This window comes from Delphinapterus leucas, chromosome 1, assembly GCF_059928025.1.
Source record: "Delphinapterus leucas isolate spDelLeu-1000000601 "Yukka" chromosome 1, BTC_Dleu_Yukka2, whole genome shotgun sequence".
Lineage (NCBI taxonomy): Eukaryota > Metazoa > Chordata > Mammalia > Artiodactyla > Monodontidae > Delphinapterus > Delphinapterus leucas.
Window position 1 is genome coordinate 172,026,992 of NC_143129.1, and position 52,058 is coordinate 172,079,049.

General features: G+C 42.0%; 2 protein-coding genes, 1 non-coding gene and 1 pseudogene across 9 annotated transcripts; 3 read left to right on the forward strand and 1 right to left on the reverse strand.

Annotated features, from left to right (window-relative positions):
* Positions 1 to 4,523: 4,523 nt before the first annotated feature.
* On the forward strand, positions 4,524 to 6,506 carry LOC111163257 (tRNA-splicing ligase complex subunit RTRAF pseudogene; annotated as a pseudogene).
* LOC115803894 (U6 spliceosomal RNA) lies at positions 4,903 to 5,009 on the forward strand. Its single transcript, XR_004024694.1, has one exon. It is a non-coding gene; the product is annotated as a U6 spliceosomal RNA (small nuclear RNA).
* An 18,010-nt stretch (positions 6,507 to 24,516) lies between the features above and the next one.
* SRSF10 (serine and arginine rich splicing factor 10) lies at positions 24,517 to 39,696 on the forward strand. 7 transcript variants are annotated; one of them, XM_022552156.2, is made up of 7 exons: positions 24,517 to 24,721; positions 26,178 to 26,282; positions 29,842 to 29,945; positions 31,912 to 32,074; positions 32,288 to 32,341; positions 32,474 to 32,575; positions 35,883 to 39,696. In XM_022552156.2, the coding sequence occupies exons 1-7, from the start codon at positions 24,657 to 24,659 to the stop codon at positions 35,941 to 35,943; spliced, it is 654 nt and encodes a 217-aa protein (XP_022407864.1). In that variant the 5' UTR covers positions 24,517 to 24,656; the 3' UTR covers positions 35,944 to 39,696. The 7 variants fall into 7 exon arrangements, with proteins under 7 accessions (XP_022407864.1, XP_089755254.1, XP_022407866.1 ...); XM_089899128.1 differs by lacking the exon at positions 35,883 to 39,696 and adding an exon at positions 34,839 to 35,876; XM_022552158.2 differs by lacking the exon at positions 32,474 to 32,575 and having other exon boundaries at positions 32,291 to 32,341.
* On the reverse strand, positions 39,508 to 41,986 carry PNRC2 (proline rich nuclear receptor coactivator 2). The gene is made up of 2 exons (XM_022552162.3): positions 41,874 to 41,986; positions 39,508 to 41,586 (listed from the first exon to the last, which is right to left on the reverse strand). Exon 2 carries the CDS (start codon positions 41,566 to 41,568, stop codon positions 41,149 to 41,151), a length of 420 nt encoding a protein of 139 aa, XP_022407870.1. The 5' UTR covers positions 41,569 to 41,586; positions 41,874 to 41,986; the 3' UTR covers positions 39,508 to 41,148.
* Between the last annotated feature and the right edge of the window lie 10,072 nt (positions 41,987 to 52,058).

Genomic DNA, 52,058 nt, shown 5'->3' on the forward strand with positions numbered 1-52,058 from the left:
TTGGGAAGAGGGGAGCATGGCAAACACCCAGCTGCCACTGGTCCATGGTGCTCATACAATCCCACTGGGCAGAAACAGTGAGCATTCACTGTCCTGGCAGTGGAACTCCTTGGTTAGCTCCTTAGCAGCCCTCGTTCTGGCCTCTGGAAGGATTTTCCTTGTTTGCTATTCCGTACTGAAACCAGATAGCACTTTTCAGATGGCACTTGAACCCGGTCAAAACTCAGATTGGGACTTGAACCCACGATCCCTGACTTAAGAGGGAACTTGAACCCACTGTCTTTTTTTTTTTTTTAATACATTTATTTATTTACTTATCTTTGGCTGCGTTGGGTCTTGGTTGCTGTGCACCGGCTTTCTCTAGTTGCGCGAGCGGAAGCTACTCTTTGTTGCGGTGCGCAGGCTTCTCACTGCGGTGGCTTCTCTTTGTTGCAGAGCACGGGCTCTAGGCGTGTGGGCTTCAGTAGCTGTGTCACGCGGGCTCAGTAGTTGTGGCACACGGGCTTAGTTGCTCCACGGCACGTGGGATCTTCCCGAACCAGGGCTCAAACCCGTGTCCCCTGAATTGGCAGGCGGATTCTTAACCACTGCGCCACCAGGGAAGTCCCCCCACTGTCTTTTACTTGAAACCACTCACCTGGTGTCTGGACTTACTGAAGCTCAGGTTCTTTGTCTCAGAGCAGAAAGAATTCAGCAAAAGGCAAAGCAGCAGGCAAAGAGTAAGTTTATTAGCACGAGACGCTTGTGAGAGATACAAGCGGGCAGGCGAGAAGGCTCTACCCCGAGGACTGAGAGGACTTTATTTTTATAAGCAAAAGAAAAGTGGGGAGGGGGAGAAGACCACCTTCTTCCTCATTTGGGTGTAGATATCAAGGCTTATGTCATTAGTTCCTCCTTAAACCCTATATGGTCTAACCGGGACTGCCATGGCACCATTTAAATCATATGTATATTAGCAGAAGGGTGGTAACATATACTAAAATCTGGTAATTCATCCCAGGTTTCAGTATAATGTCTCCTTTCACTTAGTTTTTTTCCCCTTTCACCTCTATTCCTATGTTGGCTACAGGCAGAAATGCTACTGTTCAAGGACCATTAACTTCCTGACTTCATGTAACAAGATTCAGACCCCATATCTATTGTCCTGTGTTTCAGGTTTGTGGCTTGAGTGTGCCTGGTGCTTGAATGTGCCTGGTCTTCCTTCGAGGTAGCATAGATTGTTACTAGGTTACTGGATTCTTTTCTTGAGTGGTAATTAGCCTACAACAGTCTCCCAAACTCCCTTAAACTTCCCTCTCTGTCTTTAGTCCCCTAGTGGAATTTTTTGTTAAAATACATTTATTTATCCTACTCTATCCCTATCCCTGCGACTGCACCTGATTCGGGCACTGGGAAGAATACCCTTCCTGGAGGCTGTCAAGCTTCAGCAGACACTGCTGCTCACATAGATCAGGTCCCATCAATGCCTTAGGGGTTTCACAGGCTGTACTGAACAGCCTGGGGGATTCTTTGATAATCCAAACCTTCAAGATCTTAGCAGGCTTCCTCTATTTGTTTCAGTTCTATGAATAACCCTCATCAAAAGATCTTGCCCAGCTCTTTTCCAGAGCTGAAAATTGGCAGAATATGCCAACCCCAAATATGCTACTTTGCCATAAGGATTATTTTGAGCTAAAGACATTTGAAAAGCAGCAGGTACAGGAAGGACACTCTGACCACCTGTGCCCACCCCGTACCCACTGCACTTTTCTTCCTGAAAGCAGGAGATAAATAACTCCCTAGTGCAAGATGCCAGGAGGAAAGACACATTCTTACCACCAGAGATGGGGGGTGGAAGCAGGAGAAATCTTACAAACAGACCTTTTTAAAACAACTCATCCTACCTAGGTCTCCCCATATGTTTTACTTTTCCACAGTTGTTCCTCTTTGTTCAACTAAGTTTATAAACTTAGATGGGGGGGGTCGGGGGAGGGGGAGGTCAAGGGGGGGCCTTCATTTTCCTATGGGAAATGTCCACACAAAAATCCATATGCTTTTCTCCTATTAATCTTAGTCAATTTAATTCTCAGGCCCAGCCAGAGACCCTGTGAGAATAGAGATGCAATTCTGCCTCCCCTATAGATTTAAGTCTGAAGACTTGATTTTTTACCTCTGTATTCTGCCAACCTACTTCTCACTTAAAGGTCTTTGTCTTGAGACAATCCAAAATGAAAGATGGGGGAGGGCTGGAGTGGGGAAGGAAATGCCCGATGCCCTCTTTGCTGGTAGACCTACTCCCTTGAACTGGCACATACTCCTTAATGGAAAATGTCTTTTGGAGGACTTTGCCAAAAGGGGCAGGAAATCAGTACACAGCAACCTTCTAAATGTTTTCTACCATTTCCTCTAGCCCTGATTGGCATGGCTCTGACCCAACATGTAGCAAAAAACAGTTTGATCGAATGCCACTGCATAACAAAGCTCACCAGCTTTCCAGGCTGCAGCCGTTGGGCCCTCATTAACTACCATTCTCCTCCACTCAGTGAATCCCACGGATCAGGGCCTGTGACTTCCAGAAACCACCTTAAAATACGAAAGTCTACATGCATCAGGGTTCTTAATTGTAAGCAACAGAAGCTGATCCTGGCTGATTACAGAGAAAATAAATGTATTTAAAATAATCTCAATAGCCCACAGAATCTGTGTGAAACTGAAGAAACTGGCTCAAGATTAAGCTTCCAGGAAAAGGACTGAAAACCGAAAACCTGGCCTGATGAAGAAACTGCTGCTTCTGCTACTGCAGTTGCCACCATGATGTGCTAATGCCGCCATCTGCATTTCGACCAGAATCTCCATTTGATTATAACCACCGCTACACCAGTGATGCTATCACTTGTGCATCAAGAGCTCAGCTCAACTTGAAAATGCTGTATCCCTGAAAGCAATTCACCTCTGCCACTGCCAGGAAAATGGTTTCCACGCCAAGCCTCCTTCCTCAAATTGTGCCATTCTGAATCAAAGTTTCATATGGGCGAGTCCCATTGGTGGAGAATGGCTCACAGGCCTAAACCTGACCACAAAAGAGACTGGGAAACACCTTTCTGAGGAAAAGGGACTGATGAGGCTGGAATTTCCCCCAAACAGAGCAAAAAGTACTGAGAATCCAGAAAACATAGCTATGTGGGGCATTCAAGTGGAGCAATCTGATAGATGATGACTATGCATATCTGTAGTTTGGGAGAGCTACCTGGGCTTGGGAGCATAGAGGTGGTATTACGGTTTGAACTGTGTCTCACCAAAATTTATATGTTGATATCCTCCTCTCCATTACCTCAGAATGTGCCTTTACTTGGAGATAGGGTCTTTCCACAGGTAATCATGGTAAAAAGAGATCATAAAAATTGGCCCTAATCCAACATGACTGGTGTCCCTCTAAAATGGGGAAATTTGGACACAGAGAGAATGCCATGTAAAGATAAAGGCAGCAAGCCAAGAAACATCAAAGATTGCCAGAAAACCATTAGAAGCTAGGAGAGACAGAGGGAACAGGTTTTTTCCTCACAGGCCTCAGAAGGAGCCAACACCACCACACCCTGATCTAGGACTTCCAGACAGCAGTGAGCAGTCCCAAAGAGAGATATTAGTTCCCTGCCCAGGAATTGAACCTGGGTAGCCTGGATGAAAACCAGGAATCTTAACCAGTAGGCCACCAGGGGCTAGAGGCTGGAAGTAAAGTGGCCCTGGCTCTTGCCCCGGTTTGAAAGCAAGAATGTTTCAAGGAGGCAGAAACTGTACAAAGGAGTACAAAGTTTATTATTGGAGACACAGCACAACAAGTGGGAGGGCACACAGAGAAAGTGTTTGACTGAAGCAAGGCTGAAATACACATCCAGAGAGAGAGGGTGTGGGCCTCCTTCCTAATGAGGAGCACAGTAAAGAGGTGATTTAAATCACTTGTATAGGGCAGTCCTTCTGGGGCTTTGTTTACCTTGGACCAATTATCTTGTTTCTTTTTTCACACCTGACTGGGCCTAGGATCCTCCCCAACATGTGTGCTCAACTTTTCGCTAAGACGGATCCCACAGCAGAGGCCTGTGACGGTATGTCCACCCTTATTATGGGGTGGCGCCCCCTCCTTTTTGACCCCCAAGGAGTCCTTCTGCTCCTCTGCAGTCGGGGAAATTTCCCTGACCTCAGCAGTGGTCATCTTCCTTCTTTATTCCAGCAGAGCTCAGCTTCTGCCGCTAGCTTTGTCCTTGGAGTGTCTGGGGGAAAACAAAGCTTCAGTTTTAGTTCACTTGACAAACACGAGCTCTCCAGACCAGGAGCCCATCTACCTCCTACCTCGGAAGGGCAAGGAAGGGGAGCGAGGGCTAATACCTGGGGACATATTAAAGGGAAAGCATCTCTTCCTCCATGAGAAGAGGAAAAGCCAGATGCAGGTGAGATGAGGATTCCTGGGCAATGACCTATTTGAGGAAGCATTCTCAGGAATGACCTGAAGGGGAGCGGGAAAAGAAAGCAGGAAGGGAAGGGGGCCGAGCATGAATGCCATGACAGCAAAGTGCCATGAAGACACCCAGACTTGGGTGCATTCCCCTGGGGAGCTCTCACAGCTCAGTCATCCCAGTCATCGGGTAAGTTTGCGGGGTATTTATACTCCCGATTCAGGCAGCCTGAGGGCAGTCCTCAGACAAGAGACACAGGTGCTGGCTGTGGGAAGTGAAGGCACATGGGGGTGCTAGTGTGCCCCCAGACAGCGAAGGAATCCAAGGGGACATGGGCAGAGCTCGGGCAGCCTCTGCTATACAGCTGTGGGTTGGCAGGACAACAAGAGAGTAACACATGAAAAGTTCTATATCCCCTTTTATTCTATAGGGAAGACATTTGAGGAGAATGCGGAAGGTTTAAAGTATGAAAGAGGTGCTCGCTTCAGCAGCACATATACTAAAATTGGAACGATACAGAGAAGATTAGCATGGCCCCTGCGCAAGGATGACACTCAAATTCATGAAGCGTTCCATATTTTTGGGAAGCAGCCGTATAGCACAGGGAGATCAGCTCGGTGCTTAGTGACCGATCAGCTCGGTGATCAGCTCGGTGCTTAGAGGGGTGGGATAGGGAGGGTGGGATAGGATGGTGGGAGGGAGACGCGAGAAGGAGGAGATATGGGGATATATGAACATGTATAGCTGATTCCCTTTGTTATAAAGCAGAAACTAACACACCCTTGTAAAGCAATTATACTTCAATAAAGATGTTAAAAATAAATAAATAAAAAATTAAGTATGAAAGAGAAAGCTGATCAGGAAGGTACAGAAAGATTGCCAGGCAACAGTGAAGTCCCAGTTGAGAGAGAGACCATGACCTTGTTATGGCACAAACACCAACAGCATCCAGGTATAACAGGACGGTGGGGCAAAAGAGGAGTGATTGGCAAAGACGCGGTAAAGGCATTCGGTCTTTCCTGGGCAGGAAAGGAACTTAGAACCTTAGAACTGAATAGAAAGGGAGACAACGGAGAGGCCAGGGGCTTGGCAGTTTTAACAAATTTGAAGAACAGGTATTGTGGGAGCAACTGGGTTAAAAAAATGTGGAAGGATGAGAGGGTGTGGTCCCAGATTTAAGAAACGGTGATGCAAGGTCCAGGCTGTGGCCATTACGGTGGGTACCTAAGGTGGAACAGAGGGGAAGGTCACTGGAGTTGAGGAGGTCAAAGAACAAACAGGCTGCTCTCACCACGTTGCTGGTGCCTGAATCACCCACTCCTCTTCCCTTCTCCTCTCCTGGCTGAAGCCTGGGGGACCATGGCCAGAAGCTGGGACCACTGCAATCCTGCCAACTACAGTGCAAAGATGAAACAGAATTTAGAAACAATTGTTTGGCTCGAAGACCAGAAAACCAGACACTATGAGATTAAAGACAGAAATAATTTAAGAAACGTTCACAGCAGTGACTGACCCAAGTTCTTTGAAAGGTATCTCAGCGCCATGAACTGGTTTTTCAAGATCGCCAAGTAGCAATTGGCTGGCTTCTTGATTTAGCTGTTGACTATGGAGGTAATGCTGAAAAATATAAAGACTTGGGACCTGATGGTGCAAAACATGCAGACAGTGCAACTAAAAATGCAGAGCCATTGATCAGTTTGGATGTAAATAATCCTGCTAGGAAGGCTGGGGTAAAGGCTTTGCTAACCTCCTTTGGGTTCAGCGTCACAGTGATTACCTGGTAACAAGGTAACGAGGTAAAAAAAGGCAATTCTCATTATGGTCCAGGACCTCCTGAACAGGATATAGTTGCTGGAGGAAATCGAACAAAAGAAGGCTTGCCTGTTGCTTTAGACAAGCATATTCTTGGTTTGGACACAGGAAATGCAGTTCTCCATGAAGCTACTCAAATTCTGTTGCATATAGAAGAGCTCAGAGAGCTGCAGACAAAAGTGAATGCAGCCAGAGTGGCTGTTCGGGCGATTCTTGCTGATCCAGACAGACCACAGGCTGGGGAAAGTTGGAGGACGAACCTTGTAGGATTTCAGCTTCTCACCTGCTTAGTACAATTGGGAACCACGTACGCTCTGGCGTATGTTTGGAAATCAAATGTCACATTTTCAAAGGAGAAACCCCAGAAAATGGATGATGGTCTAGAGATTTACCATCATTGCTTTTTCTTTAATAAAGTTCTAGGAAGTGGGGAAAAGAAAAGAGAACTAGCAGGATGGGTGTGGAACGGGTCATGTACATGGACACTGAAAACTCACAGGAAGCCTCAGAGCCAGGCGCTGACTAGAGCAATGCTAACGGTAATACTCATCACTGACACATACTGAGTGCTTCCACCTGCTTTATCTCATTTCATCCTCCTTTTCTTCCTTCAGGTCTTAGCTTAAATGGCACCTCATTCCCTAACACCCTTCCCATCATAGTGCTCCTTCATTCTGTCTCAAACTCTTCATAGAACATATATCAGTTTATAATTATTTTCTTCTGTTCACTTTTTTTTTGCGGTACACGGGCCTCTCACTGCTGTGGCCTCTCCCGTTGCGGAGCACAGGCTCTGGACGCCCAGGCCCAGCGGCCATGGCTCACGGGCCCAGCCGCTCCGCGGCATGTGGGATCTTCCTGGACCGGGGCACGAACCCGTGTCCCCTGCATCAGCAGGCGGACTCTCAACCACTGTGCCACCAGGAAAGCCCCAAAGTCCACATTCTTAATGATAACACCTCCAAAAAATTTTCAGTGACTGAGAGGAGATGAAGGAAGTGGGGAGAGAGCAGGGCAGAGATGGGTGTACTGCCCTGCTCTCAGGTTATATGGTAGTTGTAGGACCAAGGACCTTCATACTAGAAATAGTTCAGAAGTAGCCCTGGAAAGGAAGGAGGGCTGCTAACCTACCTTCTGACCCCAGGTGTTCGAGATGTGGGCAATGCATAGTATCCTTTTGAGAGAGCTGCAGAGAAATCTCTCGGAGGAGCTCTGGGTTTCTATTAGCCAAGAGGTAGAGGGAAATGTCCATGAAGAGCTCACACTCCTTGGTAGGGTTTGCTTAGCATAGGATGAGGCTCCAGGGGGTGCAGTGGGAGGCTTTAGGGGAGCAAAGCAGTAGGAAGAGGCAACGCAGAGCAGAATGCAGACGAGGGTGTGAAAGAAGATATATAATGGGGAGGCTTATATTTCGAGCATTAAACCAAGGATCAGAGGGCTGTGGGGAAGGTCAGGTTCAGCTGGCCACATATTTGCAAAGAATCATCCTTACCAGTCTTCTGATGGGCAGGAGAAATTCAGAGCATTCCGGAAGAAGTCAGTCTTGTCCTAAGTTGGTTGGGTTTTGAAGACAGTCTCATCTCACTCTCATCTCACTGACCCATGAGAGTTCTACTTAGTCCCCAGGACTCTATCAGCAGTTGAACACAGCAGAGGGAGTGGACATGATTCAGGTCTCCAGGAATGTGTCAGGGATGGCCTGTACTGATTTGCTTCAAACAGAATCAGACAGCACAACAGGGTAAGCCTGCAAGTTCCTGGGCAAAAACCGTTTACTCAGCTCTGTAACTCCAGAATGTAACAGATGCCCGCCTCACATACCAGAAAGAGGCTCGCTAAATGCTTGTTGATTGAATGATTGTGGGTTTATACGCTTTGTGATGGAATTCAGCACAGCCATCTAGTAATATGGAGTATTATAGAGACATTTAAGTTCAAGATTAGATTTGAGTAAAGATTGAATCAGTAGGGCTCCCCCGCAAAATCCTTGAAATATAGCAAAATGGAGACTATTTTTTTGTGTGTAGTGAAAAAGCCTAACATAAGATTTTCCATCTTAACCATTTTAAAGTGTACGGTTCAGTCGTATTAAGTATATTCACATTGTTGTGAAACAGATCTCCAGAACTTTTTCAGCTTGTAAATCTGAAGCTCTATACTCATTAAACAACCCCCCTTTTCCCCCCGCTCACCGGCCCCTGGTACCCACCATTCCATTTTCTGTCTCTATGAATTGGACTACCTTACATACCTCATATAAGTGGAATCATACAGTATTTACCTTTTTGTGATTGGCTTATTTTGTTCAGCATAACATTCTCAAGTTTCATCCATGTTGTAGCGTGTGACAGGATTTCTTTTCTTTTTAAGGCTAAATAATATTCCATTGTATGCATATACTATATTTTGTTTATTCATCTGTTGATAGACATTTGGGTTGCTCCTACCTCTTGGCAGTTGTGAATAATGCTACTCTATATGTGGTTGAACAAATAACTCTTTGAGACCCTCCTTTCAATTCTCTAGGATATATATTCAGAAATAGAATTGCTGGATCACATGGTAGTATTATTTTTTGTTCTTTGAGGATCTTCCATACTGTTTTCCATAGTGGTCGCACCATTGCACAATCTTGACAACAGTACACAAGGGTTCCAATTTTACCACATCCTCACCAACCCTTCTTATTTTTTTTTATAGCCTTTCTAATGGGTGTGAGGTGATACGTCACCGTGGTTTCGATTTACGTTTCTCTGATGATTAGTGATGTTGGGCATCTTTTCACTTGCTCGTTGGCCACTTGTATTCATCTTTGGAGAAATGTTTATTCAAGTCTTTTGTCTATTTTTTGGTTGGGGTATTTGGGGTTTTTTTTGTTTGTTTGTTTTAGGAATTCTTTATTTATTCTAGATATTAACCCCTTATCAGACATATGATTTGCAAATAATTTCTCCCATTCCATGGGTTGCCTTTTCTCTCTGTTGATTGTGTCCTTTCACGCACAAAAGCTTTTAAGTTTGATGTGGTCAAAATGTAGATGTTTTAACCACAATGAAGTAGCTACGAGATCATGGACCAATACTTCTAATGTTGGCATGAAAATCTTACTTACATGATTAGGAAGATATTCAAGGTAAACTGACATTTGCACTAAAACATCTCTTTATTTGAAGTGTTGGCTTTGGAACTGAGCCTGGAATTACTCTAGGCTGTATTCCGCAAGGGGCTCAGGTGCAACACTGGACCTGCTTAATACAATAAAACTGATGTTATAAAACTTGGTGCAATAAGACGACAACAACAAAAACTAAAAAAACTAAAAAATAAAATGAAACACGGTGCAGCAATTATCACTAAGGAAAGGTATTAAGCAAAACCAGTAATATTAGTGATTTAAAAGTTGCCACCTGGATTATGCAGCCATTACTTTTTTTTTTTTTTTTGGCTGCACCACGCAGCATGCAGGATCTTAGCTCCCCCACTGGGGATCAAACCATTGCCACCTGCGGCGGAAGCGTGGCGTCTTAACCACTGGACCGCCAGGGAAGTCCCACAAATGTTAATAAAACCCTTAAAGGACATGATAGAATGCTTTGAAAGTAATATTAAGAAAAAAAAGTTAGATATAAAATTGTAGAATTCATTTTCATAATTTTAACAAAACACATGCAAGACCATAAAGCTGAAAATTCTGACGGAACATTGCCAAGACAAATTAAAGAAGGCCTAATTAAACAGAGAGGTGTACACCATGTTTATAGATTGTAACATTCAATATTGCTGAGATACTTTAGTTATCTTAAAAACCACTAATGCCCATCAGCAGTAATTCATTATTTTAAATGGTGGTTTACGTTTTATATTGCTAACATCTGAAAAGTGTAAGCATTTTACTGGGATACTCTATATTGTCGAATTTGATAGATTTCAGGGTGGGCTCAACAAAAAAGTAGTTTCTGAACCTGCAAAGGAGATGACCAGTGCTGGGATTGTGGGTTTTTTACTGGGGACAATCCTATTTTTTACTGAGTGACTGTCCTACAAGTGAGCAAATCCTTTTTGACTCCTCTTCAGCTGTAATAATCTGGGATTAGCCTCAGCTTCAGAGGTAGAAGCAACATGTGGCATCACCTCTCAAGATGGTATGAATAAAATAGTCCTTAGGGCAAGAAATCTTAAATTTCCCCATCAATAAAAAGAAAGTATTCCCGGCTCCTGGGTGATGGAGCTGTATTCAGATAAGGTTAAGGCTTTAGATCACTGGAAAATTAACTATTCACGTGAAAGTCATTAACCATTCTCGTGCCCTAGGGCACTCCAATATGAAGAGTCAAGTTGAAGAGGGAGAATCAGCCAGCAAGGGAGATTGAAAAAGAGTGTCTACTAGGATAGGGCAGGGAACCCTGTGTGGTGCCGTAGAAACCAAGTGAAGAAAGTATACTAGGTACTGTATGAATCAGGATCCAATCAAAGGAAAGCAAACCAGTTCTAGGTATTTCAGACAGAAGAATTTAATAAAGGAACTGGCTACAAGAGTATTAGAAAAGATGGAGGAGCAGAAGAGGAGAGGGGTGATTACTCAAAGATTATTAACTTCAGGAAACCATCACCACTCTGGGCTAGAAGTGCAAAAATGTTACCTGAAGCCCGGGGCACAGTATCCCTAAGGTTCCTGTTGGTTGTTGGAGCCCAGTTATCTGAGCAGGAGCCCGGGAGCCTGCACTTACAGGTTGTTGCCCCTGTGTCCACAGGCACCACCCAGATCCACTGCTGCCATTGTCACTAGAGCCAATGCTGTCACCACCACCAACGCCGTACTGCTCAGTGGTACTGCTGTCACTGATGCCACAGACACCACAAGAAGCCAGAGTCAGAAAGGGAGGCAATTCTCTCTTCCTTTCATCTTCCAGTGCCTTTCGTTGACAAAACCTAAACAGAAACCGGCTAGCTCGGGAGTCTGGAAAGTATCATTTGTCTCTCTCTGATACATAGCAGAGCACAGAAAGGCAGATAAGGGCCAAGAGCAATAGGCAAATGACCAGCATAATCTACCCTTTTGGTCATTCAGCATCCCTTCTTATTCTCTACCTGTATTTAGGTCAAAGACTCAAAGACTAAATTGAAGTTACTTACCAATGCTGCCTACATCTTAGAAACCTTTCATAGCTCTCCATTATCTTCAGAGTAAAGTCAAAACCCCATAGCTTGGAGGTTAAAACCTACCAAGCTAGACCAAGCTTCCTTTCGTAACTTCTCACTATTCCAACTAGATTGATCCATATTTCATTTCCCAAACACATCTGGTATATTTCTCCCTCTAAGCCTTTGAGCTTGTCATTTCTCCCACCTAAAATGCATTCCCCTTCTCATCTTTTCTACCTCCTCGGCTCCAAACCTACCCAATGATCACAGCATGGCTCAGGTTCAATTCCTCCACACAGTCCCCTCCCAAAGGCGTCAGCTCTCAGCACTCTTCCACTCTCTGAATTCCTCAAGTCTATGCCACTGATAGAGACCAACTAGCCTTCCTGGCAACCCCATGGCACCTAGTGGCATATTGCCTCCAACCTATCCATTTACTGGCTGATTTCTGGCGGTGGAGGATAGGGAAAATGAATTGGCAACACATAGCCGACTATTAATTGGAAGGCCAAGGCACTTACTGCCCGATATCAGCTTCCTGCTGTCTCCCATAGGCCCCACTAAGGCTCTGCCTGTTTAATTCTGAATTATAATTTGGAGCAGTTCATCAATTCTCCATAGCAACCTTCAGAGGAGCTCAGCGGGCCTCCAGAGACATTGTTCTCAGATTACTACCAAGCTAGCAACCTGGTTGAGGGTATTACTAAACCACACAGCTTGCCAGCTAATATCAAGTCAAAGCAGAAGCAAACAAAATGTTTTCAAGGGTGTTGCTCAACAGGAATCATGTGACCTGAGAAAACTTGCAAAGACTCAGAGCTAAACAAATTTCTGCTTAGCTATCCTGAGTCTGCTCCTGACAAAGATTAAAAGAAGCAAAGCAGCTATAAATCCTCCTTCTCTATGGAAGTTTAAGATGTGGTTCAGGGCTTCCCTGGTGGCGCAGGGGTTAAGAATCCACCTGCCAATGCAGGAGGCACGGGTTCAAGCCCCAGTCTGGGAAGATCCCACATGCTGCGGAGCAACTAAGCCCATGCGCCACATCTACTGAGCCTGTGCTCTAGAGCCCGCGAGCCACAACTACTGAGCCCATGTGCCAAAACTACCAAAGCCCGCGCACCTAGAGCCCGTGCTCCACAACAAGAGAAGCCACCCCAATGAGAAGCCCGTGCACCTCAATGAACAGTAGCCCCCGCTCGCCGCAACTAGAGAAAGCCTGTGCACAGCAACGAAGACCCAACACAGCCAAAATAAACAAATTTTTAAAAAAGATGTAGTTCAGAATACTAACTCCTACCAACAAAGAAAGTTGTTCATCAACACGAACGGCAATCAGCAAAGAACCAAAGACGTGGTTCTTGTCCCGGTTCTGCCCTGCATGAGGCATGTCCCTTTCCCTCTCTGGAGCTCAGTTTCCTCATCTGAAAAATTAGGAATTTGAGCTAGATAATCCCCAAGGGCCCTTGCAACCATCAAATCCAAAGACATCTTTAATTGCTTTCTGGTCTCCTTTTACAAAACATCCAATTATTCATTGAAGACTATTAATCATCTATTATCTTGAAAGCCACCACATATGACTGTTCAGATTGTACACTGAACAAATCCAGAGGGCACCATCTACATTGGGTTTGTGTGAACTGTACCCCTGTGTTGAGTGGTAAACAACCTGAACATCCACACATAGCAGCCTTGATTATGCTCTTCAATTTGGACAATATTTAAATTTTCACCTTTTATTTTCTTAATACCCGTTGTTTCCTGACCTTGGGTCCCTACCAGCAGAGATGAAACTACATTAATATCTGGTACTGAGTTAAGTACTCTCTTATTGATTAACTTTTAATCATGGACAAGAAATGAGAATAATAACATTAATACACTATTGACCACATATGTGCAAGATACTTTACATATATTAACATTTAATCCTTATGAAATCCTATCAGGGATAAATATTTCATCCTTATCTTTGGATGGGAAAGTCGAGGCTCAGGGGGACTAAGTAAACTACCCCAGGGTTCCTAGCCAGAGCTAGAAAGTGGCTGAGATGAGGATTCAAAGTCACGTCTGACTCCAAAGCTCATCCTCTTTCCACTCCACCACCCATGACACCTTCTGTACGCTCCATACTCTGCCAACAAGCTTGACATTTTTCTGATATCAGTGAACACGTACAAGTAATTGGAACATTCAGTTAACCAGAAACAGCAGTAACGTTGCATAATCACACTAGAGAGAAGTCAACACTCACCCATTTCCATCCTGATGTTGCTGCTAACTAGAGATGTGCTTACCTCTCTGTGGGCCTGTGCTCTCATTTCAAATAGGAGTGATGTCTTGGGACCTTTTTAGGTAAGTTAAGTACCAGCAATTCCTATAGCAATGAGCATTTAATTATTTGCATTCTCTGAGTTTTTGTTAGTCTTTTTGGCTCCAGCTAAACAGTTGGGCCACTCTTGTGACCACTTCAGCCACCAAGGAGAGTTCTTTGTGGTCCTTGCTTCTTTATGCCTCCCTCGGGACACTCCTGTACTTCTTCCCCCTCAGCCTCAAGATCCCAGTTCTGAGAACTTATTCCATGTAGATTTGTAGGCTTTGAGACACTAGCCTATTATCAGCAGCCCTTGTTTCCTTCCCTCTCGTGTCTCCAGCTCTTTCAGGATTTCCCAGTGAATCGAGCATTGCATTCCTAAAGAGGGCTGATGTCAGAGTTGTGGTCAAATAGGAGGTGAAATGGAAGGACAGGTGCTGGCTGCTCCTTCACAGACCCTGTCTTTCAACTCAGCATCAATCAACAGAACTAGAGGATGTCCTAATGAGCAGCCATAACATTTTCAGATCCAGACCAGGTTTTCCTTCTCAATATGAATAGTCAATCATCATGCCTATGATTATGAGGGTAGGGGAAAAAGGAGATCTAAATAAAATTAAAACGTGAATTATTTCCCAAGTGCAGCTGTTTTCTGCTCCATAACACCTGGATACAAGATATAATATTTTCTTTATTTGTCTACGTCACACTATATCTGGCTCTGAACGCTTATCAATGTGTATGGGAAAAAAATATAATCTTCGTTATATGTAGAGGCCCACAACCTTCCCCTTCTCCCAGAATTGTACTTGGGTATCAGGGCACTTAGGCAATGCCGAAATTTGTGGGAAAGTTCTCTGATCCTCGGTGTGTCGAGGTTGACACTAAGAGGCTCATTACCCAAAACTATATGGCCCATTAAAAGATGACAGTTCAGGGCTTCCCTGGTGGCGCAGTGGTTGAGGGTCTGCCTGCCGATGCAGGGGACACGGGTTCGTTCCCCGGTCCGGGAAGATCCCACATGCCGCGGAGCGGCTGGGCCCGTGAGCCATGGCTGCTGAGCCTGCGCGTCCGGAGCCTGTGCTCCGCAACAGGAGAGGCCACAACGGTGAGAGGCCCGCGTACCGCAAAAAAAAAAAAAAAAAATGACAGTTCATAGCCCAGTTCATAGTGAGTGGGGACCTCACTCACTCCCAAGATTCCCATGATGCTGAGGGTTTAAACCCCAGGTTCCACGCATCACTTCCAACAGAGCAGCAGCCCCTCTTGGAATGCTGCATGGTGGCTGGGCCCTGGTCTCTGCCACTCTTGTGACCACCACTGCTACCAGGGAGAGTTCTCTGTGGTCCCTGCTCCTGTGTGGCTCCAGCCTGCTGTCTAACTCTGGAAAAGGGGCGTGTGATTGGTGAAGCTTAGATCACAGGTCCATACCTTTGCTACAAGGGAGGCTGGGAAAACAAGCATCTATACTGTGAGGCAGGCTCTGCCTCTTACCAAGACATGGAAAGCAAGGGATTCCCCAAACAAGTCATGGGCAGGAACAAAGAAGGACAATGTCTGTACTGCTTTAACCTGTGGATCTTGGCAAAACCCCTTGTCTTCTCTTGGGCTCAGCTTCCTCAGCTGAAAATAGAGATAATGACACTGACTTCACAGCATAAAAGCCCAGGAGACAAAGGCATACCTGGGCGACCCAGCCTCCCTGTCTTTGGGGTGTGGCAGGATGGGGCAAAGGGAGACGAAATCCCAGGAGAGGGATGAGATGTAGGGAGCATGCCTGGAGGTGATATGTTCTGACCATCAAGGCAAGGACCTGAGCTGAAATGCCCTCTAAAAGTGGGAATCATCTAGAAGTCATTCCTCTCCAACAGGTAACACTGAGCCAAGAGCATTCTAGAAGGAGTCAGACTTCAGGAAAGGAAAAAGAGAAAGAAGAAGGTGCTTTAAAATGGGACACTGTGTGCACATGGAGCCAGGAGAGGGAGGAAAGTCAAAACGTAGGGCAGTGCTAGAACAGAGGTCATCTTGCCCTAAATCAGGATTGGGTAACTGAGGCAGCTTCGCACAGAGGGCTCCAAGTCTTCTGATCTTCCCACATGCCTGCGGGCTGCCTGTTAACCAAGTCACATAGTTTCCAGTACAGCAGCAGTGAAGCTAAACAATTAAATCTCTGCCTCTTTGCTTTTCATGCGGAAGGTCTCTCCATGTGAAAAAATCTAATGTGATTTTTTCCCCCATAACTGTGTGCCTCCTCTGATGTTCCAGACAGGAAAACAAATAACAACTGATTATGAAATATGGTTCCAAAAAGAATGTTGAAGACTTGTTTACTGCTGTTTTTAATCTCTACAGTAGTTTGAGCTCAAAAATAATAATAAAAACACTATGACTATATACAGTGAAAGATATATACATATTTTTAGAACACCCTGCACAATTCTATAGTTACTCTATATTTATACACCATATATATGTGTGTGCATACATATAGAGATAATTTGTCTATATATGTATACACATATAATCACTGAATTGTACACTTTAAATTTTACTAAAAATTATTGAATTGTACACTTACAGTGGGCATATTTTATGGTATGTAAATTATACCTCAATAAAGCTGTCTTTAAAAACCACCCTACACAAGATTTGAAAACAAACTACAATCTAGCAGAATATATTTGCCATGAAAATAACTGTAACAGAGGTATCCTTACTATATAAAGAACCCTTCAACATCCTGAGAAAAATGTTTACATCCGAATTGAAAAATGGGCTAAGGGAGAAACAGACATGAAAAAAATCTTTATTTCACCAACAATCAAATAAATGTAGTTTTAAGAAGTTTTAATCTATAAAATTCTAAAAAATTGCAACTTCTTTTTTAAGATGATGTCCAGAATTGGTGAGAGTAGCTGACCCAGGCTGGGAAAACTCCTAGATCTCCTAGATATCATCTCCCTTCCTAACCCAGAGGGAATTAAGTCCTCCTTCTTTGTTTCAGTGTCACCCTAAACTTCCATCTCTTATCCCTTATTGTTACTGGCTACTTACAGGACTGTATCACCCAGTTAAATTTCAACCCCCTGAGAACTGTGGCTTATTCTTCAGTGTACTCTCAGTTCTAGCAGAGAATATAAACTCTACACGTTTATTCTATGTTTATTGAATGAATAAGAAGAGTGAAATTGGTACAGATTTCCAAAGGGCATTTTGATCATGTCTATCAAGTCCTTAAATTCTTTAATATTCTTTGACTCAGTGATTCAAAACTGAGAAGTCTGTCCTAACCAAAATGTACAAAGATATTTATCTCAGGGTTAGTTTTAAATGTGGGAACAATGCAAATGTCAAACATTCAGTGATAGATTAAAATTTTTTTTATTTTTATGTCCTTTTTCACTGTGGTAAAATGCACATAACATACTATTTACTATTTTAACCATTTTAAAATGTGAAATTCAGTGACATTTAATACATTCACGGTGTTGTGCAACCATCACTACTAACTTGTTCCAGCACATTTTCTTCACCCCAAAAGGGAACTTCATACCCATTGAGCGGGCTCTCCCCATTCCCCCTTCCCCCAGAAGGGGGAACCACAATCTGCTTTCTGTCTCTATAGATTTACCTATTCTGGATATCTCTTATAAATGGAATCATACAGTACTGTATGTGGTCTTTTGTGTCTGGCTTGTTTCATTTAGCATAATGTTTTCAAGATTCAACCATGTGGTAGTAATTCATTCCTTTTTATGGATGAATAATATACCATTGTATGAATATACCATATTTTATTTATCCATTAATCAGCTAATGAACATTTGGGTTGTTTCCACCTTTGGCTGTTGTGAATAGTACCGCTATAAACATTCATGTCCAAATTTTTGTTCAAACACTGTTTTCAGTTCTTTAGAGTATATACACCAGGAGTGGAATTGCTGGGTATTTCTATGTTTATGTTCTATAGTAATTCTATGTTAAATTTATCGAGGAAGGGCCAAACTGTTTTCCACAGTGGCTGCACCATTTTACATTCCCACCAACAATGCACAAGGGTTCCATAGATTCACATTTTATTATGTGCTTTTGCGATGTGAGACGGTTCTGGCATGAATAAAACAGACAAGTCCCTGCTTTTAAGAAGCTGACATTCAGGGACTTCCCTGGTGGTCCAGTGGTTAAGACTCCATGCTCCCAATGTAGGGGACGTGGGTTCAATCCCTGGTGGGGGAACTAGATCTCACATGCATGCTGCAACTAAAGATCCCGCATGCCGCAACTAAGACACGGTGCAGCCAAAATAAATAAATAATAAAATAAATAGGTACATATAAATAAAAAGAAACACATTCAGCAGAGGGAGTCAGGTAATAAACAAGTAAATAAACATAAACCTTCTTTTGATTTTTTTTCAACTATTTGAAAACGTTAAGACCCATTCTTAGTACGCGGGCCGTGCAAAAACAAGCTGCAAGCCAGACTTGGCCCGAGGGCTGTAGTTTTCTGACGCCTGAGGTACATTCCCACTTACCAAGACTGACCTACCTAGCTGCTGCCAACCTGCCGCCAACCTGCCAGGTACAAAGATCAATGCTGAGCCCGGGATACGATGCCTCACGACTGCCAACCAACCCCTTCAGCAGGAAGAGATAGGGTTACTGTGATACCACAGGGGTTGAGAGGAATGCGTGTAGAACCCAGGTAATCCTGGGACTTCCCTGGTGGTCCAGTGGTTAAGACTCCGAGCTCCCAATGCAGGGGGCATGGGTTCAATCCCTGGTTGGGCAACTAAGATCCTGTATGCCGCGTGGCACAGCCAAGAAAAAAGAACCCAGGTGATCTAGTCAGGTCTCTCTTCATATCACTTACTTGACAATTGTACTGCAAATGGACAAGTGCTGCAACCCTGACCTGAGAAGGACATGGTGACAAGGGGCTCAGACCACTACGGGTGAGCCATCAAGATTTGAAGAAGTGACATGAGCGTGAGGATAGCGGAGGCGGGACAAGATGGGTGTCAGCTGTGGTCCAAGAGCAGCTGCAGCTACGGAGCTGTAGTTCATCCCAAGAGCCTCCCTCTTCCAATTTTTCCCCTTAGTAGGAAAGACCCATGGGACCCATGAAGGAGATGCTCCCCAATAATGTCAGAATAAGGGGATCTGCATGAAGCAAGGCACGGACTTTAGCCATCATGTAAGTGTAACTGAGCAGGACCCTATGGGGCCTTCCTGGGACAGACCCCTCCCCCATATCCTCTACTGTAGCTCCTCTCTGAAGTACCCAGGTAATAGTATCTCATGCATATTTCCTGAGTTTTTCAGATGCTTAAAACCACCACCAAATGCAAGAAATTAACTACCTGATGATCATGTGCATGTAGGCCTATCTAAGGATCAATCACCATCAACCAATCAGAGAACTGTGCATGAGCTGATGACGTACCCTGTGACCACCCCCTCCCTCACCTGGCCTTTAAAAATGATTTGCTGAAGCCCTTTGGGGAGTTCAGGTTTTGAGGGACACAAGCCACACATTCTCCTTTCATGGCTCAGCAGTAAACCTTTCTCTACTCCAAAGTCCAACGTTTTGGTTTGTTTGGCCCCACTGTGTGTCAGGCACATGAACTCGGAACGTGAGTTCAGTAACAGAAGTGTGCCCGCTTAGGTCTCCCTTTCAAGAGTGACCTTCCCCCACCACGTGTGTTGTTAGCTAATAGCCTCAGCCACAGGGCCTTCAGGATCCAGTCCGAGAGCAGAAGACCAACGTCCCAGCTCAATCAGTTAGGCAGGTGAAGTTCCCTCTTACACAGCCTCTTTCAGACGTCCTATTCAGGTCTTGCATTGATTGGATGAAGGCTGCCCACGTCAGGGAGGACAACCTGCTTTACTCAGTCTACCTGTTCAAACGTTAATCTCATCCCAAAACATCTCCACAGACACACACAGAATGATGTTTGACCGAATGTCTGGCAGCCCAAACCTTAGTCAAGTTAACTATGTTTGTCTATTTGTGTGTTGTGCTTCAAACAGTCTCTGACTATAGGCTCAGTGACACTCATAAAAGGTATAGATACCTGTAAGCAAGTTTTTTCACTCGGCCTATTGTTACTCTCTGGGACTGGATAGTAATTGATGGGCATCTTGGATGATATAAAACTAATCTGATTAAAATTAAGATAAGTCAATTATGAACCATGTAAAAGTAACCTAGAACTCAATTTTACAAATACTGTGTACCTCACTAGCTTAAGAGCTCCTTGAAAACACAGGAACTGTCTTAAATTACCTTTTATTCCCTCAACCTTACATACTGTCAGAAAGCCTTATAATGTCTCAAAGGTTCAGTCTCTTCATCTGTAGAATGGGGATTAAATGATTAAATGAGATAGTGCAGATAAAATGATAAATACAGTATCTGGCATGTAGTTAGTTCTTATTCAGTGTCAGCTTTTATTATTATCATCATCACTGTTTCTACATAAATCAATTATGCTACAACCATGTAATGAAATGTACACTTTTAATGTATCCACAACATCTTTCCTTTCCCTCTTCTTCCTTACAAACAGAATTCTAATTTTGTTGAGAATAAGAGTGGTTAGCCTCCCTTGATGATAGGGTTGGCTACAAGACTCAGTTCTGGCTAATTAAGTATAAGTGGGTATTGTTGTCTCCAACTTAATAAGTTCCTTGAGTGTGGGGGGTGGGGGGTGATTCAGCTAGCATATGCCTTTTGAACTTTGTCCTACTCTTTCTTTTTTTTTTTTTGGACTGTAGACATGATGCCTGCAGCTCCAGCAGCCATCTTTTGACCATGAGGCAATTTGAGTCTAGAAGCCAGCACTAGGGATAACAGAGAAGAAAGAATGAAGGAGGAGCCTGGATATCCTGAAGCTGCCATACCAGTCCTGGACTCCCTATTCCTGACTTCTCATTATACAAAAAATAAATAAATAAGTAAATAAAATAAATAAATTAATTAAATAAATAAGAAACTCTAATTTGTTTTGACCACTCTGTATACCTGTTTCCTCATCTATAAAATGGAAAGAATAATAGTAACCTAGCTCATAGGTTTGGAGTGAGAATTAAATGGGTTAATATATGTGACTTAAAATAACTGAAAACTATGAGCAGAATGACCTCTGAAAGTTGTAACATTCTGCTACTTCTTGAGCCATTTCCCTTGCTCTTTTGTGAGAAAAATGCCTGGCATTTAAGTGCTCAGTAATAAGTGTAAGCTAACATGATCAACATTATTATTATTTCAAGTTTTTGTTACAGGCAATTGAACCCAATTCATAACTGATACAGCAGTGATTAAAAACTATACCTATTGGGCTTCCCTGGTGGTGCAGTGGTTGAGAGTCCGCCTGCCGATGCAGGGGACACGGGTTCGTGCCCTGGTCCGCGAAGATCCCACATGCCGCGGAGCGGCTGGGCCCGTGAGCCATGGCCGCTGAGCCTGCGCGTCCAGAGCCTGTGCTCCGCAAACGGAGAGGCCACAACAGTGAGAGGCCCGCGTACCGCAAAAAACAAACAAACAAACAAAAACTATACCTATTAAAACTATCTAATGGCCAGGGAAGATAATTCTTTTTTTTTTAATTTATTATTTATTTTATTTATTTAGTTTTGGCTGCATTGGGTCTTCGTAGCTGCATGCAGGCTTTCTCTAGTTGCGGTGAGCAGGGGCTACTCTTCCTTGCAGTGCGCGGGCTTCCCCTTGCAGTGGCTTCTTTTGCTGCCAAGCAGGGGCTCTAGGCACGCAGGCTCAGTAGTTGTGGCGTGTGGGCTCTAGAGTGCAGGCTCAGTAGTTGTGGCACACAGGCTTAGTTGCTCCACGGCATGTGGGATCTTCCCAGACCAGGGCTCGAACCTGTGTCCCCTGCATTGGCAGGCAGATTCTTAACCACTGTGCCACCAGGGAAGCCCCAGAAGATAATTCTTTATAAAATGTTAAGTGAGGAAGAAAACACATTATAAAACTGTATATATAGTATGACCCCAATTTAAACAATTATAGAAATGCTCAGAAATTCAGAAAAGTCTTAGAAGTAATTAGTTCTGAGTGGTATGATCACAGGTAATATTTGTTGTCTTTATAGTTCATTTCCAAAATGTTAACAATAAACACAGGACATTTATAACTGGGAAAAATGTTATTTTAAGACATTTAAAAGTAGGCTAAGATATAACAAGTGATTTTTACCTTAAGCATATTCAAGGTAGCAATCCACGTGCTAGAATAGATCATCTAAGGAATAAGATAAACAAGTATGTGCAGTAGTGGTGAATTCACCCACAGAGCAGAACTAGTGGGAGCCTGAGGTTAAAAGAAGAGTCTGTACATAGGTAAATTGATAATGTGTTTATGTATGTGCCCCAAAGTTTCTGACCCACAAGTAAGGAATGTCTAAAAGGGAACACTGAGTCCTCAGTCTGGGGAACTTGGCTTGCTGCCTACTCATTAGAGTGAGAAGGCATCTAGGAAACACCAGGCGTGTCTTACTAAACGCATTTAAAGAGCATGCTTCTAATTGATTGTTTGTTCATGGAGAGAGAGGCAGTGCCAAGCACCATCCATGGCAATTGTCTGAATCAAACAGTTTTAGCAATAAAATTAAGCTTGATGTACTGACTCAAGGTTTTGGTTTTGTCTATGGAGACAGGCTCATACTTCCATGGCTTTAACACACAGAATTTGTCCCTGTGAGTCTCCCTCTAGCTAGCAGCACGGCCCTCTCAGGTGTGATGTTTGTACTATCGTCCACAAATCAGGAAAGAGCTGTTTTAGGATCAAGGAAATTCATAGGTATATATTTTACACTCGGGTCTTACTTGTGCAATTCTGAGAACAGTACGCAAGGAAAGTGGTTTTCTGACATAAATCCCAATAAAACATAATTTCTTCAAGAAGAGGTGCAGTGCCAACAGACCGTTTTCAGAGATTAACATTTGGCTTTCAAAAAAATTACCAACCTTGGTATTGTGCTCGGAATGAAATACGGTGCTCTTAACCACACATGGCAGAACTTTTGTGAGGAAGTGTTTTACTTCCAAAATTCCTTGGTGTATCTCCCTCCCCACCTGCCTCATGTGCTGCCACTACCACCTGCAGCAGATTTAGAGTTTGGTAAACTGCCCAGCTCAAGCCCCAGCTGAGCGGTGCTTACTTTCTCTACTTTTCCCAGTATCATCTTTTTCAAGACTGGGATACTAAAGCACAAAAGATAAAGGGGCACTTGGTATGTGAGGCAGAAAGTGATTCCAGTGAGTAAATATTTGTACCTCACTTGCTCTTATTATTTCTCAAGGCATTATGAGTAATAATAATAATTGCTAACATTCTGGGCAGGCTTTAATGGCCGTGCCACCTGTGTAGTTGCACGGGACCCCACTCTCGGAACAACCCTACACTTGGCTTAGTGCTCTGCTATTGTCATCTTAATTTTTGAACGTTTTCATTTTGCACTGAGCCCCACAAATTATGTAGCCAGTCCGATTAACATTTATAGGGCACTCGCTATGCATCAGACTCTGCTCTAAACATTTATCCATATTAAAGTTGGGTGGAGTACCACCAAACTGTATTCATTTCCTCATTACTCAGGGTAATTTACAGGAGTCTTGTTTTCTAGCCACTAAAAAGTGCTTAAATTAATTTGGGAGAGGGGAGTAAGGAAACACTTGTTCAGCAACTCTTTGTTTTAAAACAAAAGTTGTTTTTTTTTTTAAACTGTCACATTACTGTCTCTTTCATATCACAGATCTGCAATTACTTGTTGACCAGCTTGTTTCCTACGGAAACATAAGCTCCATGTTTTTCACCACTGAATTTACAGCATCTAACGTAATGTCTGACACATAATAGGTAATCAATAAATGTTTTAATAAACCAAGTGTCCAAAGCATCTTGGAAAATATAAACGTAGAAAAACAATGTCTCTCCTAAAGAGCACAACAGGTTATCAAATCACTTAATTCCTATGGATGCGGATTGATGCAAAAATAATGCTTTTTTGTCGTTTTGTAAAATAAAAGTTAATTTAAACAGTTCTTGAGTCCCTGCCATCTGCTTGGCAATGTGCTACATGCCAGAAGCATTCTAATAGATGGAGAAACACTGCAATACATGAACAATGCACACTCAGGAAGCCGTTAGCAACAAAGACAGTGTAGATGACAATGGAGACTAAGATGTGAGGTTTGCGTCCCATTTTGGTAGGGAACAGCCTTTAATGGGGGGAAAACCCCGTGGATGGGTGAAGGAAACAACCAAGAAGGGTGTACGCGAGGGGCGACCTGGGCAAAGGCGCTCAGGGAGTGAGTCCACCGCGTGCAGAAAGCACTGGGGAGGCAGGCCTATCTCTGCAAGGACACACACCTCCTTCCCTTTCACACTAACACGAGAGGCCGTAAATTCTTCTCTTGCCGATGTGAGATCTGATAAAAGCCAGGTTATAACATGGACCAGACAGGGGAAAGCCTGTCCCTCCGGATTATAATATTTAAAACTCAGTATAGTTTGTAAAAACTGTACAGTGTGGTGTACAGGTTAAAACATCTGCTTCCTGACTTGCGGGGGGGCGGTCAGGAGGGGAGAACGCGGTGCACGGGAGAAAAGAGCGGCAAAATAAAGCACTTAAGAAAGAAAGAGCGGGCTAGCGGAAGAAGGGGAGGCAGCTCAACAAGCCAATGAATGAGATCTAGGCTGCAGCACGTACTCCCGCCGCCCGCATGCGCAGGCGCACGCCGCGTGATCTCGCGGGAAAGAACCATTGCAGGTCCCGGCGTTGCACTCAGGTAGGAGGTGGGGGGAGGCGGGAGTGAACTCTCGCGAGAAGAGGCGGTTGCTGTAGCGGAGCTCTCTGGCTGTGTGTCTCGAGGATCTGGCGCCGGAGCTGCGGACGGTTTGCCGAGTCCGTTAGTGTCCTTGCTGAGACCCTCGCCGCCGTCATGTCCCGGTACCTGCGTCCCCCCAACACGTCTCTCTTCGTAAGAAACGTGGCGGACGATACCAGGTATGTACAGGGGGGGCACTCCGGGCCCAAGAGGGGAGGCCGCGGGCGCTCTGAGAGGACCGGTGTGGCGGCGGCGGCGCGCTGGGCCTGCGCCGGGGGAGGGGAAGGGGTGAAGATGGCGGGTCCCGCGCCGGCTTTCTGGCCCGAACTAGGCCGCGCAGCCGGCATAACCGCCGCGTGGGAGCGAGGGCGGCGCCGCTGGTCCTCCCGGGCAGCCGCGGGAGAGCGGGCCGCGTGGCGGCGTTTCGGTCCCCTCCCCCTCCGCAGATGGGGGCCCCTTCCTTCCCGCTTCCTCTCCGGGCGTTCAGCCTCTGCCTCCACCGAACATCAGCTCCCCCCATTGATTTGAAGTTCACGTTCTTTGGGGTGCACGCCCCCTTGGCCCAGAATTTTTTTTTTTTCTAGTTAAAAAAGAAAAACTGCTCTGCAGTAAAATAACGGATCGGGGGAGGGGAGTGTGGCGAAGCATTTGCTACCCTTTTTGTTGTGTTTTATTTGCGATTTTTTTTTTTTTGGTGTTGTAGATGTTTGGATAAAGGGAATGTTGAGATTAAAGATATAAAATTCTTCCACTTAAATGGTACGAACTAGTTCTTCCCATTTCCGGGAAATACTGGCCACCCTTTGAAAACGGAGGTTTAGGAAGCCTCTACCATTAGGACGTTGATAGCTAAATTGGATTAACCTGGACCGTCCCTTTGTTCTCGCCAATTCCCTTAATTGCTTGGAGTTGCCGTCAGACTTTTTTGAAAAGATCTTATCATAAGATGAGATTTACTGTTTAACAAATAATCACTCTACACACACAGAAATCAAAAAAAATTTAGGTAGCCTTGTATGATTTATATTTTTCTGTCTTTAAGTAGGGCAAGTAAGCAATAGTAATTACTCTAGGGTCTAGGAAACATTCCCCTTTATGTCATATTGACATTTATTGAGGAATTATATATATTTGTGACTTTTATTTTTCAAACCGTATCTACCATTAAGTGTGTAACCCTGTCGCTAAAATTTGGAGGTAAAATAAGTGCTTTGTATTTTTCAGAATACTAGAGTTGCTTTGATACTGTTTAAAAAAAACATAGCAGTAGTTAAGTACAACTTAATGCTACTATACTATTTATGAAAAATGAAGGCTGTGGATAAAAGCAATAGAGATAAGTTGTAGTCAAGTTTCCTTAAATGTCTGTTTTCCTGTTGTTAAGGTTTTATTATAAACTGCGTTATTATCTTTCAGAATCTTGCATTCTGGCTTTTCTTTTTCAAAAAGACGTTGTATATTCTTACCGTTGGCTCTTGATGTTGAGATTTAGAAAGCTTGTTTGTTTCAGGTCACCCAGGAACATAGCACAGTCTCTTTCATTAATTGAGATATTACAGAAAGAAACCTATTTCTTACAAAGAAACTTTTAAAGGAGTGGACTTAAAAATTTGGCATCTTTTTATGATGTTTTAGGTCTGAAGATTTACGACGCGAATTCGGTCGTTATGGTCCTATAGTTGATGTGTATGTTCCACTTGATTTCTACACTCGCCGTCCAAGAGGATTTGCATATGTTCAATATCCTTTCTTCAGATGGCTGATTAGTGAGGGGTGTTGAAGTTTGAAATTCAAGTTTTTGTAAGAGGTAACATCTAAAAAGTAGTTGTTTTTTTTGTTTTCTAATAAATGTTTTGTCTTCAATTTTTTCTAAGTTAATTCTGACTCACACATTGCTCTTACTATTTCTTAAAGTTGATCCAAAAACAGTAAAATATTTAAATTCCCATTCATGCTGCTGAAACTCAAATCAGTGATTATGTGATTAAAATCTGAATACACTCTGGTTGCTACCACCTTTAATGTAACTCAAAAGTTAATATGTTCTTGTGCTTAGCAATTAAAGTTTGGTATTCTTGTTTGTTAACTTGAATCACTTGATCAAAAACAAATTGTATAACAATGAGGTAAACTTCTTTAATATTGTCCCCTAATTTGCTGTCCTCTGTTGTTACCTCAGAGAATGTAAAGCTGTACAGTTATGGCGACCCCAAAGAGAAAGCATGAAAGAACCTTTAGAGTAGAGTTCAACACTTAAGGCAAGTAGACAAGCCAAAGACCTCTTAAGGATCAGGCTTGAAGAGAAGGGAGAGTTTGGGAAAAGAAAATATAAAGAAAAGCTGGAAGAAGGACAAGCCTAATGGGAGACAAAGCCTCGCTTTATCTACAAAAGGGGGAAAAGGTTGTTTTTCAAAGTTAAAGATAAAGCCATCTGTCATATTTGGCCAAGCATCTCATGACAAGTCCTTCTGACAAGCACTTAAAGAGTTAAAGGTCAAGATGAAGTTGAATGATGGCCAAGATTAAAGGAGTCATACCTGATGTATCCTACAGAATAACTATTTTCCTTTTTTTTTTTTTTCTCCTCATGTTTTGTAAGCAGTTAATTTTCAAAATTATTCTGGTTTGGTCTAGTGACAAAACCTGTAACTTGATTTACATGGGCCTTTGATGTTGTGATGTGGTCTTGTATAAATGCACTCTCTCTTAGCTTGTGAAGTTAAAGTGTACCAGGATGTAATGTTGTTAAGCTTAAACTCAGCATATTTCTGTTTTGGACCAAGTGGTCCGGTGCCATAGCGTAGCAGGCAGTGCTCTTTGGAGTAGCATGAAGTTCTGGAGTCAGGCTGACTCCATAGAGCCATGCTTAGAGGGCACACAGGTGCGTGCACTGGGGACTACTTAGAAACGGCTCTGGTGGTTTTCTAAGGTCAGCTCCACTAGAGATACTGTCTGTTTATAGATTTTTTAAAAGGGCTGCTAGGGGCACGCACATACTCCTAACATCTGAAACTTAGCTCTGTGAAACCTGCTGGCCCTGACTGCTTTAGCACATGTGATCAGTTGGCCCAGAATGGGTTGCAGAAGGCCTTATCTGTGGTATGGGTACGTAATCAGGATCTATGGGAAATTGTTCCTTGGCCCAGAGTTTCAGGTGACATTACTTCCTTCAGTGAGATCATCTCCTTGTGGCAACAAAGGTTTGGGCTGTGGACTTCAGGCTAGGAAAAATTCTTACTGCTTAAATTCAGTGGATCTCTTGAAACTTAGCAGAGTTCTAATGAGACTTAGGCGAAATGCCAAAAGCTGCTACTCCTGCAGGCCCAGTGATCAAGGACAGTTGTGGGAATTGGTTGCAAAGCTCTGTTACAGAGAGGATAAGAGGTATATCTGGCTTGGTTAAAAAAAAAAAAAAAGTAACGGTACATTCTGGCTTACAATGTGTTGGCCTGATTTTACCTGGTTTGGGGGTGGCCTGGGAACCAGGATCAGCAGTTTGAAGAGTATATGATACTTGAGCCAGGAAAGAGTTAACCAAAGGAGTCTCAAGGTGAATTATAGCTATTTTTATACACAAAGTCTGTCTGTGGTCTTCAAGTAGTTAAAAAGAAATAGGTATCAGGATTTTGCAAAGACCCTGAGTACAGATTTCTCCGTAACTGGCATCAGAATGATATTTGACTGTCCCTGCTGTGGTCCTCTTTTCTATCTGACCCCATTCCCAGCTAGCTTTCTCTTAACAGGTCTGGTAGAACCTTGCCATGGTTCATCCAACCCCGAATTCTGTTTTTGAGGGTAGCCCCAGAGGATGATAGGCTCTCATAAATAATTTTTATACTTCTTGGTCTGAATCCTTTAAGAAGTTATTCTGTCTCTCAAAGTATCAAAGTAGTATACCCTTTAAATGAACTTGTTCTTTTCAGTTATTTTAGAGCCCAACTGCATTAACCTGGAGGGGTGGTTGATTATAGTGTTCAAGGTTCTAAGCTCCCTGTCAACCTTTGCCTTTTCATGATGAAAACTTCGTGATATAGGACTTGAGAAAAGCTCTCGTTCACTACACATAATAGCCTCAGAGAGAGAGAACTGGGACCCTGTTGTGGTGTTTAAGTCCTTCCAGAACAAAAAACAGGAAATCTAGTGAGGCAGACCTTTTAGTCTGTGGAGTAAAAGAATATTAATATCAGTCTTGAAGAGAGTATATCGCTTCAGGGATTTTTTTAATCAGCACTCAAGATCTGCACTTCTCTCAAATTTAAGAAATAGAAATGGACAAGTTAGAATAGTGAATTTTAGTACAGAATGAAAATCCACAGCCAAACCTAGCCTAGCTCCCCTTCAGAAGCTTTTATATTGAACACTGCTCTGAATATGTGCTTGGCTTCTATTAGAATGGTGGTTTTAGGAAAGGAACTAAATTTGGTCAGAATAACTTTGTTTAGGGAGAACAAGGCAACAGCCTCTCAGATCAAAAATGGGTACCAGCGGTTCCTGCTTTAGGCTTATAAATACTATCTTGAAATTTCTCAAATTGAAAACCAGTCCCAAACGCACTTCTCTACGGGAAGCTTTATGTTCGGTGTCATGGTTAGGGCTTTCCAGTCCAGGAATCTTTAGAAATGGTCTGTTATTTCTTGGCAGCATGCTTTTATGGTCTGTGCATGGATATAATATGTCTTAAGTATTGCTTGACACTCTCTTGATATCTACAAGTGGCTGGTGTACCAGTCTTCCCAGTAAGGTGTAATAAGGAAGACAGCTAAGTGAAATAATAATGTTAGATATGTCTGAGAAAAATAGGAAGATTAATTTGAGGTTGATGCTTACATTTCTTGTAAGGTATATTCCGCTTGCTTACACAAGAACTATTGGCATTTTCTTTTTTTCATTTGAAACAAAAATAGAAAAACAGTTTTGGTTTTATTTTAAGAAATTTTTGTTTTAGCATACAAAATAAAATTGACATTTGTTTTTCTTTTTTGTCTTGTTTTGTAAAATTCTTAAAACGCAGGAAAATCTTCTGATGGGATTACTTGGTAGTTCAGCTGTAACAGGCCTTATTTCAGTAATAACTTCATAATATGTATTCATAAGTGTTTTCAAACTCATGCCTTACAGAGTCACAAGTGCTTTAATACTCTATAAAGTGTTTATAGCTGAATCAACCAACCAGTTAGTGGGGTCTGGTTGATTTTCTAGAATAATATCGAGAGATTGTGAATTGTTCCAGACTTACCAACTGAACTTTCATTCATTATCAAAGTTTGCAAAACTTCCCAAGCCCCTTAACATTTAGCACATTTGAGGATGTTCGTGATGCAGAAGATGCTTTACATAATTTGGACAGAAAATGGATTTGTGGACGCCAAATTGAAATACAGTTTGCACAGGGGGATCGAAAGAGTAAGTACCTTTATGCCTATATGTAAAATGCATCATTTCTTTTTTTTCTGTATATATATATATTTTTTTTACTTGGATTATAATTGCTTTACAAAGGTGTGTTGGTTTCTGCTGAAACAGAATCAGCTATGTGTATGCATCTATCTCCTCCCTCTTGGGCCTCCCCCACCACCCCCACCCCCATCCTACCCATCTAGGTCATCACAGAGCATTGAGCTGAGCTACCTGTGCTATACCACAGGTTCCCACTAGAGATGTGGATGGACCTAGAGTCTGTCATACAGAGTAAAGTAAGTCAGAAAGAGAAACACATATATGTGGAACCTAGAAAAATCGTACAGATGAACCTGTTTGCAGGGCAGGAATAGAGATGCAAACGTAGAGAATGGACGTGTGGACACAAGAGGGGAAAGGGTGGAGGGTGGGATGAATTGGGAGGTTAGGTTTGACATAAATACAGATTTTTTTAATTTTATTTTTTTAGCCGATTTATTTATTTTTGGCTGCTTTGGGTCTTTGTTGCTGCGCGTGGGCTTGCTCTAGTTGCGGTGAGCAGGGGCTACTCTTTGTTGCAGTGCGTGGGTTTCTCATTGCAGTGGCTTCTCTCTTGCGGAGCACGGGCTCTGGGCACACCGGCTTCAATAGTTGTGGCACGCAGAAATACATCATATTTATACACATTGTTCTGAGAGTGCTTCTTGGAAGTATTGTGCAATATGTCTCTCTGTTCAAAACCCAGAAAGAGTTTTTTGGGAAGATAGAGTATCTTGAATACTTTGCAGAATTTCAGGGTAGACAGAAGACTTAGAATGCACCGATCAGAATGCCTGAGATATGTTTGGACTCTTAAAGAAGGTAGATCAGTACTGTCAGCTGTGGCATGTTTAATATACTAAGAGTGGAATTGAAAAGAATAAACTTTGGAAAGTTTTGGTTCTCTTGAGCCATTTCCCTTCTGCATAAAGATCATCAAGGTGTAATTGGGTAATTATGTAGGTGCCTGGCTGTAGAAATGAACAGATAGACTGGGAAAGACTATAGATTAAATTTAGGAAAGATTTTCTATTAGTACTTGGTTTTTATTAATATGCAGGCATACACCAGGTGTTGGCTGCATGCTAATGAGGCATAAGTACAGGCTTTGGGGTCAGATACACCTGGGTTTGAATTCTGGCTCAACTGTTACGTTTCCTTAGGCAAGATATTAAAAGATAGAGATTAAAATAACTGCTGGAAAAAAAAAAAAGCTGCTAAAGAGAGAGGGAGTACTTAGGTAGACACAAGCTGTTGGTGATTCTCTAGTTCTTGGGTTGAATGATAGGTTCCTGGGTAGTCAGTGTTATTTATACATTCATACACATATGCATAAAGTATCTGCTTCATAGGATTGAATGAGATAACATAAGGATTGAGGACTGTCCGGGGTGTGGGTATGTCTAAGGCATTCGACAGGTGTTAGTTTTCTTCTGCTTTTCTTTGTCACGGTTTCTCAGAACTGTATAACTATATATTATTGCGTTTTGACACTATCATTCGTAGGCCACCATTAAGTATTTTGTCATTGTTAATTTTGTTCCTACTGAATGGAAACCATGGTAGGATAATTCCAAATTAGCATATGGTTCAAAAGTCATTTGTATTTTAATTTGGAATTTTAAAAATACTTTCATGGTATATTTTCCTAATGTCCAAGTAGTTGACATATTTTTGGACAACAAACTAGATGTGAGAGGTCTTTGAAAAAACAAAATAGTTGGGGAGATATTTGAGGGTATCATTTTTAACATAAAACAGTCTTCTGATAGACTTGCTTGAAAGTAAATACCTTTTCCAAGATTAACATTCACAAGTAGCCACAGATTTGGAAACATAAAGGAAGGAGATGCAGGAATTTTTCCTATAATTTGGAGGCTTAAATACTACGTTTTTAATGTTTGTAAATATTTCTGTTCTATGTATTTCATAGCTCCAAATCAGATGAAAGCCAAGGAAGGGAGGAATGTGTATAGTTCTTCACGCTATGATGACTATGACAGATATAGACGTTCTAGAAGCCGAAGTTATGAAAGAAGGAGATCAAGAAGTCGTTCCTTTGATTACAACTATAGAAGATCTTATAGCCCTAGAAAGTAAGTGATGTGTACCACAGAAAAGATTTAGTTTGTTGTCCTTTTAATTTTTTAAAATCTTCTTGTATACTTTTAATTATGTATATTGTATGCTTCATTGAGACTAAAAATATTTTTAGTGCTTTATTTTAAAAGTTTTATGGTTCATTTTTTAAATTAGAAACCTGTAAATAGACATGTGTCACTGTTTGCTTTTTCTGATGTACTTTTTAGCAGTAGACCGACTGGAAGACCACGGCGTAGCAGAAGCCATTCCGACAATGATAGGTAAATAACTTTGCTTTGAAAAAGACTATACATTTATCAATTTCAGAGTGAACTTTTGCTCTAAAAATAACAAATTTGATTAATATAGAATCTAATTTTTACTCTAATTGTATCTCTCCTCTGTTTTGAAAGATTCAAACACCGAAATCGATCTTTTTCAAGATCTAAATCCAATTCAAGATCACGGTCCAAGTCCCAGCCCAAGAAAGAAATGAAGGCTAAATCACGTTCTAGGTCTGCATCTCACACCAAAACTAGAGGCACCTCTAAAACAGATTCCAAAACACATTATAAGTCTGGCTCAAGATATGAAAAGGAATCAAGGAAAAAAGAACCACCTAGATCCAAATCTCAGTCAAGATCACAGTCTAGGTCTAGGTCAAAGTCTAGATCAAGGTCTTGGACTAGTCCTAAGTCCAGTGGCCACTGATAGTATAAACCATGATATTTTTAGGCATGTATCATTCATTTACTCATAGTTTGGTTTACTTAAATTATCAGGAATACAATGTTGCAATGATGCTTAAAAAAACACTTGTCAGTTTTCCCTGTACCAGGCAATGGTTATTATTAAAATGATATGCTGTTGAGAAGCCACTCTTAAGAGTCCAGTTTGTTTAATGTTATGGGCAGCTACCAATTTGTGGTGTCTCTGTATATTTTTGTAAAGATTCTCATTTTTTAATGCTTGAGGTATTGGTGAAAAGATGTTGGTTGACCATAATTTGCAACATTGTCTTATTAAAAATAAACTTTCATATCCATATTTGGTAGAACTGTTAACCTAGAAATGTAGCTTGCTAATCAGGTAGAATGATACAAAAGTGAAGTTGTAGCCACCGTACAACACTGACCCGACTAGACACATTTAGGTTCAGGGTGGACCTTTTTGTCTTGTCAAGGTGTCGAGACCCACGATGATAATTTATGGCACAGTGTGGAATAAGTTCTTTGTTAACCCCACTGTCTCGGGGAATGACGCCAACTGGGTTAAGTAGCATTTTCAGGGAGATGACGTTTTTGATTGAAACACGGAGCCTTCACTTTTCTGGTTTCTGTGAAGATTTGGAACCATACAAACATCGGAAAAACCCACCTTAAAATTTGGGCAGGTTGATGATGGCAGAAATAATTTTAAGGGGAAAAGAATGCTCTTACGCAGTTACTCTAAACTTTAAGGAGCATTGTTGACCATAATATTGCTTCGTATTCTCACTGCTGTTAAAAGCAAGTAAAGTGTTTTCAAAGTAGGTTTTGTTTCTGTGTGCGCATAGTGTAAAAGGACTGAATTTTGATACTTAAAGCACTTGGTGTGTGCATTTGTATCAAAATTTGCCCATATCTTTATGAAGGAGGCTTGTTCTTCACGCCTCAGTTTATTTAATGTGAGGCAAGTAAACAGACAACACTCCCATTCTACGTGATTCTGTGGTGCCATGAGATTTTAAATAATTCTGGAAAAAACTAATTTTAAGGAAGTCACATCTCTTGAGGTTTTGACTGATTATCCATGTAGTACCTGATGAAAATAATACCCTAACTCTTTATAATTTCTAACATCTCTCTGCGAGACCATTTGGGGGCAATAAAAAGTGACTTGATGTGTCCAATCTCATTTCAGAATAAAAGCTGGCATCCTTAAAATTTTTAGATTGCTTGCTTACAGGCATAATAAGTAAGAAATATTTTAGGGAAACCATTCCTTTTAGAGGATTACTTTTTTCAATTTTGGTTTTAGTAATCTAGGCCTTGCCTGTAAAGAACAAAAGGTGGTTTTTAAATACTGTTTGTGGAATGTGTTTAAAGGATTGATTCTAGAACCTTTGTATATTTGATAGTATTTCTAACTTTCATTTCTTTACTGTTTGCAGTTAATGTTCATGTTCTGCTATGCAATCATTTATATGCACGTTTCTTTAATTTTTTTAGATTTTCCTGGATGTATAGTTTAAACAACAAAAAGTCTATTTAAAACTGTAGCAGTAGTTTGCAGTTCTAGCAAAGAGGAAAGTTGTGGGGTTAAACTTTGTATTTTCTTTCTTATAGAAGCTTCTAAAAAGGTATTTTTATATGTTCTTTTTAACAAATATTGTGTACAACCTTTAAAACATCAATGTTTGGATCAAAACAAGACCCAGCTTATTTTCTGCTTGCTGTAAATTAAGCAAACATGCTATAATAAAAACAAAATGAAGGAAATAATGATTAACTGGAATTATTATAGTTTTGAATGAGATTATACAATAACAACGGATTTAGGAATATTTTAAATCAGTGTTGCACTAGGCACAGGTTTTACTTTGGAAATGATAGAACCTGCCAGGAAGGTACATCTTTTACGTAGTACTTAAAAATTCCTTATGTAATGTCAGAGTTGTTTCATTATTGCTTATTAAACCCCTTGGGTTAAATAACTTAGAGGTTATTGGTAGTGTTAAGATACGCATTAAAATGAAATTTGAGTTAGCTAATTTTAAGTTTATATTTTCATTATTAGATGGACCAATAATTCTACTCTTCCCCATCCTAAACAAGATGGATTGGGCCTTATGTTTATGGCGTGATTTAAAATATTTTTGCATTGAATGTTCGTGAGCACTTAATATTAAGTGATAATCACTGTGGGGAACTGGTTTAGGTGTTTTGTGGTTTGAGTTCAAGCTGCTTTATAATGGCAAGTATAGCTGATATTTATTGAGTATTTATGATGTGCCAGACACTGTTCTAAGAGCTTTATGTGTTAACTCATTTACTCATCACGAGACCCTATGAGAAAGATACTTTTATTTTCTCGTGTAACAGATGATAAGGAAATGGAGGCACAAAGAAAAAGCAGTAAAAGGCAGATCCAGGATTTGAGCTCAGCCGGATCCTTAGATGTTTTTTTTTTTTTAAATGGACTGTAATTAGAGTAGATTGGGGAAATAGCCCGTTTAATTTTTCTGTCTGTATAGAATTAGAAGTAGTGGTTTCATTTTTATTTTTTACTTGTGTCACTTATTTTTAGACTCATGCTATTTTCTTGAGAACCTTATATGTTATTTCTAAAGTGACATACCTAAATAACATAGCTTCAAAGGGACTATTTTATAGTTGAACCCATGATAGATAGGATCCTACTGATACTTAAGGATCCTTATACAGGGCTTTAATGTTGGGTTACATAGTTGAGTTCCATAATTATTGAGTATCTACTGTGTGTCTGGCACGGCTCAGTATTGGAGTAGAACATATCAAGACTCAAGTGAGAGCTGACACTTCACCTCTCTTTTTGCTTAAGATCTCTGCATATTTTTTTTTTTTTGAAGCCAAGTAAGCAAGAAGAATAATGACAGATAATGCTTCAGTGAGAAAGGAAAGGTGCTACATAGAGTATGAGCTGTTAAGTTACAACCCAGGGAAAAGACCTGGGAACTATTATACTATTCTCTTGAAAATTTGGCCCTGTAAGCTGCTACATCCAGTTCAACTAACAAAATCCTGTATACCACAGAGAAGAATAAAGAAAACCAAACTGACAAACATCCTTCTTTTATTTAAGACCAAACTGCAGCTGGAATACCCAGTACAGTTCTGCTTACTACACTTCAAGAAAGATCTGAGAAAGCGGAAAAAGAACCAAAGAAGGGCAGTTCAAGCGACCAAAGGGTGGGTGGAAGGTGCTGCAGTATGAATACTGTACGAATATTTTGACTCTGGTCTGAAAAGATAAAAGAATGTTTTCGAAACTACATGGAATAATTGAAGTCCCTTCAAGTTTGAAAGTAAGCCTTTTAGGACAAATAAAAGGAAATTCAACTTTGTACTTGTGGAAACTAATCCCTAAATCTGAATAGGTTTATATTGATTCATGGGTAACAGGTCCATGTTAAATTGGAAACTTAGGATGTTTGAATATCAAGGAAGACAGCCATAGTCTCTTACAGTGCCTCTATTGGTCTGTCTCAAACTGAATTGGGTGAGAAAAGGTATGGTCCAATATAAACTTGCTTATCTCTTAAAGTCAGTTCTGTTTTTGCTATTGGCAAATCTTGCCTTTGTTTATTCCAGTGCCAGTGTTTTCTGCTTAATGGTTTGCTTTGTTGGCATCTGAGTTTCCTTACTTGTATGCCACATGCGGTTTACATCTTCCTTAAACACTCTCCCACATAAATTCCAATTATACTTGACATCCAGCTAAGAGGGTCCATCTCTTCTCACCTCTTTCCTAGTCAGTATATTCAGCAAACATTTACTGAGCCCTTACTGTGGGCAAAAATTGTACTGGGTAATTGGGGAGAAAAATAGATAAAATTCACTTATTCAATGTCTACTGAGCACAATCTAGTGAATCATTACAGTGTGGCCTCACTGTTTTGTTTGAGGTGTATTATAACTATTTTACACCATTTATATCCTATGTAATTATAAAACCCAATATACTATCAAATATAAGTAATTTTGTGGTTATTTGCCATTTAAAAGTATCCAGTATTTGTTTTCATCCCATTAATACAAATAATGAAAAAATGATGTTTTAATCTGTAATAAACTGATTTATTGTGCAGTGACTGTAATATACTAGAGTTATATATATAATTGTTAACTCTGCCTCCTCAAACACGTTAGGAAACAATCCCCCAAAATATTTAACTTTGCATCAGATGTAAAGGAGACTCTGGGTGCTATAATTAGATTATTTTGAGGCAGATAGCTGTTATTCCCAACTGATTTAGTATGTTCTGTAATTGAGAAAATGTTCACCAAATATACTTTCTAGCGATTTACATGTACATTTTATAGGGGACATGTTCTGTGTATAGTGAATAAATAACTTTTATAGTATCACAAAATGTTTTGGATTCCTTAGTTCCTTATTAGGATATGAAGTTTATCTATACATTGATTTCATCACTTGCATATTTGGTTTTTGTCTTTATTTCTGCCACATTTAAAACTTCATGTAAAGTTACTCATCTAAAAATACAGAAGTGTTTAAGCCTTTAATTTATAAAGATTTTGAAAATATAGCAGAATATACCTAAGGGAGATATGAAACGGAGGTATTTTTACCCGTTTTAATTTTTCAAACTTGCCCGAGATCACACAGCAAGTAAGTGGCAGATACTAGATAAGTGTCCAAGGTTTTTCATTTGGTTCATCTTTTTTTTTCTTTTTTACAAATGGGGAAATTTTATAACAATACAATTAATATAATGGAATCTAGAGTTCACTTAGAGGGAAGATTTAATAGATTTATGAAAATTATTTAATTACAAAAAGTATTTGTAACTTTCTTGGATGGAAAAGGGGTTAAATGTAATCTAAGATCTCAACAGCTGTTGACTCACTTTCCAGCCTGGCTTTCCAAATTTCAATCTCGTGTTGCATTTTGACCATATTCCTGTTTAAAATCCTGAGATAATTTTGAAGTGGGGAGGCTGTGACAGGAATAAAATAAGTGTTCAACTAGGCGGTCTATCAGAGCTTTTAGGAGTCCCAGGAGTGAATTGTCCTCACTGATGAAAGAAGTCAGCAACCTTTTCATCTTCAACTACTGACATCTGTAAGACATAGCTAGCTGCTATGGAAAAGGATCTTTTTTGGGGGGGTTTTCCCTTTGTCCCTTCCTCCAGCAGTGTCAGTTATGTTTATTGTGTTGCTTCTATGTATTCCTAACAGTTGTTTCACCCTTATGTTAAAGATGGGGGATTCCTTTTTTATTTGGAGTACAAAGCAAGGCATGTAAATTCATTTTGTTGATAATTGACAGAGTAGTTTGTAAAGAAGTAAAAGGCCTCTTTGTGTCGTTTGTTGTAGAGCACATCTCTGAATGCTAGATAATGAAATAAACTGGTCTAGGATCCAAAAAAACTTGGATTTTTTTTTTTTTTAGGTTTAGTTCTGCCTGACAGATTTGTGGCTCAGTAGGCTTTCCTCATTTATGTAAGAGGTTTGAGATGTACTCTATCCCACTTGGTTTACGAAGTAATTGCCTATGAGACAATTAAACACTAGAAAACTAGTGTTTTCCTTCAGTTATTTTCCACCTTGTGCTTCTGGGATGAAGAGAATTTACCAAAACTGAAGTGTAAAGATAGGTTATGGGCTCAAGATTCCATTGTACTATATATGCTGCCATCAAAAAGGTATGACAAGTTTAAATTGTAACACTGACAAGGCTCATACTATTGCTGACTGCAGCTACAGGGTAGATGAGCTCTAACAACTTTTTGGTTCTTACAAGTACGATTTGAGAAATTCATGTCAACCATACTTACTGTACGCTAACCATAACTTTATTAGTACCTTTCTAAGGTATAAGATATAATACGATTATTAACTTTTTAAGTTAACCGTAGCTATTAAAAATTTTTGTAGTTAAAGCCAATGTGCTCTTAATTCTCTGAACACTTTTACCACTGGAGTCAGTCCCAAACCAGAAATCTAGTATATACTGTATTTACATGTATACATCAAAACCTAACATAAAGATGCTTGGGATGAAAATTGTTGAATCGAGCGGGATTCCAGTGCAGTACTGCAGAGAACTGGGCAATTCTTGCCACTGTTAATAGAAATTACACTGGGAATGAACAGGAAAAAAAGACTCATTATTTCTGCCAAATCAATTTCTTCCGACAGTTTGCATGACAAAATACAACCCGGCTCTGGGATTCACTGCTTGCTTAGTGTAGAAATTAAAAGATTTTTCTTGAACTAGTTTGAGTTATCCTATCATTTGGAACATATTTTAGAAAGCCAGTTTAGTTCTTGTGTCTTTTTTCTCCTCCAAGGTCCCCTTGTGAAAATTGTTTATAGAAAAAAAATTTGCAGAATTTCTCAAATTGACAAGAACTCTTCTGTTTACCGAAGTCATCTTAAAATGTAGAAGAGGGAGACAGGCGATTAAACCTGCTTTACTCAGTTTGGTATGAGATGAATTCAGAAGCTTTATGTAAATTTCCAAAGTAATATTCTGTGGCCTTTTACTGTTAGCCCTGCTGGAAGGAGGAAGCCACAGTTGCTTTTTTAATGGTATAGCTGCTAATCCAAATGTCTGTATCAGTTAGCAAATTGGTTGCCTCTTAAAACCAACGGTCCTACTGTTATTTCAGTAGGATTAATTATGTGCATTCTAAGAATATTACATGGTCGTAACAATTTTTTATACAATAAAAACAAGACACGGGAAAAAGCAATTTTATTTTTTAATTTCATGCTTCAAATTCCTGTATGTACATTAAGTACTATTATATAAACTTGTCTTTTATCATTATTTGATATGGGCAATATTATCTCACCTGAATTTGGAGAAATACAACTTACCCATTCTGCTTAAAAGTATCAAAAAAGCTGCCAAATGAGAAAAGAGGGCACCTACACTCATATTCTAAATAGACCCCCCCACACACACTTTCCTTTAATTTACTATTGAGTTGGCTGTTATAATTAGCGCTTATCTTTAAGGTAAGCAAAACATGGTATCATGGTATTAGGCAAGAAATTGCACCTTTTGCAATGAGTGGTCCCCTGGGTTGCACCTGTTGACCAAAAAAAAAAAAACCCCTGGCATTGTACACATATACTCAGGTTACACAAATTGTTGAAAGCCAAAATTAATCTTTTAAGGTAAGAGAAACCCCTTAATAGTTAATCTTTGGGCTTAAGAAATTAAAATAATCCCATACTGCATTTCACATCTCTCAAAAATAGGAAGTGTTTTAGCAGCTTAAAACCTTTTCAGCTATATAAAACTTCTTACACTAGGATTTACTTTGAAATATAGTTTACAGCAAGATCAATTATAGTATACGTACAGTGGCACTTTAGCACAAGGGCAGACTTTAAAAACAAGGTTTTTTTGGACCTTTAAAATTAGGCCATAGTATAAAAAGAGTCCATGTCTTACATTCAGCAAATTCATACTAAAATATTCTATTTTTGTAGGATAAACGCCAACAAAACTTTACATATGCTACAAGTTTATTACATATATTTACATGGCTCTTTCCTAGGTACGTAAAACTTTCACATTATATAGCTCCCAACTTTAAACAAGCTTTGCAGGGACGATTTGAAGCCAGATACTGTCAGAATAGCTTGTGCAGTGCCATAATACTAAAATGTATTCTGAAAGCTACTCGGTGAACACCGAATACTATTTCTATATAAAATGGTTTCGGTGCATTGTTGGCAGACACCTATCCACTGCATGCCAGTTACAGGGACAATGGGGTATACTGTTTCATTCTAAATAGCCCCTAGTGCCCTTTCCGCATTCACCACCATACAGTTCACTAAAATACAACTATACTCTAAAAAAAAATTCACATTTTCTTTTGGCAGTGCATCAGATTGTTGGCATATTACTGGTTTAGGACATTAAACTTTCAAATTCAGCTAGTTTTCAACCCCTGTATGTCTTAACTGGATGCTTATAATCACATTTGCCAGATCTCAACAAGTCACTCTGCTGATCCATGAATGATAATCTTAAATTACTATTTTCCCCCAACAGGCAATGGAAAAAGTTGATTCCTTTACCATTCCCCAAATCTAAACTTGACTGGTTTCACTTGAATGGTGACTCAATTGAGAACACTTAGTATTGATATGAAGTACAATTATCAATAATTTAGTTCTTTTAAGTTGCACTGATTCTACCATCACAGTGCACATAACACACAAAACAGTTAAGTCTGATTATATTTTCTACATTAATTAGCAGTTTTACAGATTAAATTCCCTAGTGAATTTGGTCTGAGACAATTGCCAATTATCCTTAAATATGACTAAATTTAAACACATTAATACTTTAGCTCATTTTACACCTGTACTTTAAGTAAGGTTTTAAGTTGAAATGTCATTATTTCTTTATCAGAAGGATTAAAGGAAACAGGAACCCAGTGGCTTGGTGGTTTAGGAAGAACACTTGGTGATGGCGGCTCACTAAATTTGGCTCCAGCATAGTTCTGATTCGTTTGAGACTTAAAAAGTAAGGTGGGACTTGATAAGCTAGAGTTCCAGTTCTGATTATTTGGGAAATTTTTGTTCTTCCCCCCACTTTGCATGGCCTGCCATGCAGCTGCTGATGAATTGTAAGTGTGTCCTCTTTCCTTTTTCTTATGAACAATCTTCATCTGGGAATTCTGATCCTTGGTCTTCTGTCTACTAAGCTGTTGTTGGTTCTTACTAACATTTCTAGACTGAGGGGCTGGAATGTTATACCTCTCTCCACCGCCCATCTTCAGCTTCTTTGTCACCTGTAAGTGAATGTAAACAGAATATTGAGTAGAATTCCACTTCAAATAGGTCAAAACTTTAAGAAACTTCAGTAGCTCCAATTTGTAACTCCAGAAATCTTGGGCAAGACCCAAATACGTGCTATTCGGCTGCTTCATCTTCACTATACTGTTCACACTTCGTTACATGCACTTTATTATACCTTCCTAAGAACAGTGAGCTTGTCCACAATTCTGAACAACCCTCTATTTAAAATTAGGATGAGTCCATCATAAAATGCCCCATTACAACGGGAAGGTTTTGATACCTTTCAGTCTGCTTTTCAGATTGCAGGATTTCCACCACCTGTCCTCTTCCTTGCTGCCACGCCCAGGATAATAGATGTTGCTTTCTGATAGATCCTTTCCTTTGTCTCAATACAGAAGTTTTCATGGGCCGATCTGCTGAGTTCAGCCTAGGAGCTGAGGCCAACATCTGAGTCTCCTCAGCACACAAGTTTGAGAGAAGTCTTAGCTAGAAAAGCAAATATTTCATTATTTCAATTCAAAAACACAGGCGAAAGTGATCCTTTATATTTACTACATAAATAGTGACTACTTCCTTAACTAAAAGGCAGAAAATAAAGTCTCTAAAGATGGCTTTGACCTTGTAACTGTCAACATTTTAAAACCCTCGAGATCCAGGAAACACTGAGGAATCTGGGGAGGGGTGTCCGCCAAATCCCGCAACAAGTTGCATCTCTTTCCTAGGATCCTTTCAGATTCTCACACGGATTTTGTGACCAAAATGTTAAACCACGGAAGCATTAACTTTTAGAGCCATGCCAAGAAATGGGCTTAAAATCTTTCCTAAAGACCATGTTTTGAAAGTCCCACCAGAATTTCCCAGTCTTTGGACACATCACATATCTGTTTTCACAAAACCTCCTCTCCCAACGTGTCTACGTCATGCAGCTCTTCCTTTGGATATGAACTCTTGACTCCTCCCCGTCTTAAAATAAGTTTCACAAGCCGTAACAAACGAAGTCAGTTCTTAAATACAAAAAAATGCCTCCCTCTCGTGAACATTAAACATTCGAGATTTCATTTGATATTCCAAGAAACCAAGTTACCGAACAAATAAGAAGCCCTCTTCTTTTCGAAAAGGTGAGCGGCCCTTCCAGACTATGTTAACAGCCCTAAAGAAATTAGTTCCCGGATCGTGAGTCATTCCCAACGCGAGCCCGGAAAGTTCGGTTCTGCCGACGGCGCTGGGCTTCCGAGCGGCTCAGCGTTCCTCGAGCCCGGCCCGGGAAGCCGCTCCTCCGGGCCGCTAGCGCCCGCCCGGCCTCGGATCTCGCCTCCTTCCCCCAACAATGGGGAGCGCGGCCGCCAACATGGCCGCACCCGCCGCGCCGCCGCCACTCACCGACTTCGAACCCGGGACTACGGCGGCGGCGGCTCCTGCTCGGCGTCGAAGCCCCCTCCCCTTCCAGGGAGCGACGAGGCACGGAACGAGCGAAGCCCACGAGCACCGACGAGACAGCTGCAGGCCACCTCAGCGTCTCGACCGACCTTCCCCTTCTGCCTCTACCGACAAAATGGAGGCGGCGGTGAGCGCTAGAGCGGGGCAGGGGGGCGCGGCGGCCAATCAAAACACGCCTTTGCGCGGCCCGGCCAATGATACGTGGGCCGCCGCCTGTTGCTGAGGCCCGACGGGGCCGGGGGAGGGGAGGTGGTTGCGGCCGAGGGTTTGAAATCCTCCCCGAGAAGAGCATGTCGGGAACAACTGCTGCGGCACCGGCTGTCGTTCCTCCGCCGGCTACCGGGTGACACCGGCCTCTCCCGGAGGTGCCCGCCCGGCCTCGCCCGGCATTTACAGAACACGGCCAACGCCACCCCCTCGTGGCGACTCCGGGGCCCGAGCCCGGCGCGCCGGGGAAGGGGCGTCAGCCGCACGCCCGGGCAGCGGCTTTCACCCGGGCTGCCCAGCTCGCGGGGCCCGCGGCCCTTGGAACCCGATGGTTCCCCGCCGTGGGGAGTCAGCGAAGGGGCTTTGAGTTCCCGAGTTAAGTTCACCGAGTCGTGTACGCGATCTCTTACTGATGGGAGGTACTCCAGCAAGTTGATTTCTGAAGCTGGCCCCTGGCCACTTAGTCCTGACACTCCTGTCACTCTGTTCCCCGGCCACGGGAACTTCTTTGCAGCTCTCCAGCTTGCGGTTCCTCTGCGGTTCCCTTTTGTCCTCCCTGCCCGCAGCCTCGAAATTCTTGAGTAGTTGCCTCCCTTGTGAAGGCGTTTCCGACACAGGTGCGGATCAAGTTAATCAGTTCCTCTTTTGTGTCCCACTGGCCCTGAACTTCAGTCACACGGTGTGGCGGCTACGTGTCTGCCCACCCCCCCACACACACACCTCTTTCTCCGAGCGCAGAGCACACTGTAAGCGCACAAGAAAAATCTGTTGCGAGAATGGGGCTCCCTTATTCCCCTTTCTGCCCAGTTTGTAAGTGAAAGCGGGGAGAAAAGGTAGAGTTCAGTTGATTATGCGACCAAGGTTCAGGGAAGAGGAAAAGGGCAACTTCTTTGGAGTAAATGGATAGCAACCCAGAGTTTGTGTTTTAAAGAACACCAATTTCTATGAACATGTACGCATTTTTGTTACAGGATTTATATGTACTTTTTATAAGTCCCACATAATTCGTTTTTTAATCTTCAGTTTTTCTGCTACCATCATCCCCCACCCCTATGTTCTTGTAGCCATGGACCTTAATTAAGTTTCTTAAGAAAACCAATTTAAAAGAGGAGTTTGTTAATCAAATTAGTTTGGTGAAATGTGTAGAATAGAAAAGATATTTTTGAGCATGGGTCTTTCAGCTGCTAATCATTATAGTCAAGTAAGATGTACATAGTAAGCAACCTTACTGAAAGTGTAATCTATTTCCTAAAAATTCAAGAGGCTAGACATCCAGCCGGATTACAGCCAGGCTGTATTTAATGGATTCAAGACTTTGACTTAAGAAAAGACCCTTACAATATATTTTTTAATATAGTGATTTGTAAAATGAACAGCCTGGTTTCAGTCCGAGCACTTCTCTTTTCTAATTCATTTTTATTATCATCATCCAAATATCTTTCAAATTCATCCCTCCTATACTCCTATCTCACCCTCCTTTCTACCCTCATGGACCTGATTGTGTTACTTTAAAACAACAACAACGACAAACACTGCATTGGCCCCAAATTGTATTACAAAATTAAATCACCCTCCGGATCTTACCTGTATAAACATACGGGTAATGTACTGGATGCTTGCAAACACACACACGGTGTACTGTATTGGATACTTACTCTGCCTCCCTCTGCCCTGTGCTAAATTGTTTTGCTTACATCATTTCATTTAATTTTCACAAATTGTGGAGTAGGTGCTATTTTGATCCCCACTGTACAGATCCAAACTCTGAGGCTCAGTTTAAAGCCGAAAGCCACACACTAAGGCTCCAGAGCCCACCCTGTGTTCCCTGCAGCATCCGTGTCACCTCTGTGTCCTCCCCAGGGCCCAAAATGTGCTTTGCCCAGAGCAGACACTGACTGGCTGCTGACTGGGGTGCTGGGGAAGCTTGGGCAGGGTGAAGCCTCCATCTTGCCATCTGGCTGAGCCAGCTTCTCTGCCAGAAGGTCAGAGTCAGGCTGCCCGCCAAAGATTGCCGTTAAAGCCTTTACCATGTCCCAGACTCCCAGGAGCCTCCCAATATAGCTCCAGCCTCATCCTTCATTAATATTTACCAAGTGCCCACAACAGCTCAGAACTGGAGAGCAGGAGTTAAAAATCACATCCTTTTCAGGACATCTGATACAGCCTCTGCCTGTCCCAGGCTGGGCTTTAAAGTCGGTTCCACCAACATGATCCAATTAGTGATTCTCAGATCAAATAGGAAAATGTTGATATAAACAAACAGCTCTCAGGATGTTGATCAGCCACCAATACTGGGCACCAAATGCATAATAAATACGTGGGTGTTTAATACCAAGCATTTATTTAACAAAGATTTACCTGGTGCCTTCTTTGAGGCAGGCACTCCGCCAAGCCCTGGGAATACAACAGTGAATGAGGCTCCATCGCAGCCCTAAAAATCTCAGAAAGCTTTTCCCTTTGCCACTTTTCCGAGAGGGAAGCTGGTGTCTGAGGAGATTCATTTCCTCAGTTCTTCCCCAGAGAGTCAAGGACAGGCAGTGCCAATTGTATGCAAACACAAAAATCAACCTGCTAACACTGCGAAGGAGTGCAGGTTCCAGACCTTGGGCTCAGACCCTGGAGAATGGAAGGTAAAAGGAGAGGATTTCCACACTCGCTGAAATCCTTTCCCCCGAGAATCTGTTTAGAATTATGTATCTGTGGGAGCTAAAAATCAACATTACCTACCTAATCTGTAAGTAGAAGTGAGGCAAAAGACATTTCTGAAAGTCCAGCTTTGGAGAACTGGCAAATTGCAGGCTGATGCTTATTCAATTTAGATCCCACGAGGGGGAGAGCAAGTGAGACAAACACCCGAGTTTGCCAAATATTTGGAACAAGTCTCTAGTTGAACTGACTGGCTTTTGGGCTGGATCACTTACCCCGCCAGGATGTCTATCTCAAAACAAGCCGGTTTGCTTCTGTTTCTTCCTCAAGCTCATCTATGAATTCAGAGGACAGCTTTGAATGCTTGCAGGTCTGTCAGCTGATGGCTTATTTCATTTAGGGCAAGCAAGTTCTTGGCATCTGCCAAGAGTAAAGTGGATGGACAACCTGCCTGATGTTTTGATGTGCGTTAGGACTCTTATCTTGTTGCCAAACTGGTATCAAAACACGCGCACAGTGGTTTTGTTTCCTGGGGAAGCAGTTGCTGCGCGCTCCCCAGTTGCTCACACATTCCAGAGCGGTTGCGAATCAGTCCTCAGCCATTACAGCCGTTTCGGCCTAATTACTAAATGGGGCACAGGAAGTCAACGTGAAACTCCCACACTTCCTCTGACTCTGACCCAGCGATTCTCAATCTTCAGTATCTTTAAAGGGTTCTGCTGCCTGGACCCCCAGCCCAGGATCAGAATCTTTGAGGATGGGTGCTTGGGTGTTCCAGCTGAAGGCTGGCAGAATGTGCCACTCCTAAATATGCCACTTTGGCATAATGATTATTTTGAGCTAAAGGCACTTGGAAAACAGCAGGTGCAGGAAGGGTGCTCTGACCCTCCTCCCCTTTTCTTCCTGAAAGCAGGAGAAAACGCCCTTGTGAAAGATGCCCTTCCTGGGCTTCCCTGGTGGTGCAGTGGTTAAGAATCCACCTGCCAATGCAGGGGACACAGGTTCAGTCCCTGGTCTGGGAAGATCCCACATGCCGTGGAGCAACTAAGCCCGTGGGCCACAACTACTGAGCCTGAGCTCTAGAGCCTGCGAGCCACAACTACTGGAGCCCACGCGCCTAGAGGCCGTGCTCCACAGCAAGAGAAGCCACTGCAATGAGAAGCCCGCGCACTGCAACGAAGAGTAGCCCCTGCTCACCGCAACTAGAGAAAGCCCACGTGCAGCAACAAAGACCCAACACAGCCAGAAAAAAAAAAAAAGATACCCTTCCTATACCAAGAGGAAAGAAATGTTCTTATCACCAGAGACGGGTGGCGGGGGCTGGGGAGGGTGTCAAGGCCAAGAGAATTCTGTGCAAACAGACCTTGTCAGAGTAAGTCTGGAACCAAGCAGACCCCTGTGGGCCACCCCCCACCCCTCCCCAAGTATTGATACAAAGGCCCATTCACATCTCCTGCCTTTTGTTTATAGAAAAGCTGAAGTCTCCCAGGCCTCCCTGAGTCACAAAAGAGCAGGCTCAAGCAGCAATGATTAGGACAATAGAGTCACAGACTCAGTGTCTGATGCACCTTCCTGAGTTGTTTTACAGATACTGAAACTGCCACCAGAGGGAAAAAGCTAACTGCATGATGACCAGTTAGCTCCATCTTGAGCAGTACTGAAACTATGGCTAGCACAGCTCCAAGAACTGGCCTTAAGAGAATGGGATTAACACTACTGCTCATAATAATCTATATCTTTGTGGGCATCAAAATAATTGTAGCTTGTTCTGCCCATATATGTAAAGGGGCGAGACAACTGTCAGCAGGGAGATGCTACATACCCGTGTCGACATCTTCCACTCTAAGGATACAGTGTCCTATGTCAGCATGAAGAAGTTACAAAAGACGGACTTTCACCCATGATCCCATAGAGATGGAACGATGTTCTGACAAGCGGGGATTTGTGAGCAGCTTTTGGCAGAAAAAAAGCTCTTTGCAGGAAAGAGCTCTCTGCAGGAGGCACCCCTTTATCTTGACACTAATCTTAAACCAGGCATCCCCATGCTCTACTCATCTCCGGCCCTAGTACCCCTTTTAAATCTTTTGATCACACAATAATTTGCCTAGCTTGTTGGTTCTTTCCCTAGATGAGTGAAGTAGAAATGAATAAGTAATTAACAGATGACCGGATCTCTTTCCTAGCTTCCCCTTCAGTAATCTCTTGAACAAACCATGTGAACAAAATAGCATCTAAATAAAGATCATGAGTCCCCAAGGACTTATTTTACTTAAAATTCATTTGGCCTTTGGCTTATTTCTAAATAAAGAAAGATCAGGAGGAGTCGACAAGCCTGCACAGGGGGGTATGGGGACGGCTCTGGCCCCCGATCTCGATGGTTAACTAACATTACTTCCCTGTTTCCTTTTAAAAACTTTCATGGCGGAGCAGAAACTTCAGATGTGGTTTTGGAGGATGCTGAGTCCGTCTTCGCCCCAGATTGCCGGCACTCAGTCTAAAGGCAACTTTCCTTTCTGTCAACACTGATAGAGTATTGATTTTGCAGGCAGTGAAGAGTGGGACCAAATTCAGTAACAACTCTTACCTTCTTTTAGGCTCTCCATATATTTTAGTTACTTTTCCACAGTTGCCTGCCTTTGTTCAATCTAGTAGAAAAGCATTTAGGATTTACCACTTCTTGGGGTCTTCATTTCCCCATGAAGGCTCCGCATCACATAAAACATATTAAATAGACTTGAATGTTTCTACCTTGTTAGTCTGCTTTACATCAATTTAATTCTCAGGTCCAGCTGAAGAGCTTACGAAAGTGGAAGTAAAGTTTTGCCTACCGTGCATCTGATTCCAGTGTCTCACTCTGGTTGACAGCTCCTGCTCTAAGTTTTTCTAAGGGCAATCCCCTAGCATGGGGATGTATGTGTGAAGGGGACCCCCTTTGTCCTCCATAATCCTCAAAGGTGGTGATCACACAAACAACTGGAAAAAGTGAGAAACTAGCTCCTGAACACCCAGAGGTACTTAGATTAACTTCGTAAAGTGTTTGTCTCACAAGTGGACTCCAGGCTCTACCAGCAAGCTCCCTGCTAGTCCATTGAGCCAAGCTGTCCATTCCTTGGCCCACTGCAGGGGCTGAGGTCCCAGTCCTTCAGGTCAGAAGCTGTGTGAACAGCGAGATGGGAAGCAATGTTTAGAAGAACAACCAAAACAGGTTCAGACGGGCAACTGGATTGATAATAAGAGGAAATCTGGGACACTCACTGAAAAAAAATAGTGGGAGATGAGAGCCATCTACTTATATTGGGTTAGCCAAAAAGTTCGCTCAGGTTTTTCCGTAACAACTTACGGAATATATAAGATCATGACAATACCTGTCTCCCAACTAGTCACGCCCAGGGCACAAGGAAGAGGCACACAATCCTCAGCTCAGAAGTCGTTGGAGTCGCTAAAGAGAATCGGATGAGATACGAGCCCCCTCAAACTCTCACACCATGTCTGCTCAGCTTGACAATCTCTGAATTCCTGCAGACATCTTGCCTTGTCACTTTCTACTTTGTGTTGCTTTGTACTGTAGCACCTACCACTTTTTTTTTTTTTAATTTTTTAAATTTTTGTCTGTGTTGGATCTTCGTTGCTGCGTGTGGGCTTTCTCTAGTTGCGGCGAGCGGGGGCTACTCTTCGTTGCGGTGCGTGGGCTTCTCATTGTGGTGGCTTCTCTTGTTGCAGAGCATGGGCTCTAGGCGCGTGGGCTTCAGTAGTTGTGGCACATGGGCTCAGTAGTTGTGGCTCACGGGCTCTAGAGTACAGGCTCAGTAGTTGTGGCACACGGGCTTAGTTGCTCTGTGGCGTGTGGGATCTTCCTGGACCAGGGATGGAACCCGTGTCCCCTGCATTGGCAGGCAGATTCTCAACCACTGTGCCACCAGGGAAGCCCCACGTAGCACTTTTAACACATTCCAAATCTACACTATCAGAGTGCTTTCACAAGCATTATTACAATCTTGGCATTAGCTCTACAGGAGAGGTGTTATTACCATTCTACAGATGAAGAAACTAAGGCTCAGAGAGACTTTTTCAAGTCAGCAACAAAGATCTTCTCTCTTAAACATTTTTATTGGAGTTTATCTTGTTACATAAGTAACGTGTGTTAACTGTAGAAAAGGTGGATAAACAAAAAAAATAAAATAAAATAAAGCATCTTGCCTCCCAGATAAGCACAGAGATAAGGCTTTCAGAGGATGTCCTTCCAGCCTTTTTTCTATACTGAGAAGCAGTATGGAGTGGTAAGAGCACAGACTCCAAAGCCTGTCCAGAGTCAAATCTCAGCTCTGTGACTTACTGGCATATGACCTTGGCAGGATTTTTAACCTCTCTGTGCTTTAATTTCCTCATCTGTAAAATGGGGATAATACAATACCTAATAGTTAGTGTAGGGAATTAACTAAGTCAACATCCTTGAAGTACTTAGAACAATGCCTGGCACATAGAAAGTCCTTGTTATTGAGCTTTTTTTTTTTTCTTGTTATAAGAGTGGTAATAAATGTCATATGTTCTTTTGTTATCTGACTTTTTTTTCACTTCTTAAACTCAATATATTGTGAACGTGTTTTTGTGTATATATACATGCCTACATGGTTGTTAATAGTGTTTATGTTGTGATCATCTGTCGTTAATTTCACCAACCCCCCCCTACTGTTGCTTGCAATCTTTTGCTATTACGTGCTGAGTTGAATATCCTTATAGATAAATCTTCACTTCCTTAAATAAATTTTCTTTAAAATAAATTCCCTTTAAATAAATTCCTAGAGGTGAAATTACTAGAGTAAATATATAGGTAAGACTTTTAATGTATGCCCCCAACATCAGGGTAAAAGTGAAGTCTCAGGCTTCCAGCTTTGAGATACTATTCTCCCTCCTTGTTATTTTTATTTTTTATTTTTTAAAATTTATGGCTGCATTGGGTCTCCGTTGCTGCATGCAGATTTTCTCTAGTTGCGGCGAGCAGGGGCTACTCTTCGTTGTGGTGCTCAGGCTTCGCATCGCGGTGGCTTCTCTTGTTGCGGAGCACGGGCTCTAGGCACAGGGCCTTCAGTAGTTGTGGCACATGGGCTCAGTAGTTGTGGCTAGCGGGTTCTAGAGCGCAGGCTCAGTAGTTATGGCGCACGGGCTTCGTTGCTCCACGGCATGTGGGATCTTCCCGGACCAGGGCTCGAACCCGTGTCCCCTGCATTGGCAGGCGGATTCTTAACCACTGTGCCACCAGGGAAGTCCTCCCTCCTTGTTATTTATGGCTGCTTCTGTGACATTGGGTCTGTAAGAGGAGTTAGTGAATTTACACAGAAGGGAAGTAGTCTAAAGAATCTGAAAAGGTTTTTTAAAGATGGCATGTTATATGTGGCCCCTTTAAGAAATATGCCTGTGAGACAGTTCTTTCTTCAGGGAACATGATGCTAATAAGGTCTACTTACTCAGCACAGTTGACAGCCTCCATAGTCATCGATTTGACAGTTATTGAGCTACAAACATCTGGAATTTTCCACTGACTCACGTGGCTGATGTTCTCTGGCTGATTGCATAGGTTTGGGAAGAGACTGAGCTTCAAGCTTCCACTTCCATGGCCCAAGAGCTTGTGTTTTGCCACAGCACAAAAGACATAGTGACATAGCTTTAATAGACGATTAACACTTTGGCCTAGTTGACACCATGGTGTGACTCCACAGGCACCAAGGAATCGCCACAGCTTCTAATGCATGGGGAAGTGAAATATCTTCCCCAAGGACAGTCTGATCTCTTGACTCCAGTTCACCATGGCTGAATTTTTATACCGTCTCCTTGCCTTTAATTGATAGATCTTTATTTTATTTTGTTATAAGTGTTACCTTGTGCAATTCAAAGTTATGTCCTTTTGCATATTCCAAATGTACCCCTCATTAGATAATAAGGGGTAAGTATTGACCACTTTACAATGAGCAAGACAGTGCACTAAGCAATTTATATGCATTATCTTATTTAATTCTCAACAGAATCCCCCTAAGGTAAGTAATATTATTATCGCCATTTAACAGATGAGAAAATTGAGATCCAGAGAGATAGGTTAAATGATTTTCTCAAAATCACACGCAGAGAACTCACACCTGGGTCAATGAGATACCAAAACCTCTGCTTTTAGCCTGCTACACTG

Coding starts and splice junctions, on each gene's coding strand:
- SRSF10 (XM_022552154.2), top strand. CDS start 24,657: ATGTCCCGGTACCTGCGTCCCCCCAACACGTCTCTCTTCGTAAGAAAC. Junction 29,946..31,911: donor TGCACAGGGGGATCGAAAGA/GTAAGTACCTTT, acceptor TGTATTTCATAG/CTCCAAATCAGATGAAAGCC. Junction 32,075..32,287: donor AGATCTTATAGCCCTAGAAA/GTAAGTGATGTG, acceptor TGTACTTTTTAG/CAGTAGACCGACTGGAAGAC.
- PNRC2 (XM_022552162.3), bottom strand. CDS start 41,568: ATGGGCGGTGGAGAGAGGTATAACATTCCAGCCCCTCAGTCTAGAAAT.